At 38.2% G+C, this 72,089-nt stretch overlaps 1 protein-coding gene across 1 annotated transcript; it reads right to left on the bottom strand.

The window, feature by feature from the left end:
• Nucleotides 1-19,709: 19,709 nt before the first annotated feature.
• LOC106087834 (uncharacterized) lies at nt 19,710-60,942 on the bottom strand. The gene is made up of 15 exons (XM_013253010.2): nt 59,054-60,942; nt 44,286-44,470; nt 43,754-44,175; nt 39,547-39,618; nt 37,344-39,485; nt 37,123-37,271; nt 31,396-32,702; nt 30,784-30,979; nt 30,593-30,727; nt 23,997-24,122; nt 23,488-23,900; nt 23,202-23,407; nt 22,970-23,133; nt 22,766-22,907; nt 19,710-20,197 (listed from the first exon to the last, which is right to left on the bottom strand). The coding sequence occupies exons 1-15, from the start codon at nt 59,079-59,081 to the stop codon at nt 20,146-20,148; spliced, it is 5,739 nt and encodes a 1,912-aa protein (XP_013108464.2). The 5' UTR covers nt 59,082-60,942; the 3' UTR covers nt 19,710-20,145.
• Nucleotides 60,943-72,089: the final 11,147 nt, after the last annotated feature.

The raw sequence follows: 72,089 nt of genomic DNA, 5'->3' as shown, positions 1-72,089 counted from the left end.
TCATGACATTTGAAGTCGAACTAGCCATGTCCGTCCGTCTGGCTGTAGAAAGCACGCTTACTTTCGAAGGAGTAAAGCTAGGCGCATGAAATTCTGGGCCAAATCGGTCCATGTTTTGATATAGCTGTCATTTATACCGATCTTGGGTCTTGACTTCTTGAGGGCGCAATTATTATCCGATTTGGCTGAAATATTACACAATAACTTCTACTATTTGTACGCGGTATTTTGTAATAACGTCCAACAACTGCGCTTAATATGGCGCAAATCGGTACATAACCTGATATAACTGCCATATTAACCGATCTTGGCCCTTGACTTTTTGAACCTCTGGAGGTCGCAATTCTCATCCGACTTGGCAGAAATTTTGTACCACTGTTTCTCCCATGACCTTCAATGTTCCTGTCCAAAATGACCTGAATCGATCTATAGCTTGATACGGCTCCCACATAAACCGATCTCCCGATTTTCCTTCTTGAGCCTCTACAAGGCGCATTTCTTGTCCGAATCGGCTGAATTATTAAACAATCACTTCTACTATGGTCTTCAACATTCAATTCACTTATGGTCCGAATCGGACTATAACTTGATATATCTCCAATAACATAACAATTCTTATCCATTATTCTTTGTTTGCCTAAAAAGAGATACCGCACAAAAAAATCGACAAATGCGATCCATGGTGGAGGGTATATAAAATTCGGCCCGGCCGCACTTAGCACGCTCTTACTCGTTACATTGCACTTTCTCTCCATCGCAGTCCACCAAACTACTGAGGTATCGGTTTTATCACGCTCCTGTAGAGCCAGTGGACTATCCTCGGATTCAGGCCCCATTTGGAGCCTATGGCCCGTCTAGATAGTGCCCAATATCTGTGAGCCTTCTTGGTAAGCTCTTGAAGTGACACTTCCAATTTAGTTTCTTGGCCCACCTTCGCCTTCTTCGTGAACAATCTGCCTGTCTTCTCTGGGTTAACATTAAGACCTCAAGGTCTAGCCCTGTAGTGTGCCATCTGCAAGACCCTTTCGGCTTTTCTGCTAAGCTGGTTCGGATACTTACTCCTTAGAAGTATTATAACATCTTCAGCATAGCAGACGGGTTGAAATCCCTCCTCAGCCAGCATTCATAATAGGTCATTTATGGTGGTCACCACTATTATTTTTAAATATTAAAATTTAAAGAAAATCGAACAAAAATAAAAAAAAACAAAAACAGCAGAAATGTTTGCTGTTTGCAGCCGAAAGTCTGCTGAAAATGAGCAGCAGTAATTTTTTGCTAAAACAGCAAACATTTTCTGCTTTTTTTATACCCATTACCCTAAGATGGGGGAATTCTAATATAATCATTCCGTTTGTAGCACCTGGAAATACTCGTCTAAGACCTCATAAAATATATACTTGATCGTCTCGACGTTCTGAGTCGATCTAGCCATGTCCGTCCTTCCGTCGGTCCGCCCTTCCGTCCGTCGAAATCACAATAGCGTTCGAACGCTTAAAGCTAGCCGCTTGAAATTTTGCACAGATACTTTATATTGATATAGGTCGTAGGGGATTGCGAATGGGCCATATCGGTTCAGATTTAGATTTAATTCCCATATAAACCGATCTTCCGATTAGACTTCTTGAGCCCCTGGAAACCGCAATTTTTGTCCGATTTGGCTGAATTTTTTCATGTGGTGTTGTATTATGACTTTTAATAACTATGCCAAGTACGGTCCAAATCGGTCTATAACTTGATATAGCTCCCATATAAACCGAGTTGACTTCTTGAGTCCTTACTAGCCGCTATTTCTTCCGATTTGGCTGAAATTTTGTGTACGGTGTTCTGTTGTGACTTCCATCAACTGGTCCAAATCAACTTTTAACCTGATGTAGTTCCTATGAAAACCGGTTTTTCGATCATCCTTGTTCGGATCCTAGAAGCTTGCAAATCATTGAATTTTATTACCAAAATCAGTGTTCGGTTCGAAATGTGTTCATTCACCGTTCAGCGATGAGGCTCATTTCTGGTTGAATGGCTACGTAAATAAGCAAAATTGCCGCATTTGGAGTGAAGAGCAACCAGAAGCCGTTCAAGAACTGCCCATGCATCCCGAAAAATGCACTGTTTGGTGTGGTTTGTACGCTGGTGGAATCATTGGACCGTATTTTTTCAAAGATGCTGTTGGACGCAACGTTACGGTGAATGAACACATTTCGAACCGAACACTGATTTTGGTAATAAAATTCAATGATTTGCAAGCGTTGCTCGTTAGTAAGTCTATTCATGATGAAATGTCAAAGCATACTGAGCATCTTTCTCTTTGACACCATGTCTGAAATCCCACGTGATCTGTCAAACACTAATGCATGAAAATCCTAACCTCAAAAAAATCACCCTTTACTTATTTTTCAGTCATTTATAGCAAATGACTCAATTGGTGTTTATATGTTGCATGGATTCATTCAAGAGTTTCAAATTGTTAATTTAATATCAGCAGACAGTGTTTGCTGATATCAGCAGACAGTGTTTGCTGATATCAGCAGACAGTGTTTGCTGATATCAGCAGACTAATTTCTCTGGGTGTATATGGTGCAAATCCCAATAATTTGATTACTTTTATCTGTTACCGCATGATTGATACCATGATCCAGTAGATTTCATTGAAACTCTATCCAGAACATCTAACTTGCACTGGATAAGTCTCAAATGAAATACAACATTTATTAAATTGAATTTGATTTTGCTTGCCACTGTTGTATCGAAGCAAATGCTTGCATATGTGTGAGTGAAGTGAATATGATTTACCAGTCAGTAGGCACATCAAACAGTAATCTGCTACCATTTTACTGCAACTGTTGAAAGCATATCTGTTGTTTTCTTCCTCTTATACCTCTTTTATTATGATAATGTGTACATCGTCGTCATTGTGGTTGTCGTTGTCGTCGCCGCTGTCTCCATCGTCATCGTTTTGTATGGACCAGCGATAAAACGCCAAAGCAGAGGTACAACCTGATTCAAGCTCTTGTCTTGTCTCTTTGCGCTTCATGCATTCAAGCAAAGATCTACAAAATACAAAACGTTCAGGGTCTGCGCGTCTGTCTGTCCTTTCAGCCATGCATGCACATAGTCGGCCAAGATGAAGACAATAGTAACAGTAAGCATTGCCTTCGTATCTATTCGTGTGACCACTCGGCATCTGCATACAATAGAGATGGTGGAGACACGTGCATTGCTCGCATGCGCTTACATAGTGCAACATCATCTAGCAAGAGCTTCAATACCTCCCTCTCTAGGTCTCTCGTTCTCTCTTTTGTTGGCTGATGGATGATTGTACTCAAATTGTGTTGTATAGCAGAGATGATGGAAAATAATGAAGCAATTCATATAGAGATACAAACACCTACATACATACATGCATGCTTGTTTGTATATGCAACTTATTATGGCTTTCAATGGCGATCATGATGATGATGATGATGATGATAATTTTTGCTACTCGTCATTCTACTACCGCTGCGCAAGCCACCAACCGTTCAAGCGACTACAACGGCCACTAACTGTGGGATATGTATGTACGTAGGTTGGTTGCTTGCTTGGTAGATAGGTAGCTGTGATGGTAGGCTACTAACTGCTGCTGTTTGTTGCTGCGCTTGACTGCTATTTGCTACTGCTATGGCTACCCGGCTACTTGTACTACCGGGGAGCAGCTTTGACTACTACCGGTAAACGCAACTACTTGAGTTACGTATGGCGGATTACCTGCGCCAGCAGAGCTGTATAGTCATAGAAGTCGAGCTTAGATGCTAATTTCAGGCTTTGTCTCGCAACAAAGTAACTCGGAAGTCTTTAGATCATGAGACATTGTTTCTTTAGTTTTTTTTTTTAAGGCGAGGGGACTATGGGAAAGACTTTCAAAGTTATCATCTCACAAAGTTGGCCCATGAATATATAGCCGAACCAGACAGATTTATAGATAAGTAATTGCTAATTTTACACATAAAGAAAATCTGGGATTGATTAAAGTTTTTGCTCTAAAAATATTGATTTTCTGTGGACTTTCATCAAAATTGTGAATTTTCGGAAAGGATTTTATTTTTAAGCTACAGCCCTTTGTGAAAGATGTAGACATTTGAAATTTTTAAAAATTGGTTACAATTTAAACTTTTTTTCTGGTTTATAGCATGAAAATGTATCTTCGAACTATTGGGTTGCCCAAAAAGTAATTGCGGATTTTTCATATAGTCGGCGTTGACAAATTTTTTCACAGCTTGTGACTCTGTAATTGCATTCTTTCTTCTGTCAGTTATCAGCTGTTACTTTTAGCTTTCTTTAGAAAAGTGTAAAAAAAGTATATTTGATTAAAGTTCATTCTAAGTTTTATTAAAAATGCAAAATCCGCAATTACTTTTTGGGCAACCCAATAGAAATGTCGATTTTTTTGAGATTTTTCTATTTTGATTTAGCCTTATTTTTTCGCTACAAACCTCAGTTTAGGTGATACCGCCATTTAACAAACTGATTTCTATTTTATGTCAATTTTCAGCAATATTTTTGTATATTTGAAAATAATCACCAAATTATCCCATTTTGCGCTACGAAACTTGGTTAAGAAGATATGGACATTCAAAGTATTTGAACCGAAAATTTAAATTTTCATCAAAATATGCTAAGATTTAAGGTATAAATAACAAAGAATGCGTTTTTCCACCCAGATTGTAAAAGAAAGTTCTGGAAAACGCCTTATAAGGGAGTTGTCTACCCTATTTAGTAACTCAGGCAGACCATCGGCACATACTGCCTTGTTTTGACCCCCACAGGCATTTTCGCAATACCGTTATCGCGAATATGTTTCCTATTATCTTCGAGGGCTCAAACGACAGTTAGCCAAAACCTGTGGTGGTCATGTTGTAGTAGGGGCTTCAATGTTCGCATATAAGGTATTACGGCTAGTATCAACTAAAAGTTTAACAGCGAAGGTCATTTAGTTAGTTTACTTACTAATTGCTGTCTTCATCCTTGTAACCAATCCTCTACAATGGATTCTGACTTGGCTATAAATGAATGGGAACACTTCGTTCGTATCAATGACTGCCTTTACTGACAGAGGAGAAGCGGTTGAATGCTTGGTTGAATGCTATGTTGTGGGAGGCTCAAGAAGTCAAATCCGAAGATCAATTCAAGCTGTGTAGGGTTATGGTCCAATTTAACGATACAAAATTAAAAATTGCAAAATGTCATCCCCATTGAATAATAGAGACCACCATAGCGCTATGGTAAGCATGATAGTTTATGGTGCCTAACGCCCGGGTTCGAACCCAGGCGATAGCATCAGAAAGTATTCTTCAGCGGTTGTTTTCTCTTCCCATAGCTGGCTACATCTGCATCTGCATCTAATCCCCAAAGAAGTGTTGCACCGCGGCATGGGCAAATTTACATTTGCGATAATATTTACACTCTCTACAGGCACAAATTGCAAATTTGCCATGAACATCTGAAATATCATGGGCAAATTTCTCACATATCAATGAGTGCTGTCCCATTGAAGGTTAAGCTAATTGATAAGGGGTCTTCAAAAGTCCGAACTGCGTGTCGCAGTGCGATGCCTCGTTGAGGAGAAGTTTTTACATGGCATAGTACGCTACAGATCAATGAGTGCTGTCCCATTGAAGGTTAAGCTAATTGATAAGGGGTCTTCAAAAGTCCGAACTGCGTGCCGCAGTGCGATGCCTCGTTGAGGAGAAGTTTTTACATGGCATAGTACGCTACAAATTTCGCCAGCATTAGGAGGGGATAACCACCGCTCAAACATTATTTTCTGATGTTATCGCCAAGTTACGAAACCAGGGATTCAGTCAGCGTCATAGGCGGACATACTAATATCTGCGCTACGCAATTACCACCCGATTTTTTTTTTTTTGAATTGTCGTGCTAAGTATAGACCAAACAGGTTTATTACCTGAAATAGCTCGCATATAAACCGAACACCCGATTTTACTTCTTGAGCTTCTAGGGGGACGCATTTATTTGGCTGAAATTATAAACGAAGTATTTTTTATGACTTCTAGTAGTCATGAGGCCATCATAGCTCCGCCTATGGCGATGAACGCCTGAGTTCGAATCCTGGCGGGAACATCAGAAAAAATTTCCAGCTGTGGTTATCGCCTCCTAAAACTGATGACATTTGTGAAGTACTATGCCATTTGAAACAAGTAAAAACGGTACCCACCACTATAGATTCCGCTAAAAATGTACCCTTATTAACTGATCTTATATTTGAATTATTTTGTAGTAATCAAATCGGGAATTGATTGAGACTTCAATGGTCTCAAGAAGTCATATCGGGATATCGGTACTTAGAGGGGCCTATATCACCATATTGCCCGACTCGGATAAAACTTGGATCGAATTTCAACCAAATCAGGTGAAAGTTTAGGCTTCTAAGGGCTCAAGAAGTCAAAACTGGGGATCGGTTTATATGGCGGTTATATCAGTTTATAGACCGATTTTGATCTTAATTTGCATGTATGTTGAATATCATAAAACAAGTATTTTGTTCCCAATTTCAGCCAAATCCGATGAAAATTGAGGCTTGCAGGGGCTTAAGAACTTAAATCCTGGGATCGGTTTATATGGGGCTATATGAGTTTATAAACCGACTAGGATCGTACTTGGAATGGATGTTTAAAGTCATAACACAAGTCTTTGTCAAATCGGATAAAAATTGAGGCTTTTAGAGGCTCAAGAAGTCAAAGCCGTTGAACGGCCCATATGGGGGCTATATCTTTTTTAAGACCGATTATTATCATACTAAGAAATGGAATGGAAATCATAACATAAGTGTTTGTTCCAAAGTTCAGCCAAATCGGGTGAACATTGAGGCTCTAAGGGGGGGGCTCAAGAAATCAAATGAGGGGATTGGTTTTTAATATGGAGTATTTGTGTAAAATGTCAAGCGGCTACATTTCCGCGTTTTATCGCTAACGTGATATCCATAAACGGACAGACGGACGGACATGGCTAGGTTGACTTAGAATGCCAAGACAATCAAGAAGGTCACACATCAATATTTCAAGGTGTTACAAACGGAATGACAAGATAAGTTTACTGCTCATCCTATGGTGGCGGGTATAGAAAGGTCTTCTCAAAATTGTATTTCGATAAGAAAATTTTGTACGAATTACATTTTTTTTTAAATTATTGACATAATCTTCTTTTAATAGAAAACTTTGTTAAAATTTAAATTTTTTCCAATTTGGTTTTTTTTTTTTTTTGGAAAAATTTTACATAATTTCACTTTTTTAGAAAATGTTGTCAAACCAGCCCGCTCCGCTGCGCCTGCATTAGCCCCACTATGAAAAATATGTTTGATACTTGCTACCATATGTATCTCCCTAGTACAATTTGTTTATCTACTTCCAAATACTCTTTATTTGGACCCCATGTAGCCATTATTGTCAAATATTCTCATTTGGGGAGGGTTTTTGGAGGGTGGGGTGGCCACCTATCACTATACCCTCCACCATAGGATGGGGGTATACTAATTTCATCATTTCGTTTGTAAAACTTGAAATATTTGTCTAAGAGCCCCTTGATCGTCATGACATTTTAAAACGATCTAGTCATGTCCGTCCGTCAACCCCTCTGCCCGTCCGTCAACCCCTCTGTCCTTCCGTCAATCCGTCCGTCCGTCAGTCCGTTTGTCAGTACGTCCGTCTGTCCGTCCGTCCATCTACCCGTCCGTCTGTCCGTCCGTCTGTTCGTCCGTCTGTCCGTCTGTTCGTCCGTCCGTCTGTCCGTCCGTCTGTCCGTCCGTCTGTTCGTCCGTCTGTCCGTCCGTCCGTCTGTTCGTCCGTCCGTCTGTCTGTCGAAAGCATGCTAATTTTCGAAGGAGTAAAGCTAGCCGCTTAAAAATTTCCACAAATACTTCTTATTAGCGAAGGTTGGTTGGGATTGTAAATGGGCCATATAGGTTCATGTTTTGATATAGCTGCCATATAAACCGATCGTGGGTCTTCATTTCATGAGCCACTAGAAGACGCAATTTTTATCCGATTTTGCTGATATTTTGCATGAGTTGTTTTGCTATGATTTCCAGCAACTGTCTTCAGTGTGGATGAATTCGGACTTTAACCTGATATAGCTGTCATGTAAACCGATCTGGGGTCTAGACTTTTTGAGCCTCTAGAGGGCGTAATTTTAATCCGACTTGGCTGAAATTTTGCATGTAGTGTTTGGTAAAACCTCCAACAACTATGTCAAGTATGCTCTAAATCGGTTCATAACCTGATACAGCTCCCATATAAACCGATCTTGAATTTTTACTTCTTGAGGCACTAGAGGGCGCAATTCTTTTCCGATTTGGCTGAAACTTTGCATGACGTGTTTTGTTATGACTTTCAGCAACTGTGTCAAATATAGTTTAAATGGTTTCATAACATAATATAGCTGCCATATAAACCGATCTTGAATTTTGACTTCTTGAGGCACTAGAGGGCGCAATTCTTTTCCGATTTGGCTGAAACTTTGCATGACGTGTTTTGTTATGACTTCCAACAACTGTGCTCAGTATTGTCTAAATAGGTCTCCAACCTGACATAGCTGTCATATAAACCTATCTGGGGTCTTGACTTCTGGAGCCACTAGAGGGCGCAATTATTATTCGATTTTGCCGAAATTTTGCATGACGTGTTTTGTTATGACTTTCAACATCTGTGCCAAATATAGTTTAAATGGGTTTATAACCTGATATATCTCCCATATAAACCGATCTGGGATCTTGACTTCTTGAGCCACTAGAGGGCGCAATTCCTTTCCGATTTGGCTGAAATTTTGCACAACGTGTTTCGATATGATTTTCAATAACTGTGCCAAATTGGGTTTAAATGGGTCTATAACCTGATATAGCTGTCTTCAATCTTGACTTCTTGAGCTTCTAGAGGGCGCAATTCCGATCCGATTTGGATTAAAATTTGCATGACGTGTTTTGCTATAATCCGATTTTGCTGAAAGTTTGCATGACGGCTTCTCCCATGACCTTCAATATACGTGTCAAATGTGGTCTGAATCGATATATAGCCGGATACAGCTCCTATATAAACCGATCTTTTTATTTTACTTCTTGAGCTCCTACAGGGCGCAATTCTTATTCGAATTGGCCGACTTCTACTACGGTCACCAACATTCAATTCAATTATGGTCCGAATCGGACCATAACTTGCTATAGCTCCAATAGCATTTTTTCTTATATCCTTTGTATGCCCAAAAAGAGATACCGGGAAAGGAACTCAACAAATGCGATCCATGGTGGAGCGTACATAAGATTCGGCCTGGCCGAACTTAGCACGCTTTTACTTGCTTCAGCCCCTTATTGTGCAGATAAGCCCTTAAATATTTGGCCTCTAACATTAACATTTCTCATTTAAGCCCCATATTGTCTTAATCGATGGTTATGTATATTTGGTGTTTTTTTTGAGGATGGTCTGCGCCCAGTTAAGTAATATGTTGTCCCGATGTTCATTTGGAGAGCTATTTTTTGGGTGGTCAGCCCCCAAACATTTGAAGCCGCACTTTTATACCAGATATGTAACCTGCTTTCAAATACCTTTCATGTAATACCCATATTGTCCACATCGGTAAACATGTCTGTGTGAATGTTTTTTGGGAATAGGGCGTTCCCGCATGCCCCTAAATGATCTCAATAAATTCTTATTTTCGATCTTGCCTACGTGCCATTTGTCGAGATACTGAACATAGTACAGGGGATGGCCAGAGCGGCGTCGGTGGCGAGGTGGGACATGGTAGATGGTTGCCGAACTGCGATGGCGCTATGGCGGGTCATCAGCCGGAGGTGACCGAGGAGTTGCTGGCGTTCGGTAAGAAGTCGATGAGTACTTTGACAGGGGTCATAACCGTACACTGTGCCATAGCCTGTGACACAGGCTCCGGCGTAGGTTGGTCCGGGCTTGCGTAGAAAAGGGCGGTTCTTCACCTCCTGATCGGGTTTCTCCACTCCTCCTATTTTTTTCTTTTTATTCGTGTATAACCTCTAGTACGAGGTGTCACATTTTCCTTTTTCTTCCCTTTCTTTCTCTAGGGTACCACAATGGGCCAAACTGATCTCCGAGTGAACTCACCTTTGGTGGGCGACCCATTCAACCTAACCTAACCTTAAAGAACTGGCATAATTTGGCTAAAATCGGGGAATTTATCTGCGAGATCTGGTGTTTTTCAAAATTTTTTTAAGGTAGAGGGTCCGTCCGGAGGCCACTGTAGCACAGAGGTTAGCTGTCCGCCTATGACGCTGAACGCTTGGGTTTGAATCCTGGAGACGCCATCAGAAGAAATTTTCAGCAGTGGTGGCAACATTTGTGATGTAGTACGTCCTGTAAAAACTTCTTTCCAGACGTTTGAACTCGGCCAGGTTAACTTAAGTAGCCACTACAGAAGACCGTGGAGACCTGTTGTGTCCATAAAGCGCTTTATGGTGTCGCCATGTGTCTATCTAAACCCGTGGTAGCCGGCTATAAACAGGAGGCCCCATATCATTGAGCTTAAACTTGAATCGGAGTGCACTCATTGTAATGGGGGAAGTTTGCCCCTGTTCCTTAGTGGAATGCTCATTTGCTAAATTTGTATTTGAAGGGTTCGCCCACCATCGGATACAAAAAATGAGATAATTTCGGGAAATTTCAAGGAAAGTCGTTTTAGCGCTTTTTAAGTTTATATAGACATATATATATATTACAGACAACCAAACTTACTGGGAGTAAACTCCGTGTTCTTAATAGGTAGTCAATCTCCGCTAAAACTTCCTTTAAAAAGAAGATTTTTTCAAAAGGTATTTTTCGGTGTATTTTTACTCCATCCTTACAGTTTGTATGAGCATATTCTTGTTTTTCCTGATGTATGGCCATCACTGAACACATTTCTGCATGAGATCTCCATCTATGTGATCATTTATCTTGGATGAATTCGACTAGTAGTGTCCTCTGGGTAGTGTATCCACTTGCATTGTAAGCTAAACAAACATTTCTGTTGTCATTCATTTTGGGACCAACACAACCTGTTGCCAAATGATTAAACGTTTATCACTAAAGATGGCACAGAAGCTTGGCAAAGAAACCGGTCGACCGGGTTTCTAACCAACAGTTGGTGGGAGCTCTCAAAAAGTTGTTGCAGCTACATTAAGGATGTGTGTGTGTGTGTGTATGAGCATGTAGCGAAATGATTATTATCAACATACATGTGTGTTCTAAACTACTGTATGAATTTCAAATTGAATTTATGATCTCTTCTTGGTTTCGGTAGTCGATGGTGACAAGAAATGGTCAGATTGCAATTTTGGTATACCCTATACTAAGGAGTGTTGGTGGCTGTGGATATATGTGAATTGATTTTTTTACTCTGGAAGACGTATGGGATATAGAAAACCAAACAATGGATATGACAAGGTTTTAATTTGGGGAAACCCAGGTAAATTTTAATACCCACTACAGAAGAACTTTGAGACCTGCTGTTATGGGTAAGCACTTGATGGTGTCGCCATGTATCTACCCAAACCCATGGCAGCCGGTTGTATCGACCCGGCTGGACCCTATTCATTGGCAAGGACAGCCACCTCAGTGTGGCTATAACAACCCTAAAAAGAACCATGTATCTACCACCACCCTTTTTAATGTGGTGAAGAAAAATGATTCTGAATTTCATCTATCGAAAAGGGATAAGAATCGCCGTAAAATAGAAAAGGTATCCCTCTTTATCTCCTTTTTTTTACTTCCGCAAGAAACTGGTATTCAATAGTGTTAGAATTTGTATGCAAAAGAGCCGGATGTCTGTCTGTCTCATGACTATTGTTATTTATCATAGTAGGCACCCTTTCGTATTCTTACTTCTTCTAATCGCTATTTTAAAAAGAGGAATGGAAAACATTCCCAATTTTGCCAAAAATCCTGTCACGTCTTTATATGACATATACGTCCCGAATGTGATGTCCTATATAGGGTTTGGTAATGATGGCCCTGCTTTGTAGGTTTGCCTACAAGTCTCTGCATTGGGGTTTAAATAATGTGCGTGTTTGCATTCACTATGCTTGCAATCGTCTGTCTGAAACAAGTTGCGAACAACTTAGCTTTCAAAAAAATATTAAAATATGCAAGATGATGATGTTGTATTTTGTCGTTTCCTCCAACGTTTCAGAGCTTTTGTTATCATTCAGCGATGTTTTCTACTGCATACACTTTTTGCATACAATCAGCATTTCTAGTTTGTCTTTTTTGTGTTTGGTTTATATATGGCTTATGTTTAGTTTTTGAGTTTTTTTTTAAAAATAATCTTTTATCATCAACAATACCAACAGCTATGTGTATTAGGGTGGAATGAAAATTTGTGTTTAAAAATATTTTTTTTTTTTTTTTTTTTTTATACCCACCATCGAAGGATGGGGGTATATTCATTTTGTCATTCCGTGTGCAACCCATCAAAATATCCATTTCCGACCCTATAAAGTGTATATATATTCTTGATCAGCGTAAAAATCTAAGACGATCTAGACATGTCCGTCCGTCTGTCTGTTGAAATCACGCCACAGTCGTTAAAAATTGAGATATTGAGCTGAAACTTTGCACAGATTCTTTTTTTTGTCCATAAGCAGGTTAAGTTCGAAGATGGGCTATATTGGACTATATCTTGATATAGCCCCCATATAGACCGATCCGCCGATTTGCGGTCTTAGGCCCATAAAAGCCACATTTATTATCCGATTTTGCTGAAATTTGGGACAGTGATTTGTGTTAGGCCCTTCGACATCTTTCGATAGTTTGGCCGAGATCGGTTCAGATTTGGATATAGCTGCCATATAGGCCGATACTCCGATTTGGGGCCTTAGGCCCATAAAAGCCACATTTATTATCCGATTTTGCTGAAATTTGGGACATTGAGTTGTGTTAGGCCCTTCGACATCCTTCGTCAATTTGGCCCAGATCGGCCGAGATTTGGATATAGCTGCCATATAGACCGATCCGCCGATTTGCGGTCTTAGGCCTATAAAAGCCACATTTTTTATCCGATATTGCTGAAATTTGGGACAGTGAGTTGTGGTAGGCCCTTCGACATCTTTCGATAGTTTGGCCGAGATCGGTTTAGATTTGGGTATAGCTGCCATATAGACCGATCCTCCGATTTGGGGTCTTAAGACCTAAAAGTCACATTTATTTTCCAAATTTTGCTGAATTTTGGGACAGTGAGTTGTGTTAGTCCCTTCGACATCCTTCGTCAATTTGGCCCCGATCGGTCCTGATTTAGATATAGCTGCCATATAGGCCGATCCGCCGATTTAGGGTCTTAGGCCTATAAAAGCCACATTTTTTATCCGATATTGCTGAAATTTGGGACAGTGAGTTGTGTTAGGCCCTTCGACATCTTTCGATAGTTTGGCCGAGATCGGTTTAGATTTGGGTATAGCTGCCATATAGACCGATCCTCCGATTTGGGGTCTTAAGACCTAAAAGTCACATTTATTTTCCAAATTTTGCTGAATTTTGGGACAGTGAGTTGTGTTAGTCCCTTCGACATCCTTTGTCAATTTGGCGCAGATCGGTCCAGATTTGGATATAGCTGCCATATAGACCGATCCTCCGATTTAGGGTTTTGGGGCCATAATAGGAGCATTTATTATCCGATTTTCCTGAAATTTGAGACAGTGAGTTGCGTTAGGCTCTCCGACATCCTTTGTCAATTTGGCGCAGATCGGTCCAGATTTGGATATAGCTGCCATATAGACCGATCTCTCGATTTAAGGTTTTGGGCCCATAAAAGGCGCATTTATTGTCCGATTTCGCCGAGGTTTGGAAAAGTTCGTTGTGTTAGGCTCTTCGACGTCCTTCTTCAATTCGGAACATATTTCGATAAAACTGCTATGGGACAAGGTATGTTATTTACACCAGATTATGATGAAAGGTGGTTTATATATACCCGAGGTGGAAGTTATCCAAAGTTCGGCACGGCCGAACTTAACGCCTTTTTACTTGTTTTTGTATAAATTTTTATCAGGCGGAACATAGGAAGCTTTTACTAGTTTCCCAAAATTATTGAAGAGATTTCTGGAAGAGGAAGGTGTAGATATTTATCATGAATAAAAACCCAATTTTTGGGGCCTTTGCATATTAAGCGACCTCTCCGCCACTTAATCTATGAATTTTATAGAAAAGTACGGTAACCCATTATTTTTATACCCTCCACCAGGGGATGGGGGATACTAATTTCTTCATTCCGTTTGTAATACAGTGAAAAACGCGACCTCATAAAGTGTATATATTCTCAATTGTCATGACATTTTAAGTCGATCTAGCCATGGCCGTCCGTCTGTCTGTCGAAAGCACGCTAACTTTCAAAGGAGTAAAGTTAGGTGGTATGTAAGTGGGCCAAATGGGTTCATGTTTCGATATAGCTGCCATATAAACCGATCTTGGGTCTTGATTTTTGATCCTCTAGAGGGCGAAGAAGTTTGCTCCTGTTCCTTAGTAGAATGTTCATGGGCAAAATTAGCAATTTGCAGAGGGCGCAATTCTTATCAGATTTGTCTCTAATTTCACACGTGGTGTTTTGGTATCACATCCAACAAGTGTGCTTAGTAGGGTTTAAATCGGTTCATAACCTGATATAGCTGCCATATAAACCGATCTTGGGTCTTGATTTTTGATCCGCCGCCCCCCATCAGATATCGAAAAATGTAGTACCCTATTTTTACCACGGGGTCATTATGCACCATCTGTGAAAATTTCAAGAAAATCGGTTCAGCCGACAAACAAACACAAATTGATTTTTATATGTAAGATAGATATGTTCAGAATTAAAAAAAACTTTCATTAAAACAATTTAATTTTTTTATACCCTCCACCATAGGATGGGGGGTATACTATTTTCGTCATTCTGTTTGTAACTACTCGAAATATTCGTCTGAGACCCCATAAAGTATATATATTCTTGATCGCCGTGACATTTTATGTCGATCTAGCCATGTCAGTCCGTCCGTCCGTCTGCCTGTCGAAAGCACGCTTACTTCCGAAAGAGTAAAGCTAGCCGATGGAAATTTTGCACAAATACTTCTTATTAGTGTAGGTCGGTTGGTATTGTAAATGGGTCATATCGGTCCATGTTTCGATATAGCTGCCATATAAACCGATCTTGGATCTTGACTTCTTGAGCATCTAGAGGGCGCAATTCTTATCCGATTTGAATGAATTTTGGCACGACGTGTTTTGTTATGATATCCAACAACTGTGCCAAGTATAGTTCAAATCGGTCAATAACCTTATATAGCTGCCATATAAACCGATCTTGGATCTTGACTTCTTGAGCATCTAGAGGGCGCAATTCTTATCCGATTTGAATGAATTTTGGCACGACGTGTTTCGTTATGATATCCAACAACTGTGCCAAGTATAGTTCAAATCGGTCAATAACCTTATATAGCTGCCATATAAACCGATCTTGGGTCTTGACATCTTGAGCCTCTAGAGGGCGCAATTCTTATCCGATTGGAATAAAATTTTGCACGACGGATTCTCTCATGACCATCAACATACGTGTTTAATATGGTCTGAATTGGTCTATAGCCCGATACAGCTCCCATATAAATCGATCTCTCTATTTTACTTTTTGAGCCCCCAAAGGGCACAATTCTTATTCGAATTGGCTGACATTTTACACAGGTCTCCAACATATAATTTAATTGTGGTCCAAACCGGACCATATCTTGATATCGCTCTAATAGCAGAGCAAATCTTTTGTTATATCCTGTTTTGCCGAAGAAGAGATGCCGGGAAAAGAACTCGACAAATGCGATCCATGTTGGAGGGTATATAAGATTCGGCCCGGCCGAATTTAGCACGCTTTTACTTGTTTTAAACTCTTCAATGTAAACAAATTTTTTAAAATTGTATTCTGAAATTTTTTTTGAAAATAAAATATAAGCTATAATATACAAGTTTTTAAAGTAGTTTTGACATTTTAAGGCTCCAATGGACGTCTGAGCAACTGAACACAGCAGAAAACGTTTGATGCTTTAGCAAAAAACTAATGCTGTCCCTTTTTCAGCAAACTTGTTGTTGTTTCAGAAAACTTTTTTGCTGGTTTTACAAAAAAAAAAAACAAACAAAAATTTTTGAGTGTATTATACTCACCAAACTTTTTACCCTTCTCCTCTTTCTCCGAACTGCAATTGAAACGACAGTGGTGTTCATCATAAAAAACAAATAATAAAATGTTTTTATTGTGTCAACAAAATAATTAACAAACATTCATACAAAAGAAATAATAAATGTATTTTGTTGTTGTAGTTATTGTTGTAACAAAACAAGTCTACAATAAATATTTGTTGTATTTTTTTCTTCTTTAAAAACTAAGCTACTTGGTTTCATTTCTTTGTCGTTTTGTTGTATGGCTGTGTATTTATGTGTGTAAAGCCCTTTGGGGCAGGACTTTTTGTTGGATGCTTTTGTAGGTAGCTTCTCTCCTTTCACGTACTCAAAATTTGTTCTTCTAAATATGTTTTGTTATGTTAAATGTATATGTGTGTGTGTGTGTTATGTTTTTTTTTCTCTTTGTAAATAACAAAAGTATTCCCCATTTTTGCAAATTTTTCCACTTTCATCTTTCATTTCTATCATAACTAGGTTTTTTCTTAAGTTTTTTGGTTTTTGTTTTTTGGTTGTATACGAATAAATAAATTATCATAATAATATGCAATTTAATTCTTTTTGTATTTTAGTTTTTATTTGTATCTCCTCGGTTAGCTGTCCGTTTGTTGAGCTGTCTGTCTGTCTGGCTGTCTGTGTGTCTGCAGTTTCTTTGTCGGCATCTTTTTATTTTCTTTCTCTCGAATTAAATATTTATATTCATTTTAATGTTTTGATGTCTTGTCTTATTTGTTGTAGTTGTTGCTGTTTTGTATTATTTTTTATCTAAATTTTTCGCACATTCAGTAATTTCTTTATTTTGTGTTTGTATTTGTTGTTGTTTTAATTTATATTTTTTGTTTTTTGTTTTTTTATCATATGCATCAATTCGTTTGTGTATTTTTGTCTTTTATTTCTGTTGGACTTTTTTTCGTAGTTTTTTTTAGGGTTTATTTTTGGTGCTAAAGATATCAAAGTTGTGTCTTCAGACATAGACGAACTGACTGCATCCCCTATGGCTAAGATGCTTGTTGGACTACATAAATTTGTACACATCACGCCGGCAGGGCTGGTATAATAGAGTGGGTCATGGAAAGGTTACAAAAATAAATAAGTAAAAAGGCATTAAGTTCGGCCGGGCCCACCACCTCGGGTAAACCACCTTTCATCTAAATCCGGTGAAAACTGCATACCTTATGTCTCATAACAGTTATATCGAAATATGTTCCAATTTGGACCAAATACTAAATACTAGTACAGTAGATATATCTAAAAATAAACCGATCTAAACCATGTACGACACGGATGTCGAAAAGCCTACCATAAGTCATTGTGTCAAATTTCAATTAAATCGGATTATAAATGCGCCTTTTATGGGGCCAAGACTTTGAATCGAGATGTCGGTCTATATGGCAGGTATATCCAAATCTGGACCGATTTGGGCCAAGGTGTAGAAAAATGTCGAGTAGCCTAACACAAAGCACTGTCCCAAATTTCAGCAAAATCGGATAATAAATGTGGCATTTATTGGACTAAGACCCTAAATCGGAGGATTGGTTTATATGGCAGCTATATCCAAATTTGAACCGATCTGGGCCAAATTGACGAAGGATGTCGAAGGGCCTAACACAACACATTGTCCCAAATTTCAGCAATATCGGATAATAAATGTGGCTTTTATCGGCCTAAGACTTTAAATCGGAGGATCGGTCTATATGGCAGCTATATTCAAATGTGAACCGATCTGGGCCAAATTGACGAAGGATGTCGAAAGGCCTAACACAACTCACTGTCCCAAATTTCAGCAAAATCGGATAATAAATGTGGCATTTATTGGACTAAGATCCTTAATCGGAGGATCGGTCTATATGGCAGCTATATCCAAATCGGGACCGATTTGGGCCAAGCTGCAGAAAAATATCGAGGAGCATAACACAAAACTCTGTCCCAAATTTCAGCAAAATCGGATAATAAATGTGGCATTTATTGGACTAAGACCCTAAATCGGAGGATTGGTCTATATGACAGCTATATCCAAATCTGGACCGATCTGGGCCAAATTGACAAAGGATGTCGAAGGGCCTTACACAACTCACTGTAATTGGAAATCATAACAAAACATCTCATGAAAAATTTCAGTCAAATCGGATAAGAATTGCGCCTTCTAAAATCTCAAGAAGTCAAGACCCAAGATCGGTTTATATGGCAGCTTTATCAAAACATGCACTGATTTGAACCATACTTAACGCAGTTGTTGGAAGTGATATTAGAACACCACGTGCAAAATTTCAATCAAATCGGATGAGAATTGCGCCCTCTAGAGGCTCAAGAAGTCAAGACCCAAGATCGGTTTATATGGCAGCTATATCAAGTTCTATACCGATTTGCGCCATACTTAGCACAGTTATTGGAAGTCATAATAAAACATCTCATGCAAAATTTCAACCAAATCGGATGAGAATTGCGCCCTCTAGAGGCTCAAGAAGTCAAGATCCCAGATCGGTTTATATGGCAGCTATATCAGGTTCTATATCAATTTACGCCATACTTAGCACAGTTATTGGAAGTCATAACAAAACATCTCATGCAAAATTTCAGCCAAATCGGATGAGAATTGCGCGCTCTATTGGCTCAAGAAGTCAAGATTCAAGATCCAAGATCGGTTTATATGACAGCTATACCAGATTACGAACCGATTTGAATCATACTTTACACAGTTGTTGGAAGTTATACCAAAACACCTCATGCTAAATTTCAGTCAAATCGGATAAGAATTGCGCCCTCTAAAGGCTCAAGAAGTCAAGACCCAAGATCGGTTTATATGGGAGCTATATCAAAACCTGATCCTATTTGAACCATACTTAGCGCAGTTGTTAGAAGTACCGGAACACCACGTGCAAAATTTCAGTCAAATCGGTTGAGAATTGCGCCCTCTAGAGGCTCAAGAAGTCAAGACTCAAGATCGGTTTATATGGCAGCTATATCAAAACATGGACCGATTTGACCCATTTATAATCCCAACCGATCTACACCAATGAAAACTATTTCTGCCAAATTTCAAGCGGCTAGCTTTACTCCTTAAAAAATTAGCGCGTTAACGACAGATATACGGACGGACTGACATACGGACGGACATGGCTAGATCGACTTAAAATGACATGACGATCAAGAATATATATACTTCATGGGGTATCAGATGCATATTTCCATGCTATGGTGGAGGGTATACAAATTATAAAAATTCTATAAAAGGAAAGAAATTCGAAACAGCAATCAATTTAATCGCACAGTGGTCATCATAAAAACTTCACCGGTAGAAAATGACTAATGCGATGACCCATTTAGTTTTGTCTTAAAACATAGAACAAAGTTCTTCGATACTTTGCGATAACCCAGCAAACTAGGTAGACAAATATCCAAAAAATTAAATAGCAAACATTTAACATAAAAGCCAATTTTTCTTTATAGCATTTTTTAAACTTAATTTGTTATGAAATTGTTACCCACACCTCTTACAACCGAAATTTGACCCAATCTAATATACTCTGCCAAGCGTTAGGCAAATATTTTTAACCATATCTATTGATTTCATTATGCCTGCATATTATTACAGATAGAACTTCGGAGATTTGTTGGGTGTACACATAAAATATTCTAAGGTTGTTGTCCCTAATATAGAACCTTGTGTCTCTTCTAGTCCAAGGGTCCGAGGAAAATGGCCGAATGAGAGAGATAGGAAAAACCATTGCACTGATAATCAATACCATGTAAGGCATCATTGTCTCTTTGGATTTGCCATAAAAAGTGCTGTATGTGCCATAATAGGATTTTCAATTTCTTTTATATATATATACACCTAATATGTATGTGTGTTCCAATGTAAGGTGACTTTATGATGTAAATCTAAGGTAGTGAGGATGATCTATTCCATGAAATAACTAAAACTACGTCGTTTTCTTTTTGTGGTTTTGGTGATGGTTTTCAACCTTAGTTACCCAGATTTTATCCAACGGTCTATCGAATACTCAAGAGCTGATATCCATCTGAAAGAAAGTTGAGAAAGAAAAGAAAGTTAGCAAAATTTGCATATACTCCGAAAGCATGGCAGGAGGCAAATAAGGTGTTTATATCCAAGCCCGGCTAGGAAAGCTATGAGACCCCAAAGGCCTACAGGCCTATAAGCCTTATGTCCTACTATACTCAAAACCATTGCAGCAAAAACTCTCATTACCAAATAACCAGAAAGGTAAGCTCATTCAAAAACTAATAACAACTTATTTTTAGGCATCGCTTCTAATTACTTTTACATGGCGATGTCCTAGGAGGAAAGCACTTCCGCATAAGCATACCAATAGTTCGAAAATAAGTACTTATGTCTAAGTATACAAGTTGTCAAAAAATAATGACATATTATCTTAATTGAACGTTACTAAAAAATAACTACTTAAACTCAAACATGTTTTCGCCTTTCTGCACCACTACGTTCTCAATGCTCAGTTTCTTTGAAGAAGACAAATCATCGGCAAGACGAACATCATAGGCACTCAGTATTTGTGCAAGAGCCGGTGTCACTGAGACTCTCCGCCCGATACCGCTGATTGTCCGCGACTGCCTTTGCAGCTACTCTCTATGGAGTATTCCACTATCCGCAACCTGTGGACGCGCCCTGTAGCTCGCAGCCAAGCTTCTCGTGACAGCAATGAACACTGACACTGACGGACCTGTTTTAGCTTGTGTAGCGATCATAGCTATCCCGGGAGTGGTGTCGCTTTGCGGTAAGCCATTCGGACTCGCCAATAAAATGGAGGTTCCATATTATTGAGCTTAACGACATTTTTATCAATACCAAGGTTATAATTATGATTTTTTTTCTATTACAAATAAGTGCTTATTCTTGAACTTCATCGAATGTTGTATGTAATGACATTTGTACTACCAGCAACACAGATGGTATTCCTGTTGATAACTCGTTATATTTTAGCAGCTAGTAACTCACCATGTATAACCTATTAAGGATGCTGACTGAGGAGGGATTTGAACCCGTCTGCTACGCAGACGATGTTATATTACTTCTAAAGGGTAAGAATCCGAACGAGGATAGAATAGGACGGCAATAAAAGATCTTGCCCTTAAATTGGGATAGTCACAGGAAGGACCTGCGGAGCTTTAACAAGTAAAAGCGTGCTAAGTTCGGCTGGGCCGAATCTTATATACCCTCCACCATGGATCGAGTTCTTTCCCGGCATCTCTTCTTAGGCAAAACAGGATATAAGAAAAGATTTCCTCTGCTATTAGAGCGATATCAAGATATGGTCCGGTTTGGACCACAATTATATGTTGGATACCTGTGTAAAATGTCAGCCAATTCGAATAAGAATTGCGCCCTTTGGGGGCTCAGAGGTAAAATAGAGAGATCGCTCTATATGGGAGCTGTATCGGGCTATAGACCAATTCAGACCATATTAAACACGTATGTTGATGGTCATGAGAGGATCCGTCGTACAAAATTTCAGGCAAATCGGATAATAATTGCGACCTCTAGAGGCTCAAGAAGTCAAGATCCCAGATCGGTTTATATGGCAGCTATATCAGGTTATGAACCGATTTGAACCTTATTTGACACAGTTGTTGAAAGTAAGTATATAATACGTCATGCTAAATTTCAGCCAAATCGGATAGGAATTGCGCCCTCTAGAGGCTCAAGAAGTCAAGTCCCCAGATTTGTTTACATGGCAGCTATATCAGGTTATGAACCGATTAGCGCCGTACTTAGCATATCGATATCATAACAAAATACTTCTTGCAAAATTTCATTCAAATTGGATAAGAATTGCGCTCTCTAGAGGCTCAAGACGTCAAGACCCAAGATCGGTTTATATGGCAGCTATATCAGTTTATAGACCGATTTGAACCGTACTTAGCACAGTAGTTGAAAGTGATATCAAAACACTATATGCCAAATTTCAGTCAAATCGGATAGGAATTGCGCCCTCTAGAGGTTCAAGAAGTCAAGACCCAAGATCGGTTTAAACGGCATCTGTATCAAAACATGGACCGATTTGGCCCATTTATTGGTTGCCCAAAAAGTAATTGCGGATTTTTCATATAGTCGGCGTTGACAAATTTTTTCACAGCTTGTGACTCTGTAATTGCATTCTTTCTTCTGTCAGTTATCAGCTGTTACTTTTAGCTTGCTTTAGAAAAAAGTGTAAAAAAGTATATTTGATTAAAGTTCATTCTAAGTTTTATTAAAAATGCATTTACTTTCTTTTAAAAAAACCGCAATTACTTTTTGGGCAACCCATACAATCCCAACCGACCTACACTAATAAGAAGTATATGTGCAAAATTTCAAGCGAATAGCTTCAAAAGTTAGCGTGCTTTCGGCAGACAGGCGGACGGACGGACATGGCTAGATGGGCTCTTAAACGCATATTTCGAGGTGTTACAAACAGAATGACGAAATTAGTATACCCCCATCCTATGGTGTAGGGTATAAAAATATTTTCCAAAAGCCATTTTAGGATGCAGCTCACCGGGACCGCTAGTTATGTTCAAAATATCAAAGTTTCACTATTTCTTGAATATTTTGTTGTTGTTTTAAAACTCACCTCTTTTTTTCCATTTCGGATTCAGTGTAAAAATAGTAATGCCGCAATTTCGGTTCAGGTGGTATAATTTCAAAGGAATTCTTTTTGCCCGAAGCAGCAGCTGACATGGACGATACCTTGTAGCCATGGAGACAGACCATACCTGCAACCATTTGACATTGAAAAAATTCATTTCACTAAGCCTACTATAGACAAAAAACTTACCCAAAGCAGATTTTGAAATGCCATCATGAAAGAAATACAAACAGGCATCTTTGAGCACACAATAACGCTTGGACCAGCCACACCATTTGGAGCCCAGTTTCATGAGATAACCAAAACAATCGGGTCTTAAGATATTGCTGGGCTGTTTATAGAGATTGCGGGCACTAAGGGGGAATTTGTAAAGGATTAGCAAAAAACTTGGTGCTGGGCATTGGGGTTGTATGCAAATTACCTTTTGTCCAGCCATGAGTTCTCTTGGGCTACCGCCTTCTTTAGAATATTTACCCATCTGTTGGTTACCTCTTCATTGTCGCCGGCTACATACAAGGGTATACCCTCGCCCGAGTCAACTTTAAATGCATGAGGTCTACCCACCTTGGCAGGGCATGGCTCTACAGTGTGTTTGGCCATGATCATGGCACCCACTGGTTGAGTATCCTTGAATAAAATTTAAAAATTATGCACATAGAATGTTATGAAGGTTGCCTGTGTTTTCTTGTAAAACTTTGAGTTTTTACCTCTTCAGTCTTGTAATAGTATAAACAATTATCGGAACGTAACACAAACCAGCGTTGCACCCATTTCTTGGTATTGGGGGAACCTTTGGCCTGGCCACTTTGACGCCATAGATAGCCGCTGTAGACCACCTGTATGGGAGGCTCTTGCTGTTCATTCATTAGCACACCCAAGGTGCGGGCCACCTCTAGCTCCAGTTTCTCACAACCATCATGGGCTATTTTCACCACTTCGGTATGATGTTTGTCCAACACTTTTACACCATTCACCGAAATGATAATGTCACCCACTTCTAGGCCGGAACTTTCGGCTGGTGTATCAGGTTCAATGGCGGCCACCACCACCGGCTTGGAGCCATGTATGCGAAAACCAAATTCTCCAGAATCACTTTTAACCACCACTGTTTTATCCACACCTGTAGGAGAAAAAAATGAAGGGATTTTTTTTTTAATGGAAATTTTCTGGTAATCAAGGAAGGGAATAAATGGGTCTTATAATCTTTTCTATATACCATATTCGCCTTGTGTAAGCTTTGACAACACCTGACCCTCCCTGGCCCATACCATAAGCATCAGCTTTAATATCTCCTCTAGACGCCGCCTTAGCGAATCTTGTGCCGAATTTGATGTTATCAATTCTAGAAAAACGTAGGTCAAGATTTTTCGTTTAGTATTTGTTTGGTATTGTTGTTATTTTAATTTTTTTTCGGCAACAATTACGCACCCAACATTGTTTTCTATGTTTCTTTAGTTTTTTTTTTATTTAATTTTATTTTTATTTTCTGCAATGTTTATGGTTCTGCTCATGCACTTTCTTTTATTTTAGATTTAAAACACTTTCCGTTTCACTTTTCCCTAATCCGATTTGATCCAATTTTTATATATGGATTTTAGCAAACATGCGTTTTTTTATTCAGGTGTATGCCGCTAGCCAATCCGTAGACTACGAAATAGAAAAGTGACACCTATGCTTGCGCCCTGTGTGTCCCATGAGTAAGTTGGGCGATGACTAAAATTTGAAAAAAAAACCTAATGCTTGAACAAATTTTGCTCACAGTGCCGGTTCTCTTTTTTTTATGGCGAACGCATTATCGCCGGCCAAGAATATCAGAAAAACAAACAGAACGCCTGAGAGCATGGGACGGACGAAGCCGCCCAAAAAGACTAAAATTACGTCTATATTTTCAAAGTTTTTTGTTCGCATTGAGTAAACATGCTCTTTCTCTTTGGCGGTCAATGGTACTTTGCGGCACTCGCCGCACAATGGGGCATGAAAGAAATGCAGCCCAACTGAATCTTATCATCACTCCACTATAGCTTCAAGACTGCTGATTATTTTATTTTATATGAAATCATACAACCGGGGGCTACCAGTGTAATTTTGGAATTTTCGATCCATACTTGGTAGGGGTGGAGGCCACCATAGCGCAGAGGGTAGAAGGAAATCATACAACAGAGGGCTACCAGTGTAATTTTTGAATTTTCGGTCCATACTTGGCAGGGGTGGAGGCCACCATAGCGCAGAGGGTAGAAGGTCCGCCTATGATACATTAACATTAAAAAAAAATTTATTCATCATTGGTAATCACCCCCTAATATTAGAGACATTTGTGAGGTACTTTGCTATGTAAAAACTCCTCCCCAAAGAGGTGCCGTACTGCAACATGCCGTCCGGACTCGTTTATAAAAAGAATACCATTTGTCTTAAACTTGAATCGGACAACACTCATTGATATGTGAGAAGTTTGCCCCTGTTTCAAGGGCAAATTTGCACTTGACAGGGGTTCTGGAAGTTTTAACGGCACATAACTCCAAGAAACGCAAACATTTTTATTTTTATACCCTCCACCATAGGATGGGGGGTATACTAATTTCGTCATTCTGTTGGTAACTACTCGAAATATTCGTCTGAGACCCCATAACGTATATATATTCTTGATCGTCGCGACATATTATGTCGATCTAGTCATGTCCGTCCGTCTGTCCGTCCGTCCGTCTGTCTGTCGAAAGCACGCTAGCTTTCGAAGGAGTAAAGCTAGCCGCCTGAAATTTTGCACAAATACTTCTTATAAGTGTAGGTCGGTTGGTATTGTAAATGGGCCATTTCGGTCCATGTTTTGATATAGCTGCTATATGAACCGATCTTGGGTCTTGACTTCTTGAGCCTCTAGAGAGCACAATTCTTATCCGATTGGAATAAAATTTTGCACGTAGTATTTTGTTATGATATCCAATAACTGTGGCAACTATGGTCCTAATTGGTCCATAACCTGATATAGCTCCCATATAAACCGATCTTGGGTCTTGACTTCTTGAGCCTCTAGAGTGCGCAATTCTCATCCGATTGGAATGAAATTTTGCACATACTGTTTTGATATCACTTTCGACAACTGTGCAAAGTATGGTCCTAATCGGTTCATAACCTGATATAGCTGCCATATAAACCGATCTTGGGTCTTGACTTCTTGAGCCTCTGGAGGGCGCAATTCTCCGATTTGACTTAAATTTTGTACATAGTGTTTTGATATCACTTTCAACAACTGTGCAAAATATGGTCCCAATCGTTCCATAACCTGATATAGTTGCCATATAAACCGATCTTGGGTCTTGAGATCGGGAGATCGGTTTATAAGGAAGCTGAATCAAGCTTTAGATCGATTCTGACCATATTGCACACGTATGTTGAAGGCCATGAGAGAAGCCATTGTACAAAATTTCTTCCAAATCGGATGAGAATTGCGCCCTCTAGAGGCTCAAGAAGTTAAGATCCCAGGTCGGTTTATATGGCAGCTATATCCAAACATAGACCGATTTGCGCCGTACTTAGCACAGTTGTTGGAAGTCATAACAAAACACCTCATGCAAAATTTGAGTCAAATCGGACGAGAATTGCTCCCTCTAAGGGCTCAAGAAGTCAAGACCCAAGATCGGTTTATATGGCAGCTATATCAAAACATAAACCGATTTGAACCATATTTAGCGCAGTTATTGAAAGTAATACCAAAACACTACTTGCAAAATTTCAGTCAAATCGAATGAGAATTGCGCCCTCTAGAGGCTCAAGAAGTCAAGACCCAAGATCGGTTTAAATGACAGCTATATCAGGTTATGGACCGATTGAAACCATACTTGGCACAGTTGTTTGATGTCATAACGAAACACGTCGTGCAAAATTTCATTCCAATCGGCTAAGAATCGCGCACTTTAGAGGCTCAAGAAGTCAAGACCCAAGATCGGTTTATATGGCAGCTATATCAAATCATAGACCGATTTGAACCATACTTAGCGCAGTTGTTGAAAGTAATACTAAAACACTGCTTGCAAAATTTCCTTCCAATTGGATAAGAATTGGGCCCTCTAGAGGCTCAAGAAGTCAAAACCCAAGATCGGTTTATGTGACTGTTATATCAATTTGTATGACTGTTGTATCAGATTATGGACCGATTTCAACCATACATAGTACAGTTGTTGGAAGTCATACCAAAACACCTCATGCAAAATTCCAGCTAAATCGGATAAAAATTGTGCCATATAGTCAAGATCTGAGATCGGTTTATATGACAGCTATATCAAAACATAGACCGATATAGCCCATTTACAATCCCAACCGACCTACACTAATAAGAAGTATTAGTGCAAAATTTCAAGTGGCTAGCTTGACTACTTCTAAAGTTAGAGTGCTTTCGACAGACAGACGGACGGACATTTCGACTTAAAATGCCATGAAGATCAAGAATATATACTTTGTGGGGTCTTAGACGAATATTTCGAGGAGCTATAAACAGAATGAGGAAATTAGTATACCCTCATTCTATGGTGGAGGGTATAAAAATTTTTATCTATCAACGCCATAAAGAGACAGCTGAAACAGTATTATCGAAATTTTTCTAAGAGGCACTATTTTGGTACCATTTCGTACATCTTACGTAACCACCAACGGATGTTTTTGAAATGTCTTTCAAGTATTTCCAAAGGAGTACTATTTTTGGTACCAGTGGTACGAAATTGAGTATTTTTTCAGACAGGTACTATTTTGGTGCAATTTCGTATGTTTCATGTAACCAAAACCGATGAATGGTTTTGAAATGCCTTATCAAATAGACGAACATGCTGTTTTAGCACTTCCGAAATTTTTTTAGGGGCATTATTTTGGTACCATTTCGTACGTCTTATGTAACCACCGACGGATGTTCCTGAAATGCCCTTTCAAGTATTTCTTACGGAGTATTATTTTTGGTACCATTGGTACAAAACTGATAATTATTTCTGGTGGGTACTATTTTGGTATAATTTCGTCAAACCCGACGGATGTTTCTGAAATGCATTAAAAAATAATTTGGCGGATTACTATTTCTGAACTTATGAACGCCATAAAAATTCGACCGAAACGATATTTTTGCAATTTTTCTGAGGGGCACTAATTTGGTACCATTCCGTACATCTTATATAACCAGACATTCTGAAATGTCCTATAAGTATTTCTGCAGACTACTATTTTTTGTACCAGTGATAGTTTCATGTAATCAAAACTGATGAATGATTTTGAAATGCCTTATCAAATAGACGACCGAAACGGCATTTTCGAAATTTTTTTGAGAGGCACTATTTTGGTACCATTCCATACATTTTATGTAACTATTGACGATTGTTTCTGAAATGTATTTTTAAGTATTTCTTCCGGAGTACAATTTTTGGTACCATTGGTACAAAACTGATTATTAATTCTGGTGGGTACTATTTTGGTGTAATTTTGTCAAACCCGACGGGTGTTTCTGAAATGCCTTAAAAAATAATTTGGCGGATGACTATTTCTGAACTTATGAACGCCATAAAAATTCGACCGAAACGATATTTTTGCAATTTTTCTGAGGGGCACTATTTTGGTACCATTTCGTACATCTTATATAACCAGACATTCTGAATTGTCTTATAAGTATTTCTTCAGAGTACTATTTTTTGTACCAGTGATAGGAAATTAGATAATTTTTCCAACCGGTACAATTTTGGTACAATTTCGTAAGTTTCATGTAATCAAAACCGATGATTGATTTTGAAATGCCGTATCAAATAGACGACCGAAACGGCATTTTCGAAATTTTTCTGAGGGGCACTATTTTGGTGCCATTCCGTACATCTTATGTAACTATCGACGATTGTTTCTGAAATGTCTTTTCAAGTATTTCTTACGGAGTACTAGTTTTGGTACCAATGGTACGCAATTGAGTACTTTTTCTGGTAGTACCATTTTGGTATATTATCGTACGTTTTTTGCAATCAAACCCGAAAGTTTTTGAAATGCCTTATAAAAATAATTTGGCGGATTACTATTTCTGATCTTATGAACGCCATAAAAAATCGATTGAAACGGTATTTTTGCAATTTTTCTGAGTGGGTATTATTTTTGTACCATTTCGTACCTATCTTTTGTCACCAACGACGGATATTTTTTACACGGCCTTTCAGATATATCTGCTGAGTACTATTTCTGAATTTATGAACGCCTAACAGAGACGACGGAAACGGTATTTTAACAATTTTTCTGAGTGGGTACTATTTTGGTACCATTTCTTACATCTTATGTAACCACCGACAGTTGTTTCTGAAATGTCTTTTCAAGTATTTCTTACGGAGTACTAGTTTTAGTACCAATAGTACGCAATTGAGTACTTTTTCAGGTAGGTACTATTTTGATAAATTTTCGTACGTTTTTTGTGCCTTAAAAAAAAATTTGGCGGTTTACTATTTTTGACCTTATGCACGCCTTAAAAATTCGACTGAATCGGTATTTTTGCAATTTTTCAGAGTGGCTACTATTTTGGTACCATTTCTTACATCTTATGTAACCACCGACGGTTGTTTCTGAAATGTCTTTTCAAGTATTTCTTAGGGAGTACTAGTTTTAGTACCAATTGTACGCAATTGAATACTTTTTCAGGTAGGTACTATTTTGGCATAATTTCGTAGTTTTTTTTTTTTAATCAAAATGGGAAGTTTTTGAAATGCCTTATAAAAATAATTTGGCGGATTACTATTTCTGATCTTATGAACGCCATAAAAATTCGATTGAAACGGTGTTTTCGAAACTTTTCTGAGTGGGTACTATTTTTGTACCATTTCGTACATATCTTTTGTCACCTATCTTGGATTTTGACTTCTTGAGCCAATAGAGCGAGAAATTCTCATCCGATTTGGCTGAAATTTTACATGAGGTGGTTTGTTCTGACCTCCAATAACTGTGTTAAGTATGGTGCAAATCGGTACATAACCTGATATAGCTGCCATATAAACCGATCTGGGATCTTGACTTCTTGAGCCTCTAGAGGGCGCAATTCTCATCTGATTTGGCAGAAATTTTGTACAACGACTTCTCTCATGACCTTCAACATACGTGTCTAATATGGTCTGAATCGATCAATAGCTTGATACAGCTCCCATATAAAGCGATCTCCCGATTTTGCTTCTTGAGCCCCCACAAGGCGCAATTCTTATCCGAATGAACTGAAATATTACACAATGACTTTTACAATGTTTAGTATTCATTTATGATCCGAATCGGACTATAACTCGATATAGCTCCAATAGCATAACAGTTCTTATTCAATATTCTTTGTTTGCCTAAAAAGTGATATCGCGCATAGAACTCGAAAAAGGCGATCCATGGTGGAGGTGGAGGTATATAAGATTCGGGCCGGCTGAACTTAGCACACTTTTTACTTGTTTTTGGTAAACCTCATCCCATTGTGCTTTACTCGTTGTTTGATTTCCTACATGTTGAAGTACGTACGGTCAGTATTTTGTATTGGGCTAATGTTCCAAATATAGAATTTTAAACTATTTCTCGCATCATCAAACAGCACTGCTGTTGCCATCAAACACTTGGTGTGTTAGACGCACACAAAATCAACGTCATGAGTCAAAGGCACGAGACTGTTCTTTGGAAGATACTTTTGGTACTCACAAACATTTGGATATGCCCCACTCGCAGTGGTTGTCAACGATTCACTGAGTGGCAGCGGTCAATGAATATCAATGAACTACAGAAAAAGGCATGGCTTTGACAAGGGCGAAAGTTAGGTTAAAAAAGGTGGAGGGAAGGGGTATAGCTTACCAAACATATCATTCTTTTGTCTACGATACATCTCCAAAGTACAACGTCTCTGCACCAGGCGATGAAGTATAACTTGATATTTGGTATAGAAGCTTTTTTCAGAATCGGTAGATGAGCGGCGACCACGACTGCGTTCTGTAGGAAGGAACAATGAGTGAAATTTTTTTAAATTTTTTTTATCTTTGTCCTACCCAAACTTTGATGATCCAATTGAGCCCATATATCAGAGTCCGTGAGTCTAGCATATCTTGCACAATCATAATGGCCTATGTAGATGGTCTGTTGCTTGGGTTCACTGGTAATTTCTGGCATTATGCAGGGACTGGAACCAGCTGGCCTTAGAATGGGTGTAGTTTTCTTGGTGCAATCCTGGTTTCTTTCTTCGCTCTGGGGATTAATAAAAAAGGGTAAATTTGGTAAATAAAGAAAATCGTAAGTCATTTATGGGGAAGACCCACAAAATATTGGTTTGTCCAAAAAGTAATTGCGGATTTTTCATATAGTCGGCGTTGACAAATTTTTCACAGCTTGTGACTCTGTAATTGCATTCTTTCTTCTGTCAGTTATCAGCTGTAACTTTTAGCTTGCTTTAGAAAAAAAGTGTAAAAAAAGTATATTTGATTAAAGTTCATTCTAAGTTTTATTAAAAATGCATTTACTTTCTTTTAAAAAATCCGCAATTACTTTTTGGGCAACCCAATATTTTTTAAACTGTTTGCGCTTTGTTTTTTTTTTGGTCTTAAAATTTTTAATCTTTTCCAAATTTGTCCTTTCTTCTTGTTCTTGTTCTCCGACTTCCTTACCTTAGCCCTTATATTATCTTTCCTGGTCTTGTAGTGACGTCCACGCTCCAGATGATATCTCTCCTCCGATCTAAAACGTTTATCCATTTTCTTGTATAAACGCTGTGGCGTTTTATTTGTTACTGGCGAATCGGCAAAATCGGACGGTGGCTTAACTATATCCGGTTCGTTGTCTATGTAAGGTAATGATTCCACCGAATCGCCGCAAACAACGCTCTGCTCTTCGACTTCTTTGCCACAGTGCGAACAATGGCCACTATGCTGATCGCCTTGATTGCCATCTGCCTCACTGTAGAACACAGAATCGGAACCAGGCGATACGGAACGATTTAAGGATTCTATGGATTTGGCTTTCAATTGACAAGTCTCCGAAGCTGATTTCACATAGGCAGGTGACAACGACAAAGGAGGCTTGGCCGTCAAAGTGGTGGTTATATCTTTGGCAGTGCGTGTCGTTACAACTGTGGTCACTGGTATTTCTGGTTCATGGCATGTCAAATGACTGGGTGTTGAGGCCATGTTAGTTGTCTTGAGAGACATGATGCTGTTGTCTAGGAGTTTCTCCGCAGCCAAACCCTGTTGTGGGGATAGTATAGCGGAGGCATTTGAGGCCTTACGAGCCCTGTTAGTGCTTTCGTCGCGTGAGGAACGTCTTAACTGTCTACGTATTTTCGGACGGAAACGTTTCAGTTTTACCGGGCTGGTGGACTCGGCCAAGGCTGAGGCGGCTTTTTGCCTTTCCGGGGATTTCTTAAGCATATCTCGTTTTATGGGACTGGTCAGGGCTCGCATATTCTCTTTCTCTATGTCTATCTTCATGGAAGTTTTTCGCCGTTTGCGCTCCTCTTCTTGGCGATGGCGTCGCGATTTAAGCTTTTGATAATCATCATCATGGGGACTCTCATAATAACCCGAGGAGGAGTAACGAACATCACTGCGTTCATCATCTGATATGGATTCGATTTTTTTGCGCATTTGCTCTGGAGCTCTAGAAGGAGTGGGCGAGGTGATTTCCTGTTTAATTTTATCAGTGTTTTCGGGTGTCTTTTCGCCAGCCTCATCTCCCACATTGTAGCTGCCCGATGAGGTGCTACTCACCGAGTGGGAGGGCGATTTTTTAGGAACTTCACTTTGGGGGGTATTCAAATTCAGATTGAGATCCATGCGGGCCTTGGTTTCACGCAGATACTCCTCGGGTTGCACATGCTCTTCGGATAGCATTTCTCCTTTGGAGGAGTAAAGGGAGGAAGCACTTTCAAAAGAAGATTCACCATGGGTCTTGTCCATTTGAGAGCTTTGGGTAGAAGCTAGAAAGGAGAAAAAAAACACACAATATTACAGTTCAACTTGGAAAAGTCAGTGCGGTGTTTTGCTTAGTCACATCTAGTTTATAAGGAAAAATACATTCCAAGCAGTGGCTTGCATACGCAAAGCATCATCATACATCAAGCAACAACATCGAACATCATCTACTATGATCTAAACTATGATAAAACACAAGATGACGAGTAGGACTTAACCAGATTCACAAAATCTAGCAAAATTTTGTTAGGGATTCTCATAGATCCTTCAATAAGACAATCAAACTTGCACAGTTTCACTCTTACATCAAGCTTTCAATCATTCAAACTTTCACTGTTTCATAAACCAAGGAACCATTCACAGTCTTCCTCTCTCTTCACTCATAGAAAAAATGCCCGAAATAGCTAAAACAAAATGCTAAGTTCGGCCGGGCCGAATCTTGGACACCCACCACCATGGCAGAATTCATGGTGATTGGAGATTTAAATGAAATAAATTTTAAGGGCATAATTTTATTCTACATACAAAATTTCTTTCAAACCAGCAAAAAACAAGCTTCTAGGGACCGAAGAAGGAAAATCGAGAGATTGGTTTATATGGGGCTATATCAGGGTATAGACCGATTTGGACCGAACTTAGCTCAGTTATTGGGTTTGTAAGAGATCAAGAAGTCAAATCGGGAGATCGGTTTATATGGAAGCTATAACAGGTTAAAAACCGATTTAGACCGTACTTGACACGTTTGTTGGAAGTCATAACAGAACACCGCATGCACAAATTTAGCTAAATCGGACAAAATTTGCGGATTGTAAGGGCTCAAGAAATCAAATCGGGAGATCGGTTTATATGAGAGCCATATCAGGTTGTAGACCAATTAGGGCCGTACTTGGCACATCGTAGGAAGTTATAGTAGAACACTATGTGCAAATTCGTAGCCAAATCAGAAAAATATTGAGGCTTGTAATGGCTCAATAAGGCAAATCGGGAGATCGGTTTATATGGGAGCTATATCAGGTTATGGACCGATTTGAACTATTCTCAACACAGTTGTAGGAAGTTATAATAAAACACCTCATCCGAAATTTCAGCCAAATCGGATAGAAATTGCGCACTCTAGACACTCAAGAAGTCAAGACCCCAGATAGGTTTATATGACAGCTATATTTGGTAATGGAGCGATTTCAACCATACTCAGCACAGTTGTTGGACGTCATAATAAAACACCTCATGCGAAATTTGAGGTAAATCGGATAAGAATTGCGCCCTCTAGCGGCTCAAGAAGTCAAGATCCCAGATCGGTTTATATGGCAGCTATATCAAAGCGTGGACCGATATAGTCCATTTACAATCCTAGCTGACCTACACTAATAAGAAGTATTTGTGCGAAATTTCAAGCGACTAGCTTTACTCCTTCGAAAGTTAGCGTGATATCGACAGACAGGCGGACGGTCGGACGGACATGGCTAGTTCGACTTAAAATGTCATTACGATCAAGAATATATATAATTTATTGGGTCTTGGACGAATATTTCGAGGAGTTACAAACAGAATGACGAAATAAGTATGCTCCCTCCTATGGTGGAAGGTGTAATGATATAAAATAAAATCGTGTTAAGTTTGGCCGGGCCCAACTTTGGATATCCACCACCTCGGAAATATATATGTAAACCAACTTTCATCATAATCTGGTGAAAAATGCATAATTTATGGTCCGATTTCAACCAAATTCGGCACGGACATTGAGTCGTCTAATAGGTACAAGTCATTGTTCAATTTTGTTGAAAAAAATATTTGTCTTTTTGGTAGCTATATCCAAATATAGACCGATCTGAACCATATATGACAGGGATATCGAAAAGTCTAACATAAGTCACTGAGTCAAATTTCAGCAAAATCGGATTATAAACCCCTGGCTTATGAGGCCAAGAATATAAATCGAGAGTTCGGTCTATATGGCAGCTATATCCAAATCTTTACCGATCTGAAGCAAATTGGGACCTTACACAACACAAGGTCCCAAATTTAAGCAAAATCGGACAACAAATGCGCATTTTGTGGGCCCAAAATCTTAAATCGAGAGGTCAGTTTTTTTTGGCAGCTATATCCAAATCTGAATTGATGTGGACCAAATTAGAGAAGGGTATCGAAGGGACTAACACAACCCACTGTCCCAATTTTCAGAGAAATTGGACAACAAATGCGCGTTTTATGGCCCCAAGACATTAAATCGAGATATCTGTCTATATCACAGCTATATCCAAATCTGGACGGATCTGGGTCAAATTAAAGAAATTGCAGAAAGATGTCGAAGGGCCTAACACAACTTACTGTCCCAAATTTCGGCGAAATCGGACAAAAAATGCGCCTTTTATGGGCCCTACATCTTAAATCGAGAGATTGTTTTACATGGCAGCTATGTCCAAATCTGGACCGATCTGGGTCAAATTAAAGAAATATGTCGAGGGGCCAAACACAACTTACTGTCCCAAATTTCGGCGAAATCGGACAAAAAATGAGCCTTTTATGGGTCCCAGATCTTAAATCGAGAGATTGGTTTACATGGCAGCTATGTCCAAATCTGGACCGATCGGGGCCAAATTGAAGAAGAATGTCGAGGGGCCAAAAACAACTCACAGTCCAAAATTTCTGTGAAATCGGACAATAAATGCTCCTTTATGGGCCCAAAAACCTTAAATCGATAGATCGGTATATATGACAGCTATATCCAAATCTTGACCGATCTGAGCCAAATTGAAGAAAGATGTCGAAGGGCCTAACACAACTCACTGTTCCAAATTTTGTCAAAATCGGACAATAAATGCTCCTTTATGGGCCCAAAAACCCTAAATCGAGAGATCGCTCTATATGGCAGCTATATCAAAATCTAAACCGATCGGGGCCAAATTGAAGAAGAATGTCGACTGGCCTAGCACAACTCACTGTCCCAAATTTCAGCAAAATCTGATATTAAATGTGGCTTTTATGGGCCTAAGACCCTAAATCGGAGGATCGGTCTATGTGGGGCCAAATTGAAGAAGGATTTCGAAGGCTCTAACACAACTCACGGTCCAAAATTTTGGCGACATCAGACAATAAAGCGGATTTTATGGCCCAAGACCTTAAATCGAGATATCGGTCTATATGGCAGCTATATCCATCTCTGGTCCAAATTGCAGATAGATGTCGAAGGGCCTAACACAACTCACTGTCTCAAATTTCGGAGAAATCGTACAATAAATGCGGCTTTTATGGGACCAAGACATAAAAACGGCGGATCGGTCTACATGGGGGCTATATCAAGATATAGTCCGATATGGGCCATCATCGAACTTGACCTGCTTATGGACAAAAAAAAAGAATCTGTGGGGAGTTTCAGCTCAATATCTCCAGTTTTTAAGATTGTAGCGAGACTTCAAAAAACTGACGGACGGACATGGCTAGAAATGGATATTTCAATGTTGCAACCGGAATGGCGAAATGACTATACCTCCATCCTTCGGTGGTGGGTATAAAAAAAAAACTAAAATAAAATTAATTTAAATTAAATAACATTAAATAAAATAAAATAAAATAAAATAAAATAAAATAAAATAAAATAAAATAAAATAAAATAAAATAAAATAAAATAAAATAAAATAAAATAAATTAAAATAAAATAAAATAAAATAAAATAAAATAAAATAAAATAAAATAAAATAAAATAAAATAAAATAAAATAAAATAAAATAAAATAAAATAAAATAAAATAAAATAAAATAAAATAAAATAAAATAAAATAAAATAAAATAAAATAAAATAAAATAAAATAAAGTAAAATAAAATAAAATAATGCAAAATAAAATAATATAAAAAAATAAAATAAAATTTAACATTTAATTAAATGGTAAAATAAAATATTTTTTTTTTTATTTTTCTAAAAATTTTTAGATTTTCCTCTCCTAGCATTATTTTTATACATTAAATATTTTCCGAAAATACTGCAGTCTTATGTTCGCTCAGACAGCAGTCATGTCTGCTTTTCCATTTTCTTTCCAAATTTTTGTTTTTGCCAACTTCTTTGCTATTGAAACAATTCAAACATGCACGCTCTCTCTTTCTCTTTTATAATGATTGGTCTTTGTCATTTCATAAACCATTTAAACATACATGTTCTCTCTCTCTCTCTCTCTCACTTTTACTTTACGGTTTGTTTACATACATACATATGCTCACTCTCTCTCTCTCTCTCTAACACTCTTATAGAAAGATCCATTGATATTCTATGTTGCATAAAAGTTGTATATAGAAAATCGGAATAATCGTGCTTTATTCCTGTTATCTGACTAGACATTGACTTAAAATGTTTGTTTGTATTCAAACCTGGTACTTGTGTAGTTGATGATGAGCTTGTCGTAGTAGTGGTTGTGGTTAAGTTGGTCCTCATACCTGGCGTACGTCTGGAAGTATCAGTGCAGGTGGCATATTCTTCGGTATTTGTATTGGTATTGGTGCTACACTCCGAGTTATCGGCATTGCCACCAAAGCCCTTGGCAGTATCGGTCATTGAGGACAGACCCAGAGAAATGTCGGATAATCTGAAATTCCAAGCAACATTTAAAAGAACAAAACGAGCAAATCACACAAACATTCCCCCTTCCATTCCATACCTTCTTTGATCCTTTTGAGGTGAGCTATCCAGCTGCCCCCTTCTGGGGGACGATAATAAAGCCTTGGATGTCGAGTTTCTGGTTTGTATGTTAACTGACCCCCCTAATATGGGCGTTATCTCTATGGAGGGCGATATCAGTTTAGGTTGTGCCCCCACTTTGGGTTCTCTTTCATTTTGTGGTGTCACCGGCGATCTTGATTTCATGCTCAATGAACCCGAATGACTATAGGTGGGACTTTGATCGGTGAACTGCTCCTCAAAGTCCAAAGCATCGGTGTCCACGGAACTTCTTTGCTGATGCTGCAGCAGCAAATGTTTCCTTTTTGTGGAGGGCGTTAGCAGCAGATTCAAATTGTACGAGGCCTCGGATCTTTGCTCTGCCATGAGTACAGTCACCTCTGATTCATTCCAATGACCATCAGAATGATCTCTGGTCACATCATTGGCCAATGAATCTGAGGACGGATAGGTAGAGGCATGTCCTATGGGCTCGTCTCTCAATGGGCTGGGAGGAGCGGAGATGCCCGATCCTGCCCGCTCATCTTTTTCCTCCTGTTCGCTGCATTCAGCCTCAGGAATATTGGCCACCTTACAGCCACATGGGTGTATATTCTCATAGACTGGATCTTGAAGCTGCTGCTGCTGTTGCAAATCCTCACTGCGATCACTTTCGGCCGATATCGAGTCATAAGGCTCCACAGTCAACGGTTCTTGTATCTTGACTTCCTCTCTGGCCTCATGTTTCTTAAGGAATTTTCGCTTTAAGGTCTTGCTGTGCAGATCCCCATTGTTGATGTAGGGCTTAAAGTCTATGATGATCTCCTTTTCATCGGACATATCATCTCGAAACAACTTGCGATTATATCTCCTACCTCCACCACCGTGTCTAGAGGAGGGGTAATCCAAGTCCACCAGCTTCTCAGTTTTAACATAAACCGGCATCGATTGCCTTCGAATATCATCGCGTCGAAAAGGACTATCCTCCGGCGGTTCCATGGACACCAACATCGATTTACGCCTACTGGTGTCCTTATACTCTTTGGGATAGGTTTGGGTTATATCCAAAGAATCATCATCATCCAGACAATATTCCTGTGGTGGAGGCAGCAGGTCCGAGGTAAAATCCGAGGAGCCATCTGCCATCAACTCGGAGCATTCTGTTATGTGCTTGCACACATCCTGCACATTCTGCATATCCCTGCGGGGCAGACTGTGAAAGTCGGTGTCCAGACGATAGCCACAGGTACGGCGGGGCAAGCTATTGCTCTCGTAGGAAAAAGAGTCTTCTTTGGGCAGAAACGCTATGTCCTTCTTTTGATAGTAGTACTTCTCATGATTAGCACTATACTCCAACGGCGGCGGCGGTTGATAGTAGGGAAAATTACTCTCCAAAGGTGATTTAGGAGGCTCCTCGGATTGTGTGCGATGCAGCAATTCATGATCAGCCTGCGCATTGGCTTCCTCTTTGCGGCGGTTGTCGTAGGGTATTTGTGACAAGCTCTTAGCCAAAGCTTTGCCATTTTGCAAGCCTCCATTTGTTTGGGCCCCCTGTGAGACCACCTTGACGCGATGTATGGTACGCGGGCTCAAGGCCAAACTCTGTTCAAATTCATTCTTCCTCACATCTGTTTGGGTGGCCTGCGTCTTCATGGCATTGCGAAACTTCTTTTCCACCACAATCACCTCTGGACTGGGTGGCGGTAAATTCTGCAAAGGACATGTGGAGGAAGCCACATTCAAAGCGGCCAACTCTTCCAAAATGGGGCGATTTGTTATAACCGCTGTTGGTTGTTGCGTCTGCACATGCTGTTCTGTGACATAGGCTGCGGCTGCAGGAACATACGCCGTTGGCATGGCATGACCCACATGATGCTGATGGGTATGACCTAACTGATGTACAGGAACTGTTGACCCCGGCAGCATATGTATGGTCGAGGTCGAACCCATTATGGCAGTGATGGGTGGCGCACATATTGGTATGGTATCATAGTAGGAACCACTGGGACCCAGAGGTTTCTTGCCACCGATGAGACGTTCTTGTGATTGGGCCGATTTCATGCGGCCAGAAGAACGAAAGCCCACATTCAAATCATCGAAGGAGGTGAGTGTGTGCGAGCGAGCAAAGCTGACGTGTTTAGTTCTGTAAGGCAGGCGAAAATTTTTATTATAAAAGAAGATGAGTGTAAGTGGTTATACTATACCTGGGTGTATTGAGAGGGCCTGCATGGGACAAAGTTGTGCCAACACCCATATGGGAAGGGCAGTGATAGGTGCTGAAAGAAAGAATAGCGAGAGAAAGAGAAAATATTAGGCAAATCGGATGAAAACTGCGCCCTCTAGAGGCTGAAAACTTTCAATCGGTTTATATAGGAGCCTTATAACCGATGAACCGATTTAGACCATCCTTTGAAGTTAGCGAGCCTTCGATAGACAGACGAACGAGCATGACTTCATCGACTTGAAATTTTGGGCCTCATATAAATATTTCGATGAGTTACAAACAGAATGAAGAAATTAATACACCCCCGTCCTTTGGAGAAGAGTATTCTAAATATTATATGAAAACGGAAGTGTTGCGCTTTGTTTCGAGTAGACTCAAAAACATAAAAAAATTTTAATGAAATTTTCACATATGGTACCGTTTGGCCCCACGGTACAAATAGGGCACTTCATTTTGTGAGATCTGTGAGGGGGGGAGGACTCTCCCCCTGACCACAATTTTCCAAAAGGCCAGATCTTGGAGATGATGCCCACTTATGGTAACCCAAAAACACAAAATTGGTATAAAACGTTGAGGTGAAATTACCGTGGGGGACGCCCTATCCCAAAACCCATTAAAACGAACATGTTTACCGATTGGGAAAATATTGGTTTAAATAAAAGGTTTTTTAAGAGTAAAGTACGAACTTGATTTAACAATTTGACCCCAAGTATCGGGGGATCCACCTACCCCCAAAAATTACTGATGAATGATACTTAATTGAAAGGTACGAATACTTGCATAAAAATTCGGGGTCAAGTCGCAAAGGGGCCCATCTAAAATTCGATTCCGAACGGACATTTTGGCCCATCGGAACAATATGGGGATCAAACGACAGGTACTTGAAAGTAGAAAACGAAACTTTTATAAAAGTTTTGGGTCTATTCCCAAAAGGGTCTGACCTGATGGGCCCCACCCTCATGACACCCCCCCCCCCCCACTTTTGGACATATTTGCTGACCTTAGCAATATGGGGCTCCAATAAAAGGTATTTTAGTGCAGGGCGCGTATCTCATGTTTTTTCAGAGCCAAATCTCTGGATTTTGGTTGGTCTGAAAGGAAACATAGGCTATATAATTTTCTGATATCGGAAGGGGGCAGATCCTCTCCCTTGCCCCAAAAGTACTACTCAAAAATTAAAGCGGACCGATCGGGACAATAGGGGACTCAAATGAAAGGTATTCAGGAGTAGAGTACGAATTTCATTTAACAAGTAAAATCATGCTAAGTTAGGCCGGGCCGAACCTTGGGAACCCACTACCATGGATTCTGCTAAAATATGGGATCTATTTCTTGTTACAGACCGAATTGGACCGTACTTGGTGCTATTGTTGAGAGTCATAACAGAAGACTATATGCGAAATTTCAGCCAAATCGGATAAAAATCGAGGCTTGTAAGGGCTCAAGAAGACAAATCGGGAGATCGGTTTATATGGGAGCTATATCAGGTTTCTGACCGATTTGACCGTACTCGGCACAGTTGTTATAACATATCGGAACACTATGTGCAAATTTTCAGTCAAATCGGACAAAAATTGTGGCTTTCATGGACTCAAGACTCCAAATCGGAAATTCGGTTTATACTGGAGCTATATCAGGTTCTTGACCGATTTGAACCGTACCTGGTACAGTTATTGGAAGTCATAACAGAACTCTGTGTGCAAAATGTCAGCCAAATCGGACAAAATTGTGGCTTCCATAGGCTCAAGAAGTAAAATCGGGTGATCGGTTTATATGGGGCTATATCCAAATCTAAACCGATATGGCCCATTTGCAATCCCCAACGACCTACATCAATATAAAATAACTGTGCAAAATTTCAAGCGGCTAGCTCTACGTGTTCGACCGCTATCGTGATATCCACAGACGGAGGGACGGACGGACGGACATGGCTATTTCGAATCAGAATTTCCAGACGATCAAGAATATATATACATTATGGGGTCCTATATCAATATTTCGAGGTGTTACATACGGAATAACTAGATGAGTATACCACCATCATATAGTGGTGGGTATAAAAATTAGGTCCGAGTAACTGGGGGGCCGCCCCCCTTGGGGCGGTCAGTGTGGAACTCAAATGAAAGGTATTTGGGTGTAGATTGCGAATATGGTCAGAAAGGAGAAATAGGCTTTATAATTTGTTGATTTCGGAGGGGGGCGGACCTTCCCCCGTGACCCAAAAACACCACTCAAAATCAAAAGCAGACCGATCAGGACAATTTTATGGTGGGTATAAAAATTGGGTCCGAGTAACTGGGGGGCCGCCCCCCTTGGGGCGGTCAGTATGGAACTGAAATGAAAGGTATTTGGGAGTAGATTGCGAATATGGTCAGAAAGTAGAAATAGGCTTTATAATATGTTGATTTCGGAGGAGGGCGGACCTTCCCCCGTTACCCAAAAACACCACCCAAAATCAAAAGAAGACTGATCAGGACAATATGGGTATCAAATGAAAGGTATTGGAGAGTAGAATACGAATATGGTATTAAAATTTGGGTATAAGTACCCATCGGGCCGCCCCAACCCCAAAAGTTCCCCCATTGGATCTTCATGTCTATATAGGGCTCAAATGAAAGGTATTCGGGAGTTGGTTACGAATCAGATCGAAATATAGGGGTTCTCCCTACCCCCAAAAAACGTCTCAAATGTTTCTTAAAATTTTTACAGGTTATGTAAGTTTGTCTAGAAGAAAACATTGGCTATATAATGTTTAGATATCGAATGGGGGCGGTTTCGTCCCCTTAGCCCAAAAACACTATCCAAAACCAAAAGTGGACCGATGAGCACAATATGGGTATCAATTAAAAGTATTCGACAGTAGATTACAAATATGGCTTAAAAAGTTAGGTCTAAGTAATGGAAGGTTGCCCCTCCCCAAATACTCCCAAATGGACATATTAGCCGACCATGTGTACATGGGACCCAAATGAAAGATATTTGGGAGTAGATTACCATCATAAGGTGGGGATATACTAATTTCGTCATTCGGTTCGTAACACCTCGAAATATTTAGACGCATATTTCGTCCATAAAGTATATATATTCTTGATCGTCGTGACATTTTAAGTCGAACTAGCCATGTCCGTCCGTCCCTCTGACTGTCGAAAGCACGCAAACTTTTGAAGGAGTAAAGCTAGCAGCTAGGTCGGTTGCAATTGTAAATGGGCCATATCGATCCATGCTTTGATATAGCTGCCATATCAACCGTTCTTGAATCTTGACTTCTTGAGCCTCTAGAGGGCGCAATTGTCGTCAAGTAGTGTGTTGATATCACTCCCAACAATTGTGCTAAGTATGGTTCAAATCGGTTTATAACCTGATATAGCTGTCATATAAATCGATCTTGGGTCTTGACTTCTTGAGCTTTTCGAAAGCGCAATTCTTATCCGCTTTAGGTTGTAATTTTGCACGTGGTGTTTTTGGTATCACTTCCAACATTTTTGCGAAGTAGGGTCCAAATCGGTTCATAACCTGGTACTGGTGCCATATAAACCGATCTAAGATCTTATCTTATTGAGCCGCTAGAGGGCGCAATTCTCATCCGATTTGACTAAAATTTTCCATGAGGTTTTTTGATATGACTTCCAAAAACTGTGATAAATACGGCGCAAATCGGTCCATAACCTGATTTAGCTGCCATATAAACTGATCTGGGATTTTGACTTCTTGAGCCTCTAGAGAGCGCAATTCTCATCCGATTTGGCAGAAATTTTGTACAACGGCTTCTCCCATGGCCTTCAACATACGCTTGCAATATGGTGTGAATCGATCTATAGCTTGATACAGCTCCCATATAAACCGATCTATCGATTCTGATTCTTGAGCCCCGAATCGGACTATAACTTGGTATAGCTCCTCCTCCGTCCTTATTCATTATTTTTTGTTTGCCTAAAAGGAGATCTGCGCAAAGAACTCGACAGATGCGATCCATGGTGGAGGGTATATAAGATTCGGGCCGGCCGATCTAAGCACGCTGTTACTTGTTTTTAAATAAAATTTTGATAAAATTTTCTTTAAAAATAAAATTTTGACTAAAATTTTCAACAAGAAAAGTTTTTACAGAAGTAAAAAAAACTGCTAAATATTGAAACAATTTTTCTTAAAATACTTTCTCTACAAATTTAAAAACTTTTCTCTCAACCCACCTTTTATCGTTGATATAGCTGATGTTGTCATAATTCCCATATGTCTGTTGTGCATGTTGATGTTGTTGTTGCTGCTGCTGTAGGTGTTGTTGTTGCTGTTCCATCCAGCTGGTCTGGCGATTATCAGTGGCCGCATCCACCATTTTGGAAGTGCTCAATATCGAGGCTGGTTGTCTACGAAAATAGGAACTCTCCATATCCATGTTATCACCAGTGGTCGTGGTATTTGGGTATTGTTGATTATAACGTGGATATTTGTAGAAAGGGGTGTAGGGTGCTAAATTTTCATCAGAGGGTATGCGTCTACCCACACAACCGCCCAATAGGGAGGCAGACGGTGCCGAACGTCTGCTAAGACAACCGAAAAAACGTTCACGGCGAGAACGATCGATGGTGTTCACTTGGCGATCAGTTAAACAATACTAAAATGGGAGAAGAGAAAGAGACAGAGAGAGAAGAGAGAGAGAGAGAGTGGGAGAGAAAGAAGAGAATGGTTTACTAATATTGTCTCTGCGGTTAGTTTGTGGTTTACCTGCTCTCTTATATCTCCTTTGGAATATTGCGATGGTCTGGGATATAACTCTGTGGAGGAGGTATGTCTCAAGCGGCGACGATGCGTATTTTCATCTTCAGAATCATAATTTCGATCGGTTTGACTGGAAAATATTGGTTTCGAGGTTGTATCTATGGTACCCATTGAGACAGCATGGTGAAGACCTTCAAAGAGAGACAGAAACAAGTATAGAGATATTATTGAAGCTTATAAGAAAAATTAAGAAATTTTAAGATTTTTATAGGCCTATACTGCCCTGAAGCTCAGCACGGATTCTTTTTGAGTTATTTATTGAAATATTTTTATTTATATTTTCTAGTTTTTTTATACCCACCACCGAAGGATATTGATTTTGTCATTCCGTTTGCAACACATCGAAATATCCATTTCCGACCCTATCTTATGTATAAAATTCAATTTGTGTTTGTTTGTATGTTCCGTATAAACTCAAAAATGGCTGAACCGGCTGTTATTTTTTTGATATCGGGAGGGGGCCGACCCTTCCCCTTACCCCAAAAGTATTACACAAAAATAAAAGTGGACCGATCGGTACAATATGGAATTCAAATGAAAGGTGTTCAAGAGTAGAATACGAATTTCATAATAAAAGTAGGGCCCAAGTACCTGGGGGGCCGCCCCAGCCCTAAAACCCATTAAAATAGGTTTATTTGACGATCATGACAATATGGGACTCAAATGAAAGGTATTCGGGAGTAGATTACGAATATGGTCAGAAAGAAGGAATAGGCTTTATAATTTATTGATAACGGAAGGGGGCGGACCCTCCAACGTTACCCCAAAAACACCACCCAAAATCAAAAGTGGTCCGATAAGGATAATTTGAGTATCAAATGAAAAGTATGCGGGAGTAGATCACGAGTCTGACATACAAATTCATGTCGAAGTATAGGGGGTTACCCCACTCTAACAAGAACGCCCAAAATAGGCACATTAGCCAATCACCGATATATGTGAATCGGTTTGTTTGTTCCGTATAGACTGAAAAACGGCAGAATCGATTTTCTCGAAATTTTCGCATATTGGGTAGGATGGTCTGGAAGAAAACAATGGCTATAAAATTTTTCGGTATCGAGAGGGGGATGGACTCTCCCCCTTATGCCAAAAATACAACCCAAAATCAAAAGTGGACCGATCGGAACAATATAGGTATCAAATGAAAGGTATAGGAGAGTAGAATACGAATATGATATTAAAATTTGAGTCTAAGTACCCATCGGGCCGCCTTAACCCCAAAACTGCCCCAAACAGACATATTGGACGTTCATTTCAATATGGGGCTCAAATGAAAGGTATTCGGGAGTAGATTTCGAATCTGGCATTCAAAATCAGATCGAAGTATGGGGGGGTCAAGCCGCCCCTCAAAAACGCCATTAGACCCATTATGACTTTATGATACTTGGCTTAACCGGTTTTCGGGTGGAGGCGGACCCTCCCCTTTACCGCAAAAACGCCACCCATATCCCAAAGTGGTGCGATGGGCACATAAGGGTATCAAATGAAAGGTATTGGAGACCAGAACACGAATATGGAATTAAAATTTGGGTTCATGTACCCAGCAATGAGTGCGTTCCGATTTAAGTTTAAACTCAATGATAAGGTATCTTTTTTTATAGCCTAGTCCGAACGGCGTCCCGTGCGACACCTCTTAGGGGAAAATTTTTTTAAATGACCGTGCATGGCATTGTACCTCGCAAATGTCGCTAACATTTAGTGGGGATAATCACCGCTTTGTTCGATGTTCTCGCCAGGATTCGAACGCGATCAGCGTCATGGGCTGCAATGGCACGAATTCGATATCCGCATTCAGCGCGAAGTGTTCCCATCCTAAAACGATATTAGAGAGTTAAAGAAGGCGCAGAGGAGCGGGCCCGGTTCGGGTAGTAAAGTATATAAATTCCTGATCAGCGTAAAAATCTAAGACGATCTAGCTATGTCCGTCCGTCTGTCTGTTGAAATCATTCTACAGTCTTTAAAAATACAGATATTGAGATGAAACTTTGATTCTTTTTTTTGTCCATTAGCAGGTCAATTTCGAAGATGGGCTATATCGGAGTATATCTTGATATAGCCCCATATAAACCGATCCGCCGATTTAGGGTCTTAGGCCCATAAAAGCCACATTTATTATCCAATTTTGCTGAAATTTGGGACAGTGACATCTTCTTCGACACCTTCTTCAATTTGGCCCATATCGGTCCAGATTTGGATATAGCTGCCATATAGACCGATCTCTCGATGTAAGGTTTTGCGCCTATAAAAGGCGCATTTATTATTCAATTTCGCCGAAATTTGGGACAGTGAGTTGTGTAAGGCCCCTCGACAACGTTCTGCAATTTGGCCTAGATCGGTCCAGATTTGGATATAGCTGACATATAGACCGATCCGCCGATTTTAGGTCTTAGGCCCATAAGAGCTACATTTATTATCCGATTTTGCTGAAATTTGAGGCAGTGAGTTGCGTTAGGCCAGTCGACATCTATCAGCAATATGGCCCAAATCGGTCCAGATTTGGATATAGCTGACATATAGACCGATCTCTCGATTTAAGGTTTTGCGCCCATAAAAGGCGTATTTATTGCCCTATGTTGCCGAAATTTGGGACAGTGAGTTGTGTAAGGCCCTTCGATATCCTTCTTCAAATTGGCCCAGACCGGTCCAGATTTGGATATAGCTGCCATATGGACCGATCTCTCGATTTAAGGTTTTGCGCCTATAAAAGGCGCATTTATTATTCAATTTCGCCGAAATTTGGGACAGTGAGTTGTGTAAGGCCCCTCGACATCTCTCTGCAATATGGTCTAGGTCGGTCTAGATTTGGATATAGCTGCCATTTAAACCGATCTCTCGATTTAAGGTTTTGGGCTCATAAAAGGCACATTTATTATCCGATTTCGCCGAAATTTGGAACAGTGAGTTGTGTTAGGCCCTTCAACATTATTCTTTAAATTGGCTCAGATCGGTTCAGATTTGGCTATAGCTGCCATACAGACCGATCTCTCGATATAAGGTTTTGGGGCCATAAATAGCGCATTTATTGACCGATTTCGCTGAAATTTGGGACAGTGAGTTGTGTTAGGCCTCCCGACATCTATCAGTAATATGGTCTAGATCGGTCCATATTTGGATATAGCTGACATATAGATCGATCTCTCGGTTTAAGGTTTTGGGCCTTTAAAAGGCGCATTTATTATCGGATTTCGTCGAAATTTGGGACAGTGTTTTGTGTTAGGCCCTTTGTCAGCCCTCTTCAATTTGGCCTAGATCGATTCAGATTTTGATATAGCTGCCATATAGACCGATCTCTCGATTTAAGGTTTTGGGCCCATAAATAGCGCATTTATTGTCCGATTTCACCGATATTTGCGACAGGGCGTTGTGTTAGGCCTCCCGACATCTATCAGCAATATGGCCCAAATCGGTCCAGATTTGGATATAGCTGACATATAGACCGATCTCTCGATTTAAGGTCTTGGGCCCATAAAAGGCGAATTTATTGTCCAATTTCCCTGAAATTTGGGATAGTGGATTGTGTTACGCCCCTCGACATCATTCTACAATTTGGCTCAGATCGGTCCAGATTTGGATATAGCTGACATATAGACCGATCTCTCGTTTGAAGGTCTTGGGCCCATTAAAGGTACTTTTATAATCCGATTTCACTGAAATTTGATACAGTGACTTATGTTAGACATTTCGACATCCGTGTCGTATATAGTCCAGATCGGTCTATATTTGCATATGGCTACCAAAAACACCAATATTTGGTTCTACAAAATTGAACAATGACTGGTACTTGGTCCAAATCGGACCATATTTCAATAAAGGTGCTATGGGGGCATAAATTAAGCATTTTCACCGGATTATGACGAAATGTGGTTTATATATGTATACCCGAGGTGGTGGGTATGCTAACTTCAGACGGCGAACTTATCGCCTTTTTACTTATTTTTTACTTGTTAGGGCGAAGATCATTTTATTTCACAATCTAACGTTTGTTTCTCTTGCGAGAAGAGCTTAATGATCGGAAATTGTTTTGGCTCTCTGGCTTCCCTTTTCCATTTCAACAGTCTCTGATCACTTAGCTCGTCTCGTAAGAGAAATGAATGAAAGGTCTTTATTTTTAGTTTATCCAAATTTTATTCTACAACTTCCAAGAAAATTTTCCCTAATCTTATTTTCTACACTGTTACTCAATTTAGTTTCAAACTTTTTTCACCCCACCATTCAAATTCAGATTAAAGTTGTGAAAACTTTGTTTTGGCCTCAGCCGCTTATTGAGTGAACTCGCAGCAAACGCTAATGTAGCATTCATATTTGCCTTTATCATTTTCATTAAGCCCATAAGCCTTACATTCCACAGTTATATTTTGCTGTGTGGCCCCGAAATACAAATTGTATTGGGGGTTTGGGTTAAAGTAGCATTTCAAAACTCTATGCTATCGCCAGACAATATTGCCCATAAAATGCCATAAATTGTTGAGCAATTTTCATCCTAAAATACCGAACCTCACCATTACCACTCTGATATCCTTGCGCGATTGCTTTATAATTGGTTCTTTCATATTTGCAGCATTTCCTGCTTTGACGAAAGCCCTGAAACAGGATATGAAAAACAGCACCCACACACACAGATACACTCAGCACTCAGTACTAGCATAGCCATCACATTTAGAAATTTGTGTGTGCGAAAATCGCAGCGTATGAGACTTTGACTAAAATGTTGTCAAAGCCAAACAATTTTAACACAGTATGAAGAAACATAAAAGAAGCCCATCATCACACAGGCAGGCAGGCAGGCAGCCAGCCACGCACTCTCAAACATTTTTTGTCACACAGTCAGTTAGTCAGTGACACTGTCTGCCCATATACTCTACACTCAGGGGAAACTTGGGCAACAACTATCTGAACCTGGATGCCATTGGCAGAGCTTAATTTTATTTAATATTGAAATTAAAATGCCTTCATGTTGCACAGCATCCTAACAACAAATGAGGCACAACCACTTCCGTCTCCTGCTACTAAAACTCTGTCTACATCTACTCCTCTTCCATGGTGTTGTGCGTTTGGCTTTGCTTTCATTTCGTTTGCCTTCTCTTATCCCTGCCAGATGGTAGTAGAACTCAATAAATTCTCCATTTCCATGTTCATATCCTTTACAGACACATAATAAAAACTGAAAATACCTTTCCTTCTTCGCTTTCATCACAAAAAGGTTTAGCATTACAGCCATGTGATGACGTTGTTGATGGTTGGCTGACAATGTTGGCTTTGGCGTAGGTGGCGGCAAAGCGGCGACGACGACGACGACGACAACGACATTGATGACATCTGAGCGCTGAAAATCAGTTTATTCTGAACGTTGTTTTATTTGCGGCACTGGCTGGCATGGCATATGCAAGTTTAGAGCACATGCTATCCTCCCCACTACACTATAAACTTTTGCACAGTAACAAATGGGGATAAATAATTTTTAAAAATGTTTGGGGAATAAATACAGTTGTGATTATGAGGGTGATTTATTCGTTTTTTTTTTGCTTTTCTAACAAACTGGAGATTTTTTAATGATGTTGCTTCAATATTGCGTTGAGACTTGGGAAAAGAAAATTTATTATAATCTCCTTAAGGTGAGGAGACTGTTATTATTAATTTTACACCTCACTATGGAAAGAGAGGCTAAAAACAAAATCATCCATTCATCTTAGTATGGAAAAAGTGAAGGTTTTCATAACGCCTAAAGGTATGCCACGTTTTTGGAATATAGTTTAAGACATATTATCATTGTGGTTTTCTGAACAGCATTTCGATATCTGTGATGATAACCGATTTTGCTGAAATTAGGATAATAATGTGCAAATATCTCCACATTAGACCGATTTGGGACATATTGAAAAAGGATGGCGAAGAGTCACTGTGCCACATTTCGGCGAAATTGGGAAATAAGAGCTACTTTTATAGGCCCAAGAACTTAAATCGGGAGATCGGTATATGACAGTTATATCCAAATATAACCCAATTTTGACCATATATATGGCAAAGGACCTAACAAAACTCATTGTGCTTAAATTTAGCATAATGAGCTATGTTAGGCTTTTCAACGGCTGAACCGTTATTCTGGAAATTTTCACAGATTGTGGGGGGTGGTGTGGAAGGAAGAATAGGCTATATAATTTTTTTGATATCGGTACCGGCCACCCCAAACAGATGTGGACAATTGTTGCTGCAAAGTCGCTGTAAATTTTGTCACGAATTCAAATCAATTGTAACAAGTAAAAGCGTGCTAAGTTCGGCCGGGCCGAATCATGGGAACCCACCACCATGGATTCTACCAGAAATGTACCCTTATTAATAATGCAAGAAGTCATATCGGGTTACCGGTTTTTAGAAGGGTCTATGTCACTATATTGACCGATTCGGATAAGGGCTGAAGAAGTCAAATCTAGGGATCGGTTTATATTTGGGCTATACCTGTTTATAGACCGATTCAGATCAAACTTGGTATGGATATTGGAAGTCATAACTCAAGTCTTTGATCCAAATATCGGCGAAATCGGGTGAAAATTGAGACTTCTAAGGGGTTCAAGAAATCAAATCGGGGGATCGGTTTATATTTGGGCTATACCTGTTTATAGACCGATTCAGATCAAACTTGGTATGGATATTGGAAGTCATAAGTCAAGTCTTTGATCCAAATATCGGCGAAATCGGGTGAAATCGGGTGATCTAAGGGGTTCAAGAAATCAAATCGGGGGATCGGTTTATATGGGGGCTATATCTGTTTATATACCGATTCGGATCATAGAAGCCATGGATGTTAAAAGTCATAACATAACACATACATACATAACATAACACATAACACATAAGACCAATACGGATCGTACTTGGCATGGATGTTTTAAGTCATAAGACTTGAGTTATGACTTCCAACATGCATGTCAAGTATGATCCGAATCGGTCTATAAAGAGATGTAGCCCCTATATAAATCTATTCCTGGATTTGACTTCTTCTACCCTTAGAAGCCTCCAATTTCATCCGATAAACCTGGGATCGGCTTATAAGGGGGGTACATCTTTTTTTTAGACCGATTCTGATCATACTTGACATGCATGTTGGAAGTCATAACTCAAGTCTTTGTTCCATATTTCAGCCAAATCGGATGAAACTTAAGGCTGCTAAGGGGTTCAAGAAGTGAAATCCAGGGATCGGTTAATATGGGGGCTATATCTGTTTATAGAGCGATTCAAATCATACTTGGCATGGATATTGGAAGTCATAACGCAAGCCTTTGTTCCATATTTCGGCCAAATTGGATGAAACTTGAGGCTTCTAAGGGGTTCAAAATATCAAATCCGGCAATCGGTTTATATGGGGGCTATACCTGCTTATACATCGAATCGATTCATAGAAGGTATGGATATTGAAAGTTTTTATGGAAGCGATATCCAAATCTGAACCGATATGGCCCATTTGCAACCCACAAAAAATGTCAAGCGCCTAGCTTTACGCGTTTGACCGCTTTCGTGATTTCGACAGACGAACGGACATAGCTAGGTGGACTCAGAATGTGGAGACGATCCAGAGTATATATACTGTTTTAGGGTCGCAGATCAATATATCGAGGTGTTACAAACGAAATGACTAAATTAGTATACCCTCTTCCTATGGTAGTAGGTATAACCATGAAAATTGAACTTGAACAAATGCCTTCGAAAATTGCACGATACGAAGCCAATCTTGGCCAAAATTTCAATAAATAAAAATTAAAATTCGTATATCTCCGAAACAAGTGGAGATATTGTACACCTCGATCGAATTTTTTTGTAGGGAGTCTTGAGCACTATCCAGTAAAAAATGAAAATCGGACCACAAATGAAGATTTGGCAGCCTAAACAATTTTTCGAAATGATGAGGTGAACAACTTTAGGTGCCTGCCAAGAGGTACCCATATCACCTAGCGCCTTGAAATTTTGCACTCGTCATTGTGTTAAAATGTCAGCCAATTCGAATGAGAATAGCGTCCTTTAGGGGCTCAGGCCATATTTGATACGTATGTCGAAGGTAATGGGAGAAGCCACTGTACAAAATTTCTGCCACATCGGATAATAATTGCGCCCTGTATAGGCTCAAGAAGTTAAGATCCCAGATAATGGACCGATTTGAACCAGATTTGGCACAGTTGTTGGAAGTCATAACAAAACACGTTATGCAAAAGTTGCAAGCATTGCGCCCTCTAGTGGCTCAAGAAATGAAAACCCAAGATCGGTTTATATGACAACTGTATCAGGTTATGAACCTATTTCAACCATACTTAGCACAGTTGGTGGAACCATAACAAAACACTTCGTGTAAAATTTCAGCTAAATCGGATAAGAAATGTGCCCTCTAGCGGCTTAAGAAGTCAAGTATCGCTAACACCTCAGCTCTAACTATTCCAAATTTTAAAGAGATATCTTTAACCTTTCTCACACTGCATCTTTTTTCAATTTTCTCCCAAAGTGTGTAGATTCTGAACTTATACTGACCTACTTTCCGATTTGGGATTCCTTTCTCATCCTGAATCCAGCTGGTTTTGCTTCCTTTCTATCTTTTCGGTTTCTTTTCCCCGCCCTGGGTTACTCTCTAAGCAATTGTTTCTTCGTAATTCTAGCAACACTTTTAATTCTTTCTTACCCTAGAAAAATTTTTGCTTATTCTCACCCTTAGTTCCATTCCTAGTTTGAGTTTCCTTCCGAATATTATATGCTAGATTATATGCTTGACCTAGGTTCCTTATGAAATTTTTCTCCCAAACTTGTGGGTGCTTTCTAATCCTAAGTTCCGTTCTAATTCTACGTTTTCAATAACCTTGACATCCCTTCTAGCATTGAGTTGCGGTCCAAGCCCTCTAGCCTCTAAACTCTAGATTCCACACACTGCCTTTTCAAAACCAGTTCTTTTGTAGCATTTTCCCATAAAAAAGTCTTTTTCTATGTATGGTTATTGTAATAACTTCATATTAAAGAATTATGAGTGCCATAATTAGAAAAAATTCTCCCGGTACCTTCTGAGATGCTTTTTACTATATGCACTTAAATTTTTTTAACATATTCTCTTACATGAATTATTCACAGAGCATTTCAGATTCCCTCTAAAATTCAACATACATGACGAAATTAAGACGCTTTTTCCCTTAACAGCCCAGCTCGGTGTGTGAATATCAAACTGTATGATGATTACTTCTAGCGTTGCTAGGCATCAAACAATCTAAGAGGGTTTCCCTTTCAAATTAGATTGGGGACAGACATTTGAGTGGGTATTAATTTCACCTACTTCACTTTTTTTCAGCTGTGCAGGCGTACGCACACCTTCTAATTAAAAATTAACTTTCGTTTGCTGGGAAATTGTGTGTTTTGATACCTTCCTTAAAACACATATCGATTTACATATGTAGCTCTACTCTACCCCATACAGCCTGCCAGGCAGCCAGCCAGCCATCATCAATGATAAACGCAATGGCAAAGCGTGTTTCAGAGTCTCACTATATGTGTGTGTGTGTGTGTGTGTGTGTAAGTATGTGCCAAAGTGTGTCAGTGCTGTGCAATTATTTACAATTACTTAAAATTCCAGGGCATATGTGTCGGCGTTTGTGTTTTTATGAGCCTGAGTGTGTGTGTGTGCGCTTTTATGTGGCAACAATAAAAAATACAAAAAAAAAACTAAAGAAAAGAAAAATTATGTATGAATGAAGGGAAAAAGCGGAAAAAAGCAAATGAACGAGATGATTATGGGCACAAGAAAAACAACAACAACAACAAGTTGATGGAAGAGGAAGAAGACAACCACAACAAAAACAACAGCAACAATGTCTGCCATTAGGCTAAGGCTGAGTATGAAGACGCCTTTGCTGTTGCCTAACAGCAACAACAACAACAACGGCATCAGATCAGGGACTAGGGCAGGGACAAAAATGTCGACAATGTTGGCATAGTTGCCATTGTAGTAGTTGTAGTGAAACCAAAAGGAAGTCGAGGAACAGGAAACATAACACTACAAATGGGTTTCCTTTTTCATTGCTGCCATTGCTGTTGCTGCCGATTGTTTATGTGATGGCTGTGTGTCAGAGGGAGGGGGGGGGGGGGGGGAAAGCTTCATTACTGTTTTATTATGGGTAAGAGTGTTGTTGCCAGCAGCCTTCTTTACACACAAAGCATTAACATAAACATACTCAGAGTGTAACCACTCTCCCCATTACTCTTTGTGGTAGCTTTTTTGCTTTCTCTCTCTCTCTGTCTCCTTCTCTCTCCCCAACTGTTTTACCCATTTGGAAATACGCACACTAATAGAGTTTTCATATGGGTAAAATGTTCATGACTGGAATAGGACCCGGAAACTGTTTTTGTTATTATTTGTCATTAATCGAGAGCAATCGGCATTCGGTTTCATATTCTTTGCAGTATTATTTGCCAAGGGAAATCTGACTATGAATACCCATTGTTACCAAAAACAATTCATTTGCTCTACTGTAGGACTGTAAACAAGTTTAAGTTCAATGGCGAAAGAAAAAATTCAATACGTGCCGAAAAGGAATAGAACAAACGAAGGAAAATCAAAATTGTACAAAAAATAACGAATAAAACAATAATAACACACAACTGCAGTCATTGTTAGACTTAGAGCAGAAAGAGAAAAGAAAAGTACCCTCTGAGGGTCTTCTCCTATTTGAAAGTACCCTCAGACGGCGTCAAGGGGAACTTTTTCTATTAGAAAAGGAAATCTTCTTAAAATCGTAGACAAGCTGAGCAGGACTATTAACAATAGTAAAGTTTGTATAGTAAACTAAGCCCTCACTGAGTAGAAATTGTCTTATAGAAAAGTAATTTCAGATAGAGTGAATAAAATTTTTTTTGTGGAAATGTAATTCTAGACGACAGTGGAGCGGTTTGAGTTTTTTCTTTGCAAAAAAATCATATCTTTTGAACCGAATAAGTTAATTGAACAATTAAAATGGCATATGGAATGGAATCAATCAAATCAATGTTTGAAAAGGGTGCTAGGCCTTTTGGGTGCTTAGTTATGGCTTATCAAAGTCAACATTTGTGGAAAAATGCTAAATAAGTGGAATAAATTTTTATACCCACCACCATAGAATAGGGAGTATATTCATTTAGTCATTCCAAAATTGCGAAATTGCAATTTTCGACCCTACAAAGTTTATATATTGGGTTGCCCAAAAAGTGATTGCGGATTTTTTATTGCATGCATTTTTAATAAAACTTAGAATGAATTTTAATCAAATATACTTTTTTACACTTTTTTTCTAAAGCAAGCTAAAAGTAACAGCTGATAACTAACAGAAGAAATAATGCAATTACAGAGTCACAACCTGTGAAAAAATTTGTCAACGCCGACTATTTGAAAAATCCGCAATTACTTTTTGGGCAACCCAATATTTCGGATCGTAGTAAAATTCCAAGATGATTTAACGATGTCCGTGTGTCTGTCCGTCCGTCTGTTGTAATCACTCGACAGCCTTCAATACCGATCGACTCATTTAGCCATGTCCGATTAGCCATGTCCGTCCGTGAGTCCATGTATTCTTGTAATCAAAGTGCAGGTCGCATTTGTTGTCCGACTGTCACGAAATTTTGCACATGTCACTTTTTTGGCCCAAGGACGAAAGATACTGATTTTGAAAAAATCGGTTCAGTTTTAGATATAGCTCCCTTATATATATCTTTCATCCGATATGGCTTTTTAAGGCTGTGGAAGCCACAATTTTCGTCCGATCTTTACAAAATTTGGCATTGGGTATTTTATTTGGAGGTTACATATGTGTGCAAAATTTCATAAAATTCGGTTCAGATTTAGATATAGTTCCCATATATATCTTTCATCCGATATGGACTTTTAAGGCTGTAGTAGCCACAGTTTTAGTCCGATCTTTAAAATATTTTGCGCAAAGTGTTTTATTTGACGTCCTAATATGTGTGAAAAATTTCATAAAAGTCGGTCCAGATTTAGATATAGCTCCCATATATATCTTTCATCCGATTTGGCCTTTTAAGGCTGTAGAAGCCACAATTTTGGTCCGATCTTTACAAAATTTGGCGTGGGGTGTTTACTTTGATGTCTCCATATGTGTGCAAAATGTCATAAAAATCGGTTCAGATTTAGATATAACTCCCATATATATGTATCGCCCGATTTGCACTTAAATGGCCGTAGTAGCTACAATTTTTAACTGATCTGCACAAAATTTGGCACGGGCTGTTTTATTAGATGTCTTAACATATATGGAACATTTCATAAAAATCGGTTCAGATTTAGATATAGCTGCCATATATATCTTTCAGCCGATATGAACTATTAAAGCTGTGGAAGCCACAGTTTTGTTCCGATCTTCACCAAATTTGGTGTGGAGTCGTTTTTGTAAAGTCTCAATGTATGTGCAAAATTTCATAAAAATCGGTTTAGATTTAGATATAGTTTCTATACATATCGTTCATCCGATTTGGCCTTTTAAGGCTGTAGAATCCACAATTTTCGTCCGATTTTGCATGAGACGTTTAAATTGACGTGCCAATACGTGCGCAAAATTTCGTTAAAATCAGTCCTAATTTAGATATAGCTCCAATGTGTATATTTCATCCGATATGGACTTTTAAGGCAGTAAAATCCTCAATTTTGGTCACATCTCTACAATATAGGGCATGAGATGTTCTATTTCATGTCCCAGTATGTGTCATTTCAATTAACATAGGTTTCGATATAACTCCCATATAATCTTTTATCCGATATGGCCTTTTAAAGATGTGGAAATCAAAATCTTCTGTCCTTCTTACATCCGACAAAAATATGGTTTAGATCGGACTATATTTTGTTATAGATGCCATATAGACCGATTTTCCGATAAGGGGTCTGAAGCCTCCCTAAAACCTTAATTTATTATCCGATTACGCTGAAATTTAGAACAGTGAATTTTTTAAGCCATCCGACATCTAACTTAAATATGATTCATATCGGACTATATTTAGATACAGCTGCCATATTGACCCATCTGCCGATAAAGGGTCTGAAACCCATAAAAGCTTCATATTTTTTATTCAGGTCCCGAGACCAGCTCCTATTAAAATAGAACTATGGATATAGTATTGAAGTTATATCTGTTTGCGCTTTCTTTCTTCGGTCTTAAAATCTTATTGAGATTCCAATGCAGGATATTGTCCGGTTTTAGACCATTGTTTAATGGTTTCTATTCAAAGAATAGAGTAGCAAAAATCATTTAAAAGTGAGCAAGAAGTGTGTTGTTGCTAGAAGCATTTGACTGGTTTCCTGTATCGCGATTTCATTTTCGACCAAGAAAAATCATCAGCAGGAGATGTCATATGGATCATGGTGCTTTACAACCATTCTAGGAGATCCCTCACTGAAACTATCCTCTCGAAATCGTTGACTGAAAAAATGCAAATTTTGCCACGAACATTCCACTAAGAAACATGAGCAAACTTCCCACATTTCAATGAGTGCAGTCCGATTCAAGTTTTTAGTTCAATCATAAGGGACCTCCTTTTTATAGCCGAGTCCGAACGGCGTGCCGCAGAACGACACCTCTTGCAAGAGAAGTTTTTACATGGCATAGTACCGCACAAATGTTGCCAACATTAGGAGAGGAAAACCACCGCTGAATATCTGTTTTCTGATGGTCTCGCCAGGATTCGAACCCAAACGTTCAGTGTCATAGGCGGACATGCTTACCTCTGCGCTACGATGCCTCATAGCTTTGCAGCTACTCCCCCATAAATACGAAGCTTTCTACTATCCGCAACCTGTGGATGCGCCTAGGAGCTTTCAGCTTAGCTTCCCGTTATAACGATGAACACCACACAAGTCGGAGCACAGGTTCCAGCCCGTGTGGTGGTCACAATAATCTCCTGTCGATAGAGATAATTCTTCCCCCGATTTGGACTAATATTTCTATAATGTAGTCGTTTGTTAACTGATTTTCATGAAATTCGACACACAAGGGATTCTCTTATGATTCTGGGAATCGAAATCGATTCAGATTTAGATAAAGCTGCCATACCTATGGCCCAAATTTCACTTCTAGAGCATTTGCAGGCGCATTTAGCATTCAGTTCCTCTCAAAATTTCCCCACAAAACCTACGGATTTTTCATTCTTTTTAAAAAGTAGCGCCTTATTCCATATCTGTCTGGCTAATATAAGACACGCACAACAAAAGGAAACTTCGCTTGAATCACAAAAATGTATGGACAGATAGACAGACAGACAGACTGACATGACTGAATTTGGATCTCAAGTAATTTTAAGTCAATTGGTTTGGCTTGCAATGTGTTAGATAAGCTCTTTTCTTTTTTTAACTCAAACAAATTAATAATGTTAAAAAAATTAATAAAAATTAATAATAATAAAATTAAAAATTAATAAATTAATAATGTTACTATGGTGCAAGGAACACAGATTTAATCAATCAAAATTTTGAATTAAAATTAAAAATTCAACACTTCCTTTGGGGGGTTACGCCCCTTTAATAAAATATTTACTCATAAGCTTAACATTGAAATATTTTTGGTTTTAATAGGATCAAAATGGTAACCCCTAAAAATCTCCAATAACAAAATTATGGTGTGGCTCTATAACTGTCTATGGCTGACAAGCTGACAAGCTGGCTGGCTGGGTGGCTGGCTGCTTGGTACACCATGGTGTATACGTACTTTACTACTCACCGTTATTCATACGCATCGCCACACTCATCTTTGCCTCGGTGGCTAAGGGTGTAACAAAAAAACTCCAAAGGATGCCTTCCTTCTTCTCGACTCCTCCTGCTGCAGCAGGTTGCGTTGCCACCTACAACGACCCACGCCGTATGGTTCCCCCTTGCTATGTCTGTGGGTGTGGGGTGCGTAGTGTGCAAATTCCAAGCAACTTTTGTAGTTGTTGTATGGGAGCAGCAAACAAACAACAACAAAAAAGAAAAAAACAAAAGGACTAACGAAACTGAAATGCTTCGATGCCTTTGCCTTTGTGTTAAGTGAAAATTATTTTAATACTATTAGTCTGAAGCTTGGTGATGCGTTACGATAAGTGTTTGTTTGTTTGTTGCCTTGTTGATGCAAGGCAACAGCAACAGACTCAGTGTTCCAAAGCCCGTGGGGCAAGTTTAGGGTTTCAGCAGGCTGGGGTCTCGAATGCTATTAATAAACTTCTGGGCATGCTTTTTGTTTTTGTGATGGCGTGCACTATTGTGGCTGTTGTTATTGTTGTTGTAGTGCTCCAATTGCATTGGATTTACAAGCAGCTACTGCATCCTTTTCATTCATTCATTCACTCATTCTCCCTTGGGGTTTTTATATAGAAGAAGCTGAAGAAGACGAAGAAGGCAAAGACTCGAAACGGAACCACAATTGCTGGCTGGTGACAATAATTTTTCACAAGGCAAGAGCTTCACTCGCACTCACACACACGCACACAAAGATTTTCTTGATTCATGCTTCTTGAGTTGGCTGTTGTGCTGAGTTGGCCTTTGGCTTTTTGTCATAGAAGAACAAAAGGATAACATATCCTTAGCCGCTGTGAACAATGATTACAGCCGCAGCAGCAGCAGCAACCTTTTTTGACATCATTTAAATGATGCAGCATCCTTTATTTGTACATTTCTTTAAAGCTTTTTTTTTTTTTGTATTGGGGGGGAGTAGGGTTTCTTTAAATTGTTATCAACTTAATCTCTATGAATAGCCTGGTTGCCTTGTTTAATGAAATTTTGTGTTATTATTATTTTATTTGTTGGAATTTTTATATACTTTTTGTCTGGTATGTTACTCTCCCCTTCTGTGTAGATTTTATTTTCTTTTATTCACTAAAATACCCGTATTTCGTAGGATGTGCATAATAAATTTCACGGTATGTTCGGTATGTATAAGCCAGTAGAAACTGCTGAGTGTCCTGTTTTTGGTGAATGTGGATACTTTTCATCCTCGACGACGAATGTGACGAAAACTTATGCAAGAACACCAGACACAAACACCCTGGCATTCACACACGTAGACAAAATTTCACTATGCTCGTTTCCAAAAAAAAGGAAAGCCAAAATTTATAATGTTTGGGGACAAAAAAAAAACTAGACCATTAATGGGGCTTTTCTTGTTATTTTTACTAAAAAAAATCACACTTTATTTTTCTATATGTAAATATGTACATTGGCTTGTATATATGTATATTTTTTTCTAAGTAATTTTTTTTTTTGCTTCTCGTTATTAAATTATTGTATAACAAAAATAAAGTAATTGGTTATGTTCGATTTAAGTGCTGCTGTTTTTTCGTTTTCGTTTTTTTTTTTTGTTTTAGGTTTTATTAATTCATAAAAGTTCGATATTTTATTGTACGTTTTGTTTTTTTGCTCCTGGGCTAGTAAGAAATCAATATTGAATTTTGTTTTAATTTGTAGTCTTTAAAGGAGCAGCAGTGCACAGAGTGTGTCAAGTCAAGTTTTTCAAGTGTTCTTCCTTTGGCCGCAGTATAAAAATTGCTTTTTTTACTTCTATGTGCGTGCGTACGTGTGTAACTGAAGTGTGTGTAGAGGAAATGGAACACTTCTCCTACGAAGATGTGAACGAGATAACAATGATGCTGAAACTGAAACACATTGGAACACAGAGCAGATGAAAAATCCTTTTCTATTCGCAGTGACTCTCGTACACACACGCATAGCTCATCATAACATCCGAATTTTATATCCATGCTTATGCTCCAAGTTATAGTCGCAGAGCAGTACAGGCAAACACACACACACACTCACACTCACCAATAATACTCAGCAACGCATAGTCATTCACAAAACCAAAAGCCAAAGTAAAGGCAATGCTCTCACACAGAAGAGAGAGAGAGAGAGAAAGAGAGAGAGAGCGGGGGGCTAAAAGACCCACAAAAACAAAACCATAGACAATACCAACAACAGACGCTCAACATTCCACAGTCTCTCTGTCTGGAGATAAAATAACTGGGCAAGCAAAATATAAACAATTAACAAATATTTTCATATTTTTAATCTATTTTCTGCCGAATATGTCATCTCTAAAATGTTTAGTTTACTTTCTCTTCAAGAGAATTTTAGCAGAGAACTTTTAAAGAACAAAGAGCAATATGCCCCTAAAATTTGTTTACATGTACTTGCCTTCTTTTGGTAATGTGTTAGTTAACTCTGCGCAGCTGCCAAGAGCAATTGTCAAACATTGTTTTCATTTTTTTTTTGCCTGGATTTCTTTCATTCGTTTGTTTTGTTTTTGAATAACAAAATCCTTCTTTGTGTTGCATGGAGCCTCCAATGGGAATGTAAACAAAAAGCATTTCTCTTAGAATTGCAAAGTAAACAGATTTTGATTTAGAGAAATGACAATGACAAAGGATTACACTAAGAAAAAAATATAATCGAAGGAAATGAAAAAGAGAGAAGAAAAGTTTAAATAAAACAAAATAATATAAATTAAAATAAAATAAAATGAAATAAAATAAAATAAAATAAAAAAAAATATAAAATAAAATGAAATAAAATAAAATAAAATAAAATAAAATAAAATAAAATAAAATAAAATAAAATAAAATAAAATAAAATAAAATAAAATAAAATAAAATAAAATAAAATAAAATAAAATAAAATAAAATAAAATAAAATAAAATGAAATGAAATAAAAAAAATAAAATAAAATAAAATAAAATGAAATGAAATAAAAAAAATAAAATGAAATAAAATAAAATAAAATAAAATAAAATAAAATAAAATAAAATAAAATAAAATAAAATAAAATAAAATAAAATAAAATAAAATAAAATAAAATAAAATAAAATAAAATAAAATAAAATAAAATAAAATAAAATAAAATAAAATAAAATAAAATAAAATAAAATAAAATAAAATAAAATAAAATAAAATAAAATAAAATAAAATAAAATAAAATAAAATAAAATAAAATAAAATAAAACAAAATAAAATGAAATGAAATAAAAAAATTAAATGGAATAAAATAAAAAAATAAAATAAAATAAAATAAAATAAAAAAATAAAATAAAATAAAATAAAATAAAATAAAATAAAATAAAATAAAATAAAATAAAATAGAATAAAGAAAATGAAATAAAACAAATAAAGAAAATAAAAAAATAAAATAAAAATGTGTTAAGTTCGGCCGTGCCAAACTTTGGATATAATAATCATTCTATTTTGTTATAACTCCACTACTATATCCATAGTTTTATCTTAATATGCCATATTGACCGATCTGCCGATAAAGTGTCTGAAGTCCATAAACGTTTTATTTATTACCCGAGTTCGCTTAAATATAAAACAATGAGTTGTTTTGAGCCTTTCGACATCTGATCTAAATATGGTTCAGATCGGACTATATTTTGATACAACTGCCATAAACACCGATCTGCCGATTAAGCGTCTGGAACCCATAAAATCTGCACTTATTACCTGATTTTGTTAAAATTTGAAGCATTGAGATATTTTAAGCCTCCCGACGTCCGACCTAAATATAGACCAGATCAGTCTATATTTAGATATGACTGCCATATAGACCGATCTGCCGATAAAAGGTCTGAAGCCCATAAAACCTTTATTTATTACCCGATTTCGCAGAAATTTGAAAAAGTGATGTTTTTAAGCCTCGCGACATCCGATCTAAATATAGTTCAGATCGGACTATATTTAGATATAGCTGCCATTTAGGCCACTGTAGTGCAGAGGTTAGTATGTCCGCCTATGACACTGAACGCCTTGGTTCGAATCCTGGCGAAACCATCGGAAAAAAAATTTTCAGCGGTGGTTTTCCCCTTCTAATGCTGCCAACATTTGTGAGGTACCATGTCATGTAAAACTTCTCTCCAAAGAGATGTCGGCTCGCCATTCGCACTCGGCTATCAAAAGGAGGCCCCTAATCATTGAGCTTAAACTTAAATCGGACTGCACTCATTGATATGTGAGAAGTTTGCCCATGTTCCTTAGTGGAATGTTCATGTGCAAAATTTGCATTTTTGCCATATAGACCGATCTGCCGATTAAGCGCCTTGAACCCATAAAATCTGAATTTATTGATCGCCATGACATTAAAGCCATGTCCGCCCGTCTGTTTGTGGAAAGCACGCTAACTTTCGAAGGAGCAAAGTGAGCCGCTTGAAATTTGCACACATACTTCGCATTAGTGTGGGTCGGTTGGGATTGTAAATGAGCCAGATCGGTTCATGTCTTGATATAGCTGCCTCTAGACAGCGCAGTTCTTATCCAATTTGGTTTAAATTTTGTAAAACCTGTTTTGTTATGACTTCCAACAATTGTGTTAAGTATGATCAAAATCAGTTCATAACTTGATATAGCTGTCATATAAACGGATCTCGGATCTTGACTTCTTGAGCCTCTAGAGGGCGCAAGTTTTATCCGAAATTCGCATGAATGGTTTTGCTTTGACTTCCAACACCTATGCTTAGTACGATTCAAATCGGTTCATAAACTGATATAGCTCCCATATAGAATGATCTTCCGATTATACTTCTTGAGCTTATAGGGCGTCCAATTCTTACCTCATTTAGCTGAAATTTTGTACAACGACTTTTCCTATGACTTTCAATATGCGTGTCAAATATGGTCTGAATCGGTCTATAGTCTGATATAGCTCCCATTTAAACCGATCTTCCCATATGATTTCTTGAGCACCTAAAGGGCGCAATTCTTATCCGATATGGCTGAAATTTTGCAAAATGACATCTCCTATGGTCTCCAACTTCCACATCAAGTATGGTTCGAATCAGTCCATAACAATTGACAATTTTTATCCATTATCCTTTGTTTGCCTATAAAAAGGTACTGGGCAAAGAACTTGAAAAATGCGATCCATGGTAAAGGGTAAATAAAATTCGGCCAGGCAGAACATAGCTCGCTTTTACTTGTTTATTGTCGATTAAATGAAGCCCTTTTACATAAAAATGAGTTTGTGTTTGTAACTCTGTTTATTCCGTATAGACTCGAAAAACACTCAGTCGATTTCGATGCTATTATTAAATATTTGTTTTAATTTAATAAAATTATTTTATACTTTGTTAATTTCTTTGGGTGTACACCCGTACCCTATACGGGGTGCTATAAATTAGTGCATTTGTTTGTAACGCCCAGAAGGATATGTAAACAGGCAAATCTGTTGCATCTGGGGTAAAGAACAGCCACATACCTTATACGAATTATCGATGCGTACCAAAGAGGATAGTTTAGGTTGGTTTATAGGCTGGTTGCATCAGCGGTCCATTTTTCTGCAACATGGCAACACGACCGTAAAAGAAACGTTCCCGTTATTGAACCATTTGAACCGAAGCCATAACAACACTTGCTAAAAGAAGGCAAAGCCTCTGTTATGTTACCCATAGTTACACCTATATAAACAGTAATCGATAGCAATATGATGTTGTAGCATAGACACCTTGAACTCGGCCATACTGTTGTGAATGACATTGTATTACCATTCACAATACCATCGCATTAGCCTAGACACAACCCAAGCGTTTGAGAAAATTATCGATAAGCCGATAACAAACAATAAAATAGCAGTTGTTTGTAAAGCAAATTGATTAACGAACCGAATAAGCAGTGTGATTTTAAATTAAAAAAATAAAATTTGAATTAAAATAAATGTATTAAACTTCAACAGAAAAATTCAAATACTAATACAAAACTAAATAGTTTAATGTTTTTGAACAAATTTTCACTCAACCGTTTTCCCTGCAATATTCACAGCTTGTGTAGGACATTCTGGAAGGAATAATAGGCAAAATAATATGTTGACATTGGAATGGAGGCGGGCCCTCCCCCTTTAACCCCAAAACACCATCCAAACTAAAAAGTTTACGAGGATAGCAATGGCGCCCTCTAGAGGCTCAACAAGCCAAGACCCAAGATCGGTTTATATGGCAGCTATATCTGGTTATGAATCGATTTGAACCTTAGTTGGTACAGTAGTTGAAAGTCAGAATAAAATACGTCATGCAAAATTTCAGCCAAATCGGATAAGAATTGCGCTTTCTAGAGGCTCAAGAAATCAAGACCCAAGATAGGATTATATGGCAGCTATATCAGGTTATTGACCGATTTGAACCATACTTGGCACAGTTTTTGGATATCATAACAAAATACTTCATGCAAATTTAATTCCTAGAGGCTCAAGAAGTCAAGCCCCAAGATCGGTTTATATGGCAGCTATATCCAAAAATGGACCGATATGACCCATTTGCAATCCAACCGGGACTACACTAAAAAGAAGTATATGTGCAAAATTTCTAGCGGCTGGCTTTACTCCTTCAAAAGTTAGCGTGCTTCGACAGACAGACGGACGGATGGACGGACGGACGGACATGGCTAGATCCACATAAAATGTCACGACGATCAGGAGTATATATACGTTATGGGGTCTCAGACGAATATTTCGAGCAGTTACAGACAGAATGACGAAATTAGTATACCCCCATCCTATAGTGGAGGGTATAAAAATTTCCCAAAGTGGGATATATACCCCCTTTGAAGTTACCTCTGGATGTAAAGTTTCAAATCAGTTATATTTTCGCCCATTTTTATACCCACCACCGTAGGATAAGGGGTATATTTATTTAGTCATAGTCCGTTTGCAACACATCGAAATATCAATTTCCGACCCTACACAGTATATATATTTCGGATCGTCGTAAAATTCTAAGGCGATTTAACGATGTCTGTGTGTCTGTCCGAAACGAATGGCACCGGTTTTGAGATTAAGCGAAGAATAATATTGGCAAACAGATGCGACTTTGGACTAAGTATGCAGTTTAGAAACAAGGTCACCTCTCGAAAGACGAAGATTACACTGTACAAGACACTGATACTACCCGTGCTGTTATATGGTTCTGAAGCATGGGTACTTGTGAAAGCAGATGAGGCAGTGCTTGGAGTATTTGAGAGAAATATTCTTCGTAAAATATATGGACCAGTTTGCGTTAACGGAGAATATAGGCGACGTATGAACCACGAGCTGTATGCGCTGTATGACGACGATAGCATAGTTACACGCATCAAAATACAACGGCTGCCTTGGCTAGGTCATGTTGTCAGAATGGATGAAGAAGCTCCAGCAAAGAAGTCTTTTGAAGGCAAACACGGTGGTACACGCAAACCGGGAAGACCAAAAGCCCGATGGAAAGATCAAGTTGTGGGAGACACCTTGAAACTTAGTTTCAGAGATTTTAGAGTGAGCGCAGAAGATCGAGGCGTTTGGAACGCTATTCTGCATTCGGCTAGTGGAACAAATATTCTGTCTTAGCCAATTAAAATAAAGTGTGTCTGTCCGTCTATCCGTCTGTCCGTCCGTCTGTTTGAAATCATTCTAGAGCCTTCAAAAATTGAGCTATTGAGCTGAAATTTGGCACAAATGCGTTTTTTTGATGCACGCTGGTTAAGTTCTTGAACCGGCCAAATCGGACCATATTTGGATATAGTTGCTATATAGACCGATCTGTCGATAAAGGGTCTAATGCCCATAAATGATTTATTTTTTACCCGATTTCGTTGAAATTTTAAACAGTGGGTTAATTTAAACCTCAAGACATCTGACCTAAATATAATTCGGACCGGACTATATTTAGATATAGCTATCATATAGACCGATCTCCCGATTGAGGGTCTGAAGCCCATAAACCCTTTATTTTCTAACCAAATTCGCTGAAATTTGAAACGGTGATTAATTGTAGGCCCCCCAATATAGGACCCAAATATGTTTCAGATCGGACTATATTTAGATACAGCTGTTATATAGACCGATCTCCCGATTAGGTGTCTGAAGCCCATAAAAGCTTTATTTATTACCAGATTTCGTTGAAATTTGAAACAGTGAGTAGTTTTAGGCCTACCAATATCTGATCCAAATATAGTTCAGACCGGACTATATTTTAATATAGCTGTCATATAGACCGATCTCTCGATTAAGGGTCTGATGTCCATAAAACCTTTATTTATTACCCGATTTCGTTGAAATTTGAAACGGTGATTAATTGTAGGTCTCCCAATATCGGACCCAAATATGATTAAGATCGGACTATATTTAGATATAGCTGCTATATAGACCGATCTGTCGATAAAGGGTCTAATGCCCATAATTGATTTATTTGTTAACCGATTTCGCTGAAATTTGAAACGGTGAGTAGCTTAAGGCTTCCCAACATCTGGTTCAGATCGGACTATATTTAGATATAGCTGCCATATAGACCGATCTGTCGATAAAGGGTCTGAAGATCATAAAAGCTTTAGTTTTTATCCGATTTCGCTGAAATTTGAAACAGTGAGTAGTTTTACTCTTCCTAACATAGGACTCAAATATGGTTCAGATCGGACTATATTTCGATGTAGCTGTCATATAGACCGATATACAAATAAGGGGTCTGAAGACCATAAAAGCTTTATTTTTTATCCGATTTTGCTGAAATTTGAAAGAGTGGGTATTTTTAGGGCTTCCGACATCCGTCCCAAATATAGTTCGGATCGGACTATAGTTAGATATAGCTGCCATACAGACCGATCTCCCGATAAAGAGTATAAAGCCCATAAAAGCTTTATTTTTCGTCCGATTGCGCTGAAATTTGAAGCAGTGGGTAGTTTTAGGCTACCCGCCATCTGACCCAAATATGGTAAAGATCGGACTTTATTTAGATGTAGCTGTCATATAGGCCCATATGCCGATTAAGGGTCAGAAGCCCATAAAAGCTTTATTTATTACCCGATTTTGTTGAAATTTGAAATACAAAATTTAACAGTGACTTATATTTGTTGGACCACTCAATGTGCGTGATGAATTTGGATGCTTAAATAATCCAATTTTCACCGGATTGTGACAAAAGGGCGTTTTCATATATACCCGAGGTGATGGGTATTCAAGTTCGGCCTGGCCGAACTTAATGCCTTTTTACTTCTTTCATTATCCTTCAGTTTTTCTACTAACATTCGAAATGAAAACGATTTTGGATCACAATGGGATACACAGTTCGTGTATCCCCTTTTCCCCCCACACCCCAGTAAAAAGCATTTGCAGACTTTTGTATTGTTTGTGAAAGTTTTGTAATATTTGTTTGTTTACAGTTTTTTTTTTTGTTATTTATTTATTATTAAAGTTTAACATTAAAATCTATTTAATTACTATAAAAGTTTAAAGCGTTCTTTTTTTTAATTTAAATTTAAATTTATTTACCTTCTTTGTTTATTTACTAAATTTTATTCTTTTCCACCTATGCTCGCCTTCAACACATTCATGTAGTTTTTTGTTTCCGTTTACGGCTTTCGCTATCAATTCAATTTAACTATTTTTTTTTTGTATTTAGGAATTATATTTGTTTTTCTATATATATATATAATTTTTGGGAGAAAAAAATATACTCGCAGTGACGATTTTTTTTAATGCTTGCTTTTAATGGATGTCTTTATTTTATATTTATTTTAATTTAATTATACCCTCCACCAAAAGATGGGGGGTATACTAATTTCGTCATTCTGTTTGTAACTACTCGAAATATTCGTCTGAGACCCCATAAAGTATATATATTCTTGATCGTCGTGAAATTTTATGTCGATCTAGCCATGTCCGTCCGTCTGTCCGTCCGTCCGTCCGTCCGTCCGTCCGTCCGTCCGTCCGTCCGTCTGTCTGTCGAAAGCACGCTAACTTCCGAAGGAGTAAAGCTAGCCGCTTGAAATTTTGCACAAATACTTCTTATTAGTGTAGGTCGGTTGGTATTGTAAATGGGCCATATCGGTCCATGTTTTGATATAGCTGCCATATAAACCGATCTTGGGTCTTGACTTCTTGAGCCTCTAGAGTGCGCAATTCTTATCCGATTGGGATGAAATTTTGCACGGCGTGTTTTGTTATAACATCCAACAACTGTGATAAGTATGGTTCAAATCGGTCCATAACCTGATATAGCTGCCATATCAACCGATCTTGGGTCTTGACTTCTTGAGCCTCTAAAGTGCGCAATTCTTATCCGATTGGAATGAAATTTTGCACGACGTGTTTTGTTATGATATCCAACAACTGTGCCAAGTATGGTTCAAATCGGTCCATAACCTATTATAGCTGTCATATAAACCGATCTTGGGTCTTGACTTCTTGAGCCTCTAGAGGGCGCAATTCTTATCCAATTTGAATGAATTTTGGCACGTAGTATTTTGTTATGGTATCCAACAACTGTGCCAAATATGGTTCAAATCGGTTCATAACCTGATATAGCTGCCATATAAACCGATCTGGGATCTTGACTTCTTGAGCCTCTAGAGGTCGCAATTATTATCCGATTTGCCTGAAATTTTGTACGACGGATTCTCTCATGACCATTAATATACGTGTTTATTATGGTCTGAATCGGTTTATAGCCTGATATAGCTCCCATATAAATCGATCTCTCTATTTTACTTCTTGAGCCCACAAAGGGCGCAATTCTTATTCGAATTGGCTGACATTTTACACAGGTCTCCAACATATAATTTAATTGTGGTCCAAACCGGACCATATCTTGATATCGCTCTAATAGCAGAGCAAATCTTTTCTTATATCCTTTTTTTGACTAAGAAGAGATGCCGGGAAAAGAACTCGACATATGCGATCCATGGTGGAGGGTATATAAGATTCGGCCCGGCCGAACTTAGCACGCTTTTACTTGTTTTTCCTATAAAATGTTCAATATGAAATTTTTCTTATTATTAATTGTGTGTATGTGTGTGTGTGTTTGTGATATCAAAAATGGTGGGACAGGGGCGTGGTATTTTTCTTAAAAGGGTGTTGCAGAGTTTTATGTGTAATAATTTGTTGTTGGTGGTGGTGGTGGGCGAAGAGGGTTTGTTTTTTTGGTGTTTATTATGACACAAATGGTTTTGAAAATGTGATATGCCTGCTAATAACAAAGGCAAATAGTTTATCCTTTATTAGGCGTTTTTTCTTTAATTGTTGGGGGTTTATATATTTTTATTTTTTTTTTTTAATTTTATTGAACACATACATATTTGTTTTATTAGAGGGATGTTTAGATTCTTCTTTTTGTTAGGTTTTTATTTTCTAATCAAAAGTTTGTATATTTTGTTGTTGTTGTAATATCTCATATTAAAACACTGTATGCGCATTAAAAAAGAATTGAAAGTATTGAAATCAACAAAAAAATAATAATACTGAAAAAACTATACATATGGCTTCCTTATTCCAATAAGGAATAAGGAAGGCAAAGGATTCCAAAAATTGTTAAAAAGGTATTGATCAGGTGAAGGTGGGATTTCAGCTTCCATGCGAAAAAATCACTCGAGATTGCAAACCCAAAAAAAAAATACTTTTTCAAATCTTATATTCATAACAATTTTTTCCAAAAAAATAAATTTTAAATTCTATGAAAAATTTTGTCAAAATTTTATTTCTAGTCAAATTTGTCAAAATTGTATTTCTTAAAATTTTATGTCTATGGAAAATATTTAAAAAATTTAATTTTTGCAGAAATTTTGTCAATAGATTATTACAATAGAAAATTTTGCCAATATCTTTTTTCCTTAAGTTAAAAATAAAAAATAAAAATTATCAAAATCTTATTTTGAGAAAAATTATTTTCAAAATTTATTTTATAAAAATTATGACAAAATTTTATTTTTGTAGAAAATTTCACCAAAATTATTTTTTATAGATAATTTTGTCTAAATTTTATTCTTATAATCTGTCAAAATTTTTATTTAAAAGAAAATTTTGTCAAAAATTTATTTCACGAAAAATTTTTATCAAAATATTATTTTGTTGTTGTAAATGTGTTGACCTGTTACATTTTATGGTTTTAGTTATTTTCGCCTTAAGGTCATATAATTAACAAGTAAAAGCGTGCAAAGTTCGGCCCGGCCTAATCTTTTATACCCTCCACCATGGATCACATTTGTCAAATCCCTCAAATGACTTTTTCGAATAGAAACACGCCAGTCATAGAAAAACACCACCTCCAACATTTCAGGCAAATCGAGTAATAATTGCGCCCTCCAGAGACCAACTATATCAGGTTATATACCGATTTAGACCATACTTAGAACAGTTGTTGGCGATCATACCAAAACTATATGTGCAAAATTTCAACAACCTTGTATAAGAATTTCGCTCTCTAGAAGCCCAAGAAGTCTAATCGGAATATCGGTTAATATAGCGGCTATAATAGCATATAGACTTATTTAGACCATATTTACTTAATTTTTTTTAAATTTATTTGAAGAGAAGATGTCAATACTTTAATTTAAAAGAAAATTTTGTCTGTATTTGATTTTAGACAAAAAATTTGTCAAAGTTTAATTTTAAAGAACAATTTTTCAATATTTAAATTTTAAGAAAAATTTTTTCAACATTTTATTTTTATAGAAAATTTTGTCAAAATTTTATTTTTAAGAAAATTTTGTCAAAATTTTATTTTTATAGAAAATTTTGTGAAAATTTAATTTTTATAGAAAATGATGTCCAAATTTTTATTTTTATAGAAAATTTTTTCAAAATTTTTATTTTTATAGAAAATTTTTTCAAAATTTTATTTGTATAGAAAATTTTGTCAAAATTGTATTTTTATAGAAAATTTTGTCAAATTTTTTTTTTAAAAAAATTTTTTTTATAGAAAATTTTGTCAAAATTTTATTTTTATAGAAAATTTTGTCAAAATTTTATTTTTTTAGAAAATTTTGTCAAAATTTTATTTTTATAGAAAATT

This window comes from Stomoxys calcitrans, chromosome 3 (genome assembly GCF_963082655.1).
Source record: "Stomoxys calcitrans chromosome 3, idStoCalc2.1, whole genome shotgun sequence".
Classification (NCBI taxonomy): Eukaryota; Metazoa; Arthropoda; class Insecta; order Diptera; family Muscidae; genus Stomoxys; species Stomoxys calcitrans.
Note: the sequence above shows the minus strand (reverse complement) of the source record. Positions and strands in the feature narration are given on the sequence as shown.

Bases quoted from the DNA above. Each gene is read 5' to 3' on its own strand.
- LOC106087834 (XM_013253010.2), bottom strand. From the start codon at position 59,081: ATGAGTGTGGCGATGCGTATGAATAACG. The intron at 23,901-23,996 runs GTATATAGAAAA...TTTCTCCTACAG, and splicing joins GCTTACACAAGGCGAATATG to GTGTGGATAAAACAGTGGTG. The intron at 23,408-23,487 runs GTAAAAACTCAA...ATTTTATTCAAG, and splicing joins ACTATTACAAGACTGAAGAG to GATACTCAACCAGTGGGTGC.